At 45.9% G+C, this 71144-nt stretch overlaps 3 protein-coding genes across 3 annotated transcripts; 2 read left to right on the top strand and 1 right to left on the bottom strand.

Moving 5' to 3' along the window:
• Positions 1-16368: 16368 nt before the first annotated feature.
• Positions 16369-19649, top strand: LOC126033952 (homeobox protein HMX1-like). The gene is made up of 2 exons (XM_049791071.1): positions 16369-17115; positions 18937-19649. The coding sequence occupies exons 1-2, from the start codon at positions 16851-16853 to the stop codon at positions 19530-19532; spliced, it is 861 nt and encodes a 286-aa protein (XP_049647028.1). The 5' UTR covers positions 16369-16850; the 3' UTR covers positions 19533-19649.
• A 6872-nt stretch (positions 19650-26521) lies between these two features.
• LOC126033963 (uncharacterized) lies at positions 26522-29045 on the bottom strand. The gene is made up of 2 exons (XM_049791097.1): positions 28581-29045; positions 26522-27413 (listed from the first exon to the last, which is right to left on the bottom strand). The coding sequence occupies exons 1-2, from the start codon at positions 28671-28673 to the stop codon at positions 26895-26897; spliced, it is 612 nt and encodes a 203-aa protein (XP_049647054.1). The 5' UTR covers positions 28674-29045; the 3' UTR covers positions 26522-26894.
• On the top strand, positions 27987-29635 carry LOC126033958 (homeobox protein HMX2-like). Its single transcript, XM_049791084.1, has 2 exons — positions 27987-28276; positions 28927-29635. The coding sequence occupies exons 1-2, from the start codon at positions 28051-28053 to the stop codon at positions 29532-29534; spliced, it is 834 nt and encodes a 277-aa protein (XP_049647041.1). The 5' UTR covers positions 27987-28050; the 3' UTR covers positions 29535-29635.
• Positions 29636-71144: the final 41509 nt, after the last annotated feature.

Genomic DNA, 71144 nt, shown 5'->3' with positions numbered 1-71144 from the left:
CCACTTCACCTCCCAATAGCTCCAGAAAACTGCAAAATAACTGAACACAGATCTGCTGTGCGTGCGGGTCTTTGCTCTTGATTTGTCTGTAGTCCATAAAAAAAAATATTTGGGGAATAACCAAACGATCCAAATGACATTTCGTTAGGGGAAATAACAGTAGGTGGTTACGATGACATTACAAAGTGTACTGAGTATTTCTCGTTGCATTTTCTTGTGACTTTAACGCTCAGCAAGTCCAGATTTTTATCTGGTTTACATACGAAACAAAGACGATTGCTAGAGCCTACTAATTCACTTATTTCTTTTGACTTCGCTAGATTTTGCTTGTGTTAAAAACGCCTATTCAGGTCAAGTAGATCATGAAATATAATTGATCTAGAAAGCTCTTTGTCCCTCTCAAGGTTAAAAAACAGAGACTTGAAATACACCGGTTGAACCTAGTAATGAAAATAAACTAGGTCTTTCTGTCAGGGAGATTGGAGGGGGAAAAAAAAGAAACAAACATTATGAACCAGGTATAATGGTGAAACAGTTAAGGAAAAATTAAGAGTTCATTTGAGGAAGGATTTGATCATATACAGACACAGAGGGTGCAGCTGGATGAGGTTGGAAGTCACATTTTAAGTTAATGGCTGAATTTTAACAAGTGTTAAGACTTAAAGACAATGCCCGGGGCGGGAGGGGGACCCAAACAAACAGGAGAAGAACTGCAATTTCAGCACGAGAAAAAGAGAATTCCCAGTGTGAGGAACGGCTGGGTCCCAGCTAGGTAATTGATAGGTTTCAAAATGTGCCTGAAGATGGTGCTGTTTAGATGGCAGAAGCAAGGTCTCGGACAGCTGCAATAAAATGCTACATTACGAAGAAAAAAATGCTCACCCAGAGTTGTGTAACAGCAGCTTGCTCCTGCTCTCATTCCAAAAATCTAAACAGCGGAGATGCATTGAGGAAAGACTTACCAAGCAACTTAATTTTAGAATCATTTCACTGGGATAAACCAATTTCTAGTAAGGTGAAATTTCAGTCCTGCTGCCTATCGGCAGGTCTCAGTCTCCCACTTCAGCCTGGCTGCAGCCTGGCTGCTCACCCCCTGCCACCCTACCCCGAGCACAGCCTTCGTAAACTTGCATCTGTGCACGGAGTGCCCTAAGGAAAAGAGAAGTTGAAGGGAAATACTCATGGCTGATTTTTTTTTTATTCAACAGATGGTAAAGGAATTTAACGTGGAATTTCCCACTACATACAAGCTTTAATGTTGTTAAGCTTGATTTTAATGCGAATGCAAAGTGATCTGCTATATTTATGACAGTCAGTTCTACTCTCTTGGCCAGACTGGGAACCAGATTTTCTTCTGATGGTTTTAATAAAGTAATTTTTAAAAGGGCACCAGGACCTGGACTGGTAGATTCAGAAAGAAATGCACTGGCATATGTAAGACACTTCCCTGCAATTAGCAGTAAATAATCTGAGGGGAAAGCTAGCTTTCTGGCCAAACGTGGTTCTTGCAGAATTTATGTTCTCTCCTAAATTGCACAACGCTTTTTAACACCATATGCCAATCTGGGAATCTCAAGCGTAGTAATTAGCTTTGAGTTTTTGGAACACTTCATAAGGCCTGGATTAATCCCAACTGTATTATCTGGTGTCAGTTACTGTAAATTGGAGACGCAGCATACCGAGTTACCAGCCAGTGAATTGTGCAATAATGACCATATGCTGCATGCTATTTTGTGTCTTTCCTGTATATATATTCTACCTATAACTTGTGCTAGATCCAATTAAGGAGAAAGCCATGTGTGCTCCTGATACAAAGCAAAGCACGCTGCATTTTGCATAAAGCGGATGTCTCCCAAATGGCAGGCTTTAAGTCAACCCCCTGCTGAGCCATTGTACTGAAATCCATGTTGCTTTTTAGAACTTTAAATTTACTTCCTCCCGAGAAAAATATTATCCCAGCACTATCGAATGACCGGCCATAGGATCCTAGCAGCTTGTAGGGTCACAGTCTTGAATGGAAGTGCAACCTTGGCACTGATTGAAACATAGGAAACCCTTCCCACCGCCTGTTGCTATCTCCTGTGCTCCCTCACTGTAACAACTTTGGCTTTGCCTCTCCCGCCAAAGTCCCTGGCCTGCGCTGCCCTGTGTGAAGAAGTCCTCAGAGCTGGGTCAGTGGTCAACATTAGTCTTGCAGCGAAGTCTCCACTTCGGAGGAGTCAAGAGCACCTGAGAAGTTTGCATAGGAGCCTGCCTGCGCAAGTCTTTGTCTTCCGGTAATCTCATTATCTTTCTTACTTTTGCCACAGAAACAAGTTCGAGGTGGCCTTCTAAGTGTCACTAGAGGGACTGTAAATAGATAGCTAATGCAACTGAACTGCTCTATGATGGTTATTTGCTTTCTTGATCCATAGCAGGAACATGAGCCGTCACCCCAGGGAGCTTCTGACCACAGGGCTTACATCCAGCAGGCAGAATCAAATCCAGAGTGCATAGTCGCCTATGATTTGATTAATCACTTTGCTTTTCAGTGTGTCCTCTGAACAAAATACAGACATTAATGATGGCATGTGTCTCACTGTCTTTGCAGGTGGGAATCAGTTGCCAAAGCAACGTGCCTAGCGTCATTTGAGCCACATAGCATTAAAAGGTCCTGCTCTGGCACCGTGTGAGTCTCCCAGAGGTCCCGTGTCGTACCTGAAGTACTGGATGTCTTGGATGAAGCCTTGGATGTCCTTGGGAATATCAAGGGGCGCTAAGTATCCACACTTAAGCAACCTAACAATGTTCTAGACGTGTGCCTCAGCCAGTCACCATGAGCCCTCCTCACAGTCAGTGGAGGGTATAAGGAACTTGAAGGGCACAGTGCATGTGATAAATGTGTCCTGTGGGAGAGACAGACTAGGTGCCAGGTTCATACGTTTCTGTGCAGTTTAGGGTGTTTAGGCTAGCTGTAAATGGCTAAATTATAGATTATTTGCACTCCAAATAACCTAGGTTCTGTTTTTCTACTTTATGTAGTAATAAAAATGGAAGTGATGCTGGCGGACCCAGAACATCTGTGTTTCTCATTCTCCAAAGGCCTCACAGATTCTCGTTGGGAGGAAGAAAATAGCTTTTCCAAAGGAGTCACGAGAATGCTTCCCAAGAATGTGATGATGTCTCCAAGTCATTAAAATGGGGGGGGGGGGGGACACACACCAAAACCTAAGGAGGAACACAAACTCATTGTTTCGAAAGAAGAACCTCACAAGGATTGTCCATATAGAGCAGCTTGTTCTGTGTTGAGGTGGGGTTTCTATTTTAGTCTCAAGGCTAAGTACCCAGTGAGACCAAGTCCCATATCAGAAAGATGGTGACCTAGGCTAAGACAACACTAAAAGAGGGAAACATATGAGGCTCAGTTTTCGGGCAGTGGTGGAACAAGGCAAGCTAAATATTTATTAGTCCAGGGTCAGAGGTTGTCTCAGGTAGGGTCAGAACTTCAACACAGGATTCCTCTGTGCTGGTCCGATTTTCTTAGCCAAATGACTCGTCTTCATCTTTGTAGGGACACGTGGGTTTGGCAACGTACCGTGTAGGATTTTTTTCAGCTAGATGCGAAATTTGAGGCAGGCTTTATAGAAAATTCTGTAGGTTGGGGGTTTGGGTTTTTCTTTTTCTTTTTTTTTCTTTTCTTTTTTTAATAGGCAGAAAGACTGTGTGGCTCGTGAAAAAAATCAACAGTTGGAAACACTGCTCTTTTGAATTCAGTTATTAACTGCTAAATCCTTTTTAAACCAGGTCTGCTTCCTATTTTTCCCATTTCCAAATATAAAATATGTCACTGTTTTGTCTTGTGTGTTAAGATGTTAGATCAATATCTGAATAATTAAATGCAGCAGGACAATGTTTAATTAGCCTTGAAGTTTTCAGGGTATTAACTATTAAAACTAAATAGGAAAATTGGCTTGTTCTGAAGCCTTTTATTTATAAATTGCAACTTGGCAAAAGTACAGATCTAAGTTTATTATGCATTTGGATTGTGCAATGCAGAACTGCTAGGAAAACTCTTAATCCATCTAGACCACAGCGATCATTTTTGTTTGAGATCGGTTACATGCACTATGCTCTCCCAACATCTGTGAACATCGCGGTGGGTTCTGAAGTAGCAGGACCGTTTTGGAGCCGTTTAACACCACGGACCTCACCTGTGTTTCACCTCGACTAAACTTTTAGTGAGAGAAATGAGAGAAATGCAAGCTTTGGTGAGGGTTGAAAGCCCTTTGCAGAGGTCTGTGCTTGCTCGGGGAGGGATGCGGCCTCGAGGTGGCACTGCGATAAACCCCATCTGCGCTTCAGTGACACCAACTCCGCCAGGTAGCTCTCTGCCCTGGTATTTAAGCAATTAAAACACGGCTACACGTCATCTCTATGGGCGAGGTGTTCTTCTATGTCGTCTTACTTTCAATTATGTTTCGCTTACATTCGTATTTGCATTTTCTTCTATGCAAGTAAATACAGGCACACAATTTGAAAGCAGGTTAAAACACCCTGATGGAGGAATCCAGTACAAAAAGAGGAAACTAAAGGGGGGTGGGGTAGGTGGAGATTTTAATCTCTTTCAAAATAAGTGCAGAGTCATCAGACACTTTTTTTTGTTGACTTGGTTTACACAAGGAAAAGATGCAAAATGCTGATTCTTGCTAGGAAAAATATTTTCCTGTGATTGCTTCACAGGTGTACTGTTTCATACCAAGGAAGTCTGGCTAAATGTGCACTGGAGAGAAACATCAGATAAGACCGCAGAACACAAGTAAGTCAAGTCCAGAACAAAGACCGCCGGGCCTATGGTCAGAGATCGCTGTCTTGAAATAGGTCAGATCCAGACACTTACTCAGAACATTCCCAGTTCAGGGAAAGGCACAGATTTTGGATTACTTTCCTCAGTGCTCATCCAGATCCAAACTACTCTTGCTAATGAAAGCCATATAAACTCACATACCAGCTAATAATTTCCCCAGATTTAGACTCTGTGAAAGGCAACCTTAGGATTTTTATACTTCTTTTCTTAAACATGCTGATTATAGTGAAATTTGGAATAGTCTGTGTCTACATATCCTGCTTAATTTCTGATTATGTACAGATAACATCTTTAGGATTTATTAGTGTTTGCAATACTGGTAGTGGTGATCTAATCTAGAATATTAATCTGACTTTAAATTGAACCTAAAGAATCTAAAGTTCCTCCTTGTCAACAAGGCTCCCAAAGCTCTCTAAATAACACTGAGGGTTACTAAAGATCAGCAAGATGCAAGTACTGCTTAAATCCTGATTAATCCTTCCCATGCCTTCTGCAAACTGTAGATTTGGACCTTACAGAAAGAAGTTCAGATTCCCCCGACTCAAGTTGCTCAAGGATAATCCACACTAAAATTTGTACCTTGTAAGGCTAAGGTAGCTTTTTTTTGAGCCAAATCTCAGTGGATTTCAGATTTTTTTAAAAGGGCCTTAGTAGATATATTAAAATGGAAAACCTGTATGTGGGAACACCTGGAATATCAGCACAGGACAGAAAGCAACGACCCAAGATCAGAGAAAAACATGCTTGCTGTCTCTGACTCAGAATCAAAGTCTCTTTTTAATCTACTCTTGATCCCAGAGGTGCCCACAAGACTTCACTGACCGTCACAAAGTCCAAGGAAATATTTCATTGTCACTTCGTTTTATTTTTTTTCTGAATCTAATGCGAGGTTAAGATAGACATAACCAAACATAGTTAATTCAGAATAATATAATTGTTGTGCTTAATAAAACAATTAAAATTATGCTAGAAATGAAGAGTTCCAGATGAATCAATTGTTTTTTATCCCTGTGGACTAAAATAACAACAAATCTAAGCAAACACTGTTGGTTTTATCCTCAACTGAACTTGACTTTGACTTCACTGTACCGTGTAATATTTTGGTCACAGACACACAAAACTTGCCATTTTATGTAAGGAAATGGCTGCCACGCACCTTTGTGTGGCATAGTTTGGAGGTTATATGCATACATTTTTAAGGATAAGCAGAAGATGGAGTGATGAGTCAGGTCCTTAGTCCGCTTCTGCTGTTCTTTGCACTAAAAGGCTAGAAGGAGGAAGGGGAAAGGATTATTCCAGCTAGACAAGCTAGGAGCAGCCAGAAAACGATGAAATAAAGGTAGGCTTCATTTCAACCAGTGTCAACCAGCTAGGAGTTAGGTGTTTAATGTCATTGTCCTCCACAGTGGCCTTTGGCAGCACTTGCAGTAGTGTTCACCCCTGCCAAGTAGGGATGCACGGTGAAGGGAGTTCACCCTCTGCAGGTGCCCCTCTCACCCCTCTGCACAGAAAAAGTCGAGAGAAATTCATCAGGCTTGACATCTGACTTTTGGCCGGCTCCTGCCCCAAGTGGGGATCACGGCGCGCTGGAAACGTGCTTGCTGCTGTGGATAGCCACCTTGTTTAACGCACGCGTCCTCCATCCCGGCTGAATCCTGCGGAGACCTGGCGGTGTTCGGGCCTTTGGTCTGACAACCCAAAAGTACCGATAAGGTCTCGCTCAGTCTGAATATCCCGATTGTCAAACGTTCGGGAGACATGTGAAAGCAAAGGCTACGCCTGGCATCTTAGAGAGCAATTGCAAGCAGATGGTGGACACGTTTCTCTCTTGCTAAATATAAGAGGACAGCTTCTTAGGCCTGAGCAAGCCTGGATGACCCGTCGGGGCTGCTGAGGGGATTGAAACCGCCTCACCCTAAGCAAGGAGCAAGGCAGGGTCAGGCGAGCTCTGCAAAAGGTGGAGGCAGAGCACGTAATGTTTCAGCAGCTCTGAGATACACGACAGAGCGTGTTGCCTGCTGACAGCTCCGGAGTGGAGGCATGCAAAAAGACCCCGAGCTCCCGCTGCAGAGGGGTGCCAAAAGCCCTGAGTGCTGGCATCATTCCAGCTGCTTCCCCTCCGTTGTTTTCCCTGCTGACCTGTGCAGGCAGTGAGACAGTAGACGTGAACGAGGGAAAGGCTTCTTAGCTCATCTGGTTTACTTCTTTGACAAGACAGATATATATTCCCTCCATTTTCTGCATGGGGACAGTCAGCTCTGTGAGGAAGCACCACTTCAGATCACCTGGAATGAGCTTCCAAATGGTTCCTCTCGTACACCTCAACAGCACAGTTGGTGTGAAGAAGAAAAGTAGGTATTTGCAAAGAAGTGGCTTTGGGATACAAGGGACTTAAGTGTCAACCCCCTGACCCCAACTTGCCAAATGTTGTTCTCCTTTGCTGCACGGAAGCCCCATTCAAGCGCAAGCCTTGTTTGCTTATTTATTAAGTACATATGTTTTATGGAGTCTATGATCTGCAGAAAACATTCCAGCTTTTGGACCCAAGGGCAAAATCCTTCTTTCCAATCTGTACAGCCAATCTTCATGCTGATATTTCGCTCTTCCTAAGGGATTTCCGTGCAGTGGGGGGAAAAGAAATATCAGAGCTCAAATCCACCAGGTGTATCTGAAAGGAAAAACCTGCTTTGTTGTCCTCCTCATTGCCCCCCTCAGCAAAAGGAGAAATGCAAAAAGGAAAACGCAATAGAAAAGATGATGGGTGATATCGCTAGCATTTAATAAACTGACCGTTCATTAAACTGGTGGCATTTTGCAATAAAATGTCAGTTCCATCATCATTAGGAGGACTTCATAGCTCAACAAAGGAATGGAGATACTTCTATCACACTCAGCTTAGGCATTTTCTGTGAGAAAGAGCAACATTTTGGAAAAGGCTTCCTTCCCACTCTTTAGATGTGTGTGATCTTGGATCACCCCTCTAGTTTCTCTTCCTTTTTTTTTCACCAAGTGTAGTCATTTCCAATAAGGTTCATGAAGGGTTTCTGCTTTTGAAGGTCCCAAATGGCTTAAATCACTCCTAGCACAAATGCACTCTCTATTGTGGAAACCGAAACCTGCCACACCATAAGGTGATCTGTATATTAGAACCAGATATCCCTTCACATCTGCATTTCCAAGCAGCAGTGTGGTATGTTTTGAGTTAGCCTACTTTTAGAGAGTGGCTCATCAGATAGAGATATAGCTATAAATACTGCTAAAGGGCTGGTGTTTGCCAGGCTTTTGCAAGGATGCTGGCTGGGGAGAGGAGGACGTGTAGGCAAGAGGTACTCTCCTTTGCAAAACACACATCACCTGCCCAAACTACCATTAACTGCACACCATGACGACAAGGCACATTTTCTTCCTATCATCTGAGGAAACCACTGTTGCTTGCCAGACGAATGACAGCATTTTAGATGCTTCAGGTTGGCCTGAAGCTGGCCCCATCCCCTAGTCCTAAGAGCAAGTGGCATGACACGGCTTGAGTCCACAGACTGCATGCTCTCCCACTCCAAAACAGCGTGGTCTCATACCTACCAGGAGCAGTTCATGGACTTTATTATCCTACAAATGCCCTGCCATGGTCTGGTAGAGGCCTCATAAGCCAAAATCTACCAGGGAGTAAGATTACAGTGAAGGCTATGGACAGGCATTGGCCTAAGCCTGTTCCATGATCCTTTTTAGCTTGCCCATACACACTCAGCCAAGAAGGCCAAGTCACATGAAGTGTCTGAGCAGCACAAGGGAAGACCAAGTCATCTGTGACTCGGAGCGGAAAGGCTACACCGTTACAGTGTGCTCGCTAAAGAGAGCAGTCCCATCTCCCACTGAGTGCCTTCCCCTTATAAAATGCAGTTGATCTCATCTTCTCTGCAAGGCTGCCCTTCACCCATCCGCACCATGGTATGTATTGTCATGAAATGGCAAGAAAGCCTCCCCGAGTCCAGACAGTTAGAAGACGTAAAAAGTGATTCATCTGACTTTTTTAATATGACAGTACCCCCTGAATGCGTGGAAAGTATTGGCTAGATATGCTTTGTCTTTAAGAGGAGCATAGGATGAAAAGGTTAGATGTAGGTGTCTCCACCTGGTTTGATTAATCCTCCCAAGTAGACGTGGGAGGAGAACTTTGCATGAGAGAAGGAGATAAAAGGGACATGGGCACCTTTTCCTAATTAGTTGGTAGGACGTACAGTGAAGGTGCACCTTCAGCTGTTCTCGCCCATCTCTCTAGTACTGTCTCCATTTAAAGCAAGACTTTAGCTTCCTCCGGGTAAGACATGGATTTACAAAGTGCGATATGGAAATTTTCCCACAGCAAGTCCACTTATCGCTCCAGTTTCAGATAACTGCAATGTAGATTTTATTATTCATAGCCAGAGGCCTGCGTAAATTTCTGGGTTGACTTCTCATGTCCTCGCAAGGGCAGAATGTGGGCCGTGGTGTTCAGGTTTCATGAGGAATTACTGTGGGAACTGGCTTACGCTGTCCTAATACAACTCGAGGACTTTAAGTCAAAGGGGAATCTTATGAGAAGGAGCCGATACGGTTGGGTTTCCTGCCGAGCCCCAGTGAGATCCTGGGGAAGATAGCACATCTCAGCGCCGCTTGCCGAGAGAAAGCAAAGAGCTTTACCACCGAGTTCACTCAGCGTTTGACCCAGCCTTCCTACTGCTTCAGGGTTTTCTAGGACTAATCAGACTTGATAACAAAATAATTCAGAACAAGAAAGTGAATGCATTTGGGGTTTCCATGGATTTACATTAGGATCTCAGTTCATTACAATATTAATTTTGACTAAGTCTAGTCCTTTCTAAAGGCATTTCAACACTACTTTCATGCTATGTGAAAATGTAATTTTTGTATACCATAATAAAACTATTCGTATGTGTGTAACTGTATATATCTCAAGATACATATCTCCACAAATCCTGGAGCATTGCAAAACCATTTATAATACATTACAGAACTATTTGAAAACTACATTCATCCCCAGATTTTAATGATTCACGTAAACTCTAACTACTCATTGATTTCTATAAAGATTACTTCTGAACTGACTCAAAAATTCATGGTTTTGCATTTGTATATATACCATTGGTGACAGAGGGTTTTTTTTGGGAGAAATCTATATGCCTCACTCAAATATGATTTGCAAAATTATAATTTTCACATGACAATGAAAAATACTTTCCTTGATCTAATGGCAGTTTTAAAGCTTGATATGTTGTCCTCTTTTGGACAGTGGAAAGGAGATGCTCTCTGTTTTCTAGCTATGCAGAGCTCACTTGCTTCTTATTAATAAAACTCACAAATATAGGTGATTTTTTACCTCCATGTAATTTTCACAAGTTTCTTAAACCTTTCCCTTAGAATACACACAGTCTGAATCATTTTACTATCAAAGTGCAAAAGCTAGTATAATTTTTACTCCAATGTTAATGTTATTTGGGGGCTAACTGTGATCCACACATCAATTTTCCTTTTACACAACTGTAAAAATACAAAGGATGTTTTGTACTCTAAGTTCTTAATACTTTCTTTGATTGAATTTGGCTCTATCCTGGAATTAATCTAAAACTCCTGAGTCAATCAGATTTAAGAAGGTATGAGGTTTTACTAAATTCACTAAGCTCTAACTGTTTTTGAAGTTTGGTCTAAGAATCTGATATATCAACACTTGGGGAAATTCATTACAGTCCTTGACAATGGTTTAATTCTCCACTAAAATCATTCAAGATTGGATGAGGGAAGGAGAAGAGCATTTTAATGAATTTTTACTTCAGAATCCTCAACTTCAAGTTCTGGCAGAAAATCTTCACATTCAAACTGTAGGTACATACCAACTAGAGATAAAGTCTACCTTGTTAATTAAACAATAGTTTGATTTTCTTATTTTGCATAACACACAAATCAAATGTTAAATGTTATTTCAAAATTTAAACAGTTATATTCTGTTGTAACAACGCAATTCCCCCCCCCCCCCCCGATCTTTTGGTTTAGGCAAAATCAAGAGTTGTGTGCAGTGTTTCATTTCAAGAGACCTTCATTTTCTGAGGGAAAATAATTCCAAAAGTCTTACGGATAATAGGTTAATGTTCAATAGCTCTGAAAAGTCACTTTTTTTTTTACTGTGTCTCTGTATTTTCCAACTTGATTGTTAACAGAACAAAATATCCATGGTTAGGTCTGGTAAGGATCTCTTTCCATAATGCTCTTTTGTCTGTATAACAATAATAAAAGCTTTATTGGCACCTATTTCACATGACCTCCATAATTCTCCTGTGGCTGACCCTAACCAGTACCAATAAAACCATGCATTCTCTCACTGTACATACAAAAAAAAAAAAAAAAAAAAAAAAAAAGTCATGTTAAAATTGTACGAGGAAACCAATGCCAAAGACCTTTCTGGAAAAGTCACTTCAAAACAGGGTTGTATTCTAATTGTTAGCTCATTTCAGTGGGGACTACCTATTTTTTAAAGATATCATATAATTTTCTGATGATCTATTTTCTCCCTGTCTCCCCATTTCCAGTCAGACAATTAATATTTCTGAAAGGGCTCTGGAATTTTAACACATGGGAATAGATATTCCCCAAAACCATTCTCGAAGTGTTTTCTTCATTAATGTAGCCGCGTACCCAAGGATATTGCCCAGCCTGGTAATTTATCATGGGTTAAAATACCCCTCGCCTAGCAAGGAAACAGCACTTAAGTGATGCAATTCATGCTCCCAATTGTATGACATCTGTAACGAGCAATAAATAGGCATCACGGACAGCCAGGACATCCTACGGGCTGGAAGTTTCCTTCCAAAGCACTTAGTGGCTGTCTGTAAATAATGAACACATTCATGGGAATCAGCACGGGTCGTGCAGCGTCCTTGAAAGGGGAAAAGTTCTCTGCCAATATCACTGATGGTGAAGAATTCAGTAGGGTTGGGTTTATAGAGATAATTTACTGAAAAAAATCCAAACCGTAATTATCAGTTTCTCCGTTTCCTCACCTTGTGGGACCGCTTAAAATGTGCTGCAAATTCAGAAAGCCATTCCGCAAAGTGTCGCTGCACTTAAGTGCTGTTTAACCCACATTCGAAGGGGTTTAGGGGTTTCCACCTACAGGAAAAAAAAAGGGGGCTCTCACTGCCGTGGTGTCCTCGTCCCTGGCGGGTTCCCTGCCGGAAAGGCCACCCGAAACGGGGTATCCCCGTGGGATGGGCACAGGACCCTCACCCCGGGGGGGACACGGGGGACGGCGGAGGGGACGCTGGCTGGGACACCCCTCTGAAACGGCCCCTCCGCTTGGCCCAGCGAGGCCCAGCGGGACGGGACCCCCCCCCCCCCCCCCCCACTCCCACCACCTCCCCCGGGTCCGCGGCTTTTGGAGGGCGGCGGAGCCGGAGCAGAGACCTGGCGAACTCCATACAGGGATGGGAGGTGCCCCGGGGGGGAGGTTTGGGAGGCTTCCCCGGGAGCTGAGCGGCCCCCCTGCCCCCAGCACTCCCCGGGAGGAGGAAGAAGATGTTACACAGAGGTTTAGAGGCGGTGCAACCATCTTCTGGTTGATGTTTTACTTTCTGTCTTTTTAGAGCAGGTCCCCAAACCGTCCCTCCACCGCCTCTGCTCCTCTAGAGGAACGCCAGACCCGAAAAACGCTGCTTTTGCATCACTGTATCTGCTTTTGCGTTTCGGTGGCTCCCGACGGTTTACTGAAGATGGGAATACGGTCTTTATTTGGTTTCTTTTCCTAGCTAAACCGAACCTGGCTGAAAACCTCTTTTTATTTGTAAGTATATACGTACGTACACACGTATACGTATCTCAATATATCAACCAGAGGCAGATGTTGGCCAAGAATCTCCTTACCCGCAGCGCTGCCGTCTGGGCTGTTAGGAGGGTGCTGGGAAGGGAGCGATCTCTTCAGCGCCGCTTTTTTGGCATGGAGAAGGGAGAGATGATTCCCCTGCCCAGAAAACCATCTCTGCCGGCAGCGCTGGGGCTTAAACGCCTCCTGCAAAGCTCCGGGCTCCAAACGTCCCGCGGGCCCTTAAAAGCAGAGAGGAGCAGAGGTGAGGTAGCGAGCGCTAAAGCCTGTCTTTCATTTCATTTCTATTTTACGACATATCGAGGCAGTGCTGGGGGGGTGGGGGGGGGGGCGGGGGGGAGACCAGGGGGAGACATCAAACACCGGCCGGGTAATTGCATTCACATTGCAGGCCCGCTCCAGGCACTGCGGGAGGCGGCAGGGCAGCGGCCGGCCCGGCATCCCGCTGGAGGCACTTGTCACACTCACACGCACGTTTTCGGCCCCAAATTGTAACCTCCCGTCTGCCGATTCCCTCCGGAGCCCGGCCCCAAATCCCCACTTCTCCCTGACACCCCACCCCCCCCCCCGTGCTTTGTACCCACCTCGAGCAAACCCTGCCAAAGGCTCAGGAGCCGTCGGAGATGATTACGGGGGGGGGTGGAGTGAATACCCCACGGGTGTCCCACGCCAGTGACGGGTACGGACTGGGAGCCAGGGGGCTGCTCAGCAGGAGAGACCCCGCCGGCACTGGTGCCGGGGCAGCGGGCCGGAGCTGGACCCCATCTGGAGGTCTCCAAAGCCTCGGGGAAAAAGATGTACCTGGGAGAGAAACAGAGCCAGAGAGGGAAAAAACCAAGGGGGCGGTCACCTATAGTCTAAATCTGGTCTCAAAGCCACTTCTGCCGAAAAGGCGAGGAAATCCCTTCCGACCCGCCGGGGGCGGGCAGGCTTGCTGCCCAGGGAAAGCCTCTGCACTCAGCAGCCTGCGAAAAAAATAAAGTTTTACCGTGCTGCAAGGAGACAGCTGTGGCAGAGGAGGCGGTTTGGAATTGTCCTGCCTCGCCACGGCCACGCCGAGCCCCGCTGAAGTGGCCCGGGAGCCCCGCCGGCGGGGCCCTTGCCCGACGGAGGGGTTAGCCCCGGGTGATGGCAATGAGGGGGACCCCCCCCCCCCCCCACCCGCGTTACACCCGGGCAAGTGTCACCGAAAGGAGTGAGGGCAGGGGCCCAGGATGTCATTCTGACATTAAATTACGAAAACACCCTCACCGGTTGCTTTTTCTGCTCCCTACACGGAGCCCTGCTGGGTGGCTGCAGGGAGACCTCTAGTAAACCCACGCCCTTTTTCTCCTCATCGTAATAAGCGCAAAGAGTATTAAGGACAAACTGCCACTATAGCAACGTAAAAGGTACGTAAACGTAACTACAAGCTTAAAAAAAAATACCCCTTACACACGGACATGTATGTGCCAGTGTTGTACTTGCAGGCGGAGAATTACATCCATCCTGATTTTGTGTCTCAGGAACATGTCCGAGCGTACATGACTTTTCACAAGCACAGTTCAGCACTATTGGCACACCAAACAGTTATAGGTTATGCTAAAGCAATACAGAGGAAAGAAAAGCAAGAGCAAGTTTACTCTTATTGATTTTATTATGCTATTTCTAAGTGGAAAGCAAATAATATTACACAAGTTGCACGACCACACTGTAGGAACACTTTATAAAATAAGGCTACGGGATACACGCATATCGTTTCCACATTGTACATAAAATGCATAGAAGTAACCAGGGTGCACATTTTTTCTCTTTACTCGGGAAAGTACCCATGTATTTTCCGAGTCTGCCAGTCAAACAGAGCAGACGGTTTACGGATGCTTGAGACGTATCAGCCAAACTCACATTTCCTATCCAGCAACACGCACCAAGATGCGCAGAGCGTAAAAGCAACGTTCGTGAACATCGCTCCTGTGCAACAAGTGCCGAATGCACTTTCGTCCGGTTTACAATTCACCGGATTGCTCCTCGGTCTCTGCGCAGCTAGGACTGAAAGCCGAACGTACCCCCGTATATTCCTCCTTTTCCAGAGTCCATTTCAGAGCTCTGGCTGTTTGCATTTTCCTGGAGACTTTGGAAGTGGAAATATTCTTTTTTTTTTTTTTTTTCTTTTCTTCTTTTTTCTTTCTTTCCTAAATAGGCCCTGACCTTAAAGGTCCCCACCGCCACTCCGGGAAAAGGAGCGGGACCGTTCCGTGGCGGCGAGGCCGGCTCCGCACCCGGCCCCGCCGGACACTCCCGCCGGGCAGCAACCGGTGTCCCCGTTCCAAAGCGGGAGGGGGAGGCGGGGCTTGGGAAAGGGTTGCTTGTCCTGGAGTACCGTAAAGGGGAACAAGTCGGGCTATCCCGGCAGAGGAGGCAGAGCAGGAGCAGAGAGCTGACCCGCAGGTGAACATCGCCCGGGCATCTGTGTACTCACCCAAACCTCCACGGGTGGCCGACGTGCGCTCCGGATCGACTGGTCCCTCTCCAAACCTGGCCCGCCTGCTCCCGAGGATAGGGGCAGAGGACCTAACTCTCCTGCCCCGGCACCCCGCAGCGAGGGGGAGTTTTGTGGGTCTGCCGGTCTGACGGGTCTCCCCGTCCCGAGGCGGGCGGATCCAGAAGGCTGGGGAAAAGGGGGCAGGCGCAGGGTGGCTTTACGGCTTTCCACGAAGTGGACTGACAATAGGAATAATAAGAAAAAAGTCGGGCGGCGGAGGGGTAACGCCAGGAGCCACGGGCTGGGCGCTGGAACGGGGAGAGCATCGCCGCCGCCTCCCCGCCCGGGGCGGCCGGAGCCGGGCTGTCGTGGACGGCCCCGTCTTCCACGAGCGGGGGCCGGCTGGCTGGCTAAATAAACTAGGCAGAATAGGTATATCTATGTAAACACGCACCTATATGTATATGCATATATATATGTAAAGGAAAAGGTTAAATGTCATCACCCCGGGCCTCGAGAGACCCTATAGACCAGGGTCCCCCGCCCTCCCGTGCCGGTCACCCTCTCCTCCATCGGCGGGACACTCGCGTCCGCGGACACTGCCCGCTCACGGGGGCAGACGTCCCTCCGCCTCCCCGTCCCGTGTCCCGTCCCCGTGTCCCCCCGTTCAGGTGTCCCAACCCGGGGGCTCCGGGACGTGGGGGGGGGGGAGGGGGCAACCTCACCGCTCGGCCGGCAGCCCGCGGCGGTGGCCGCCGGGCCCGCGGGGCCGGAGCAGGGTCTGCGGGCGGCGGAGGGCGCATCTCCTCCGTCCATCGCCGCCGCCGCCGACATGAAAGCGCTCGGCGGGGGCCCGGCGGGGGGGGGTGATTATTATTAATGATATTAATATAACCGCGATATCCCGGGCGTGGATTGGTTGGCTGGGCTGCCCGCTGAACCCGCTGCGACCAATGGGAGGGCAGGGACGTAGAGCGGTAACCCCCCCCCCCCCCCCGCCTTTCCCCCCCCTCCCCCCCCCCCCGGCTGCGGCCCGTGTGCCGGGGCCGGCCCCGCCGCTCCCCCCGCGCGGGGATTTGCTCCCTAATTGACCTAAATAAGGAGCTCGTGAGTGGCAGCCCCAGGGCGGCGCGCGCACACGCACAGCCCGCACCGCACACACGCACACGGACACGGACACGCACACACGGACACGCACACACGGACACGCCCGCACGCACACGCGCCCGCCCAGGCACCGGCAGCGCCCGGCCCCGCCGAGCTCCGCGCCCGGCGCTTCCCCCCGCGGAACTCCCATTTGCCGCGGCGCTCCTCCAATCGCAGGATTCCCCCTCTCGCGTCCGGCGTTTAACTCGCGTGACATTTTTATTTCGTTATTATCGTTTTCGCGCAGAATCTGGCGCCTCCGATGGGTTGCCGGGTTGCTTTTTTTTTTTTCTCCTTCCCCGTTCCCTTCCCCTCCTCCCCCTCCCCCCTCCCCTCCTAGCTCGCAGGAAATGATGGCAAACCGCGATCTGAAATGATTACTCCGGAAAAAAACCCTTTTATACCAGGAGAGCATCCACGGGGCTAGGCAGAGGCAGGAGGCGGCCGCGGGGCAGCGGGGAGCCGAGGAGCCAGCCGCCGGCGGAGCAGGGACCGCCTCCCCCCCCCCCTCCCCCCGGCACTTCTCTCCGACGATGCCGGACGAAGCCACGGAAAACGCCGGCTCCACCTCCGCCCGCGTCTCGTCCTTCTTCATCGAGGACCTGCTGGGCACCGAGGGCACGGCGGCCGGCGGGGCGCGGCGGCCGGCGGCGGGCGGCGGCGGGGGCCGCGGGGGGCCGCGCTGCGGACCGCGCTCCCCGCTGCGCCTCGGCGCCCCGGGCTGCCCCCTCCGCGACGCCGCCGTCGGCTGGTACCGCCGAGCGCACGCCGCTTTCCTGGGCTGCGCCAGCCCCGACAGTAAGTCGCCTTTCCCTACCCTTCATCGCCGGGCCCGGCCGGGGCTGGGGCTGGGGGGGGGGGGGGTGGGGGGGGGGAGGCGGTGGGGAGGGGGGTGTCTCTGCTTCCCCCCCCCCCCCCCTCGGGTCCCGTCGTGGCCCCCGGGGGCAGGAGCGGAGGGGGATGCGCGGAGTGTCCCCGCAGCCCTCGCCCTGCCTCCCCGTTTTCGGCCGCCCGGGGCAAATCTCCGGAAACGCTCCCGGTGTGGCAGGCACCTGGAGCCTCCGCCCCGCCGCCCAGAATGTAAACAGGGGTTGTTCGCCTGCTCGGGGATTTTTTAATTTTTTTTTTAACCCCTTCCCTTTTTCTGCCCCTCGCCCTTTTTCTTCCTTCTCTCTTTTTTTTTTTTTTTTTTTTTTTTTTTGTAAGAGGGAGGCCTGGCTTTTTTTTGACGCCCCAGCGAGCCGGCAAGCTGGGAGCAGCGTCCCCAGCAGCGCAGCGGAGAGTTTGGCAGCCGGGGGAGCAGCTGGGCTCGGACCCCCGCGGCCCGGCCGCCCCTTCCCGCAGAACCGGCCCCGCCGCTCCCGCAGCGCGGCAGAGGCAGGCGGCGGCCTGGCCTTACGGGGACCGGGCTGGAAAGGGCGCTGGAGGAAACGCCCGGGTTCAGGGGCAGAAATGAACAGCTGAAAAAAGTTTACGGGCTGCCATCTGGGGTTATTTTTATCCTGACAGCAAAACTATTGCCCTTCGGTGCATCTCCGTGATCCTGTACGAGCCTGTGGAGTTCTCACGGTTGCTCGATAAGGAAAAGAGGCGTGATGTGTAATCCAGAGAGTGTCTTTTTACAGTGATAGGTTTATTAGGATTTTAAATTTCTCTCCAAAGTACCTCTAGAAACAGAAAACGACTCCAGAAACGACAGCTGCCTTGTTTATCTCGCTTTTTCCCCCTGTTATTTTCTTCCCCTGTTAAGAGTAGGATGTATTTTTTTCTCCCCTTTAAAACTGCAAATGGAAACCACAAGATCGGAAACTCCTCGGAGACTTGCGGGGAGACGATGTCCCGACAGTGGAGTAGCTGACCCCATCCATTTGGTTTACCGAGTTCAGCCTAACGTGAAGTGCTAATATTTCTTTCCCAGCCTCCCTTTATCTATACACACACGCACCGCGATTCTTACCCCTCTTATCTCACACACAGCAATACACTTGCATATGCATTTGTAAGTGTATACGTGTGTAAATACGTTTGTGTACACTTATGCGTGTAAATGCATACGCGCGTGCGTCTAAATAAGTTCACGTGTATTCCTACGTGTGCAGACATATACCAGAAGCGGATGCATACTTGCGCGCATATATACGCGTGTGCATCTACGTCTACGCGCACGCTTGCCTTTCTGTGTACAAAACGCAGCGAAAGGTACACGCACGTTACACACGGGCGTTTAGGTACGGGCGTGCGCCCAGCCGCCTGCACACATACGCCCACGGAGGAGCGTGTCCGCGGACCAGTATATGTACGCACACACGGAATACAGTTTCTGGGTTAGTAAGCTTGCGCCTGCGTGTACGTACCCGCCAGTATTTGGGGCTTTATCGCAAGAGACGGAGCAGCGGCAGGGGCCTTCGCCGGGGCTCCTCGCCCCCTCGGCAGCCCGGCCTTGCTCTCCCCGCAGCCGCCTGCCTTCCTCGGCGGGCGAGGGGCAGGCGCTGCCGCTGGGTCAGCGGGGTGGGGGGGGGTGGGGGGGGGGGGGCCGGCGGGGCGATGGCCCTCCTCTCCCCCGGGCCCGGCTCCCCGGAGCGGCGGCCCCGCTTCCCAGCCCTCTGCCTCTCTCCGCAGCCAGCGACCGGGACTCGCCCGAGCTGCCCGAGGAACCGGCGGAGCGGGCGGGCGGCGGCGGCGGCGGCGGCGGCGGCGGCGGGCGGGCGGCGGTGCGGGGCCCGGCGGGCGGGCGGCCGGGGCCGGGCGGCCGTGAGGAGGAGGAGGAGCGCGGCGAGGAGCCGGGAGAACCGGAGCAACGCGCCGCCGGCCGCAAGAAGAAGACGCGCACGGTGTTCAGCCGCAGCCAGGTCTTCCAGCTGGAGTCCACCTTCGACGTGAAGCGCTACCTGAGCAGCTCGGAGCGGGCCGGCCTGGCCGCCTCGCTGCACCTCACCGAGACGCAGGTGAAGATCTGGTTCCAGAACCGCCGCAACAAGTGGAAGCGGCAGCTGGCCGCCGACCTGGAGGCGGCCAACCTCTCCCACGCCGCCCAAAGGATAGTGCGGGTCCCCATTTTGTACCACGAGAACTCGCCGGCGAGCGCCTTGGGCTTCAGCCTGCCCCACATGTCGCCCCCCTTGGTGGGCTTCTCCAGCGGCGTCAGCTACCCCCTGGGCACCTTCCCCGCCGCCTCCCTCCCTTTCCTACGGTCGCAGATGACAGGACTCGTCTGAGCGCCCACCTGCGCCGGGACCGCGGCCCCCTCGCCCCCTCCCCCGGCTTCCAGCTCCACCCCCCTTCCTCCCCGGACTTTTTATTGCCAACTTACACGTTTCTCGATTTTTCCGCTTTGTGACTTTTTTTTTTTTTTTTTTTTTTTTTTTTAAAACGTGCAATAAATTTGCTTTTGGGGTAAACTCGGAGCGACGCGCAGCAGCCGGAGGGAACCGAAAGGACTACGAGGACCCCCAGCCATGAGCCGGCAGCGGGTCGGCGGGGCTCCCCCCGCCGCGCAGCCAAAGAAAACGCAGCCCCGTGGCAGCGGCAAAGCCCTGGCCGCCGCCTCGGCCCCGGGGTGACGCAGACCGGCGTTTGCCGGGGGCGGCAGCAGCCCCCCCCCCCGCCCCCCCAGCCCCTTCTCCCACCGCCCCCCGCAGAGCTGCCGAGCGTGAGACGAATGTACGGAACCGCCGGGCCCGGGGGGGGCCCTTCCCGGCCCCGTCGCCCCCGCCCCACGGACGGCGACGCCCCGGCCCCCCCCCCCCCCCCCCGCCCGTCGCCGCGGCCAGGGGGGCCCTTCCCCGTGTTCCTCCGCTGCCCCGGGCCAGCGCTCCGGCCGGGGAAACCTTTCGTTTTCCCCGCTGCCCCGGCTGCTTTCCGTGCAGAGCCGGGGGAGCCTGCGGATCCTCGCCTCCAGCAGCTTCTCCAGGGCCCTTTGTTTTAGCCACTTAATTCGTACAGATTCCCCCCCCCCCCCCCCCCCCATGGTTACTCTCGTTTTCATACGATCGATACCCGAGCATGTGCTGATGCCCCCTGGTCCTTCTCGGTGCAGGCTTTTTGATTTGAAACAACTCGAAGGCGGCAAATCGTTGGAATGAATTCGCCCCGCTGAAGTCCGAGCTGTGAGGATTCGGTTTCTTGGTTTGCGTTTTAGTTCCCTGACAAACTATCGGCTCAAATACGCGGTTAAATACATATATATATATATAATTCAACATACTGTATGTTACCAGTGGGTTTGCCACTTATTTCAGTCTCCTGAGGAGGCTGAGGAAAACGCACCTCGGCTTGTCTGTCTCTTACGGGATCGGTTTGTGTCATCGATTAGGAGTTTGCACTGGCAATTAAAAAGGAAGGAAAGAAAAATAATCAGATGGGGACAGACCGGGGAGCTGTATGGCTAGTTATGCAAGCTAACCTGTAATGTGATATTATATGAAGTATTATGCATGCCAAGCTATTTTTTTTCCCTTTAATAACTGTTTTCTTTCCCCCTCTCTACCCGCTGCTAAAATGAATATCGGGTCCATCATTGTTTCTAAAGGTTTGAATTGCTTTTTCCGAATATTAAGGGGGAAATGACCTTATAAAACTCAGCCTTGGTGGAAGGTCAAGCTTTGATCGTACATTTTAGGGCATAACCAGACGTAATTGAACAGACCAGCTCGGAGCACTCGGTGTCCCCGCAGGGAAAGCCGGGTCCTGGATCTATTGGCGTATGTGCATGCGGACCTGTCTCCAGTGAAGGAAGAGCGATCTAATTCTTACTATTTCCTACGGGTTTTATTATATTTGGAGCAATCTCACGGTTTCTTGTTATGAAATCGATCGGCGAGATGCGGCGGAGCTTCAGCTTTGATGCGAAACCTGAGAAGAAGGGTCAGGGGCGGATTATAACCTCTCCACCGCTTTTTTTTTTTCTTTTTCTTTTTCTTTTTCTTTTTTTTTTTTTTTTTTCCTTTTTTTTTTTTTTTTTTTTTTCCTTTTTCCGCTTTGGCCTGAAACACGGCTCTGGGCATCAGCCTGCACAGTTGAAGTCAGGACGCTGAAAGTCTCAAAACCACTCGAGAATGAAATAAATATATATAATCCGGGTTCCTGAGAAAAGTGCTAACTTGCCGGGGTGCTCGTTTCGATTTGAGCCCCGTTTCTGGAAGCTGTTGCGGTTTTTTTAGTTATTCCCCCCCCCCCCCCCCCCCCAACTGCTCTGAAATCCCTCGTCTCACTCCGGGAGATCTTCGCCAGCTGTTTTCTTTGCATATCCGTCAAACCCCCGAATTTGGGGCGAAAACTTCTGAAGCCTGGTCCCCGAGCAGTGTAAGAAGGACGGGGAGGCGGCCGGCTTGGGGGGCCGCTGCCCCGGACGGGACCCGCCGGCCGCGGGGGGGGCGGCTGGGGCGGACTTCAGCCTTTTCCTGCGCAGAGGAGGTGACTCGGGGCGCTGTTTCTTCCTCGGGGCGCAACCACTTGATTTGATGCCGTTCGGAGCCTGGCTAGCCCTGGAAGAAAGCGGCCAGACCGTTTCCCCCGTCATACCCAGCTCCCCAGTGTTACCCACTGGAGCAAAATCCTGACTCACTACAGTCATATCCGAGTAGATTGTAATCCAACGCGAAACTTAACACGCCTGCCACTCTCCACATGCCTTTTCTTTGGAGTAACATGAGATTATTATACTTCTGATTCTACTAAATATTCTTTTCTTGAAGTTAAGGAACTGGCAGGGCTAAATGATCAATCGGATTTTTAAAATGTGTTTTGACATTAGTTTGTTTGTTTTTTTAAAGACGTGCTGATTATATCAATAAACAGATTTTTTTTTCATACACTGTATTTGTAACTTATGATCATAGTAAAATATTAAAAGGTGCAAGACGTGAATTCATCAAGAAAAAGTGCTTACTTATGCCTTGTTCTGTACATGCAGGAACTGCTTTTATAGTGGCTTATTAAAAGTATGTGCTGAAAGTAGGAACATAGACACCTCAGGTTTCTTTACCTCCTAGCTTTTTTTAATGACGTTTTTCATTGTACCTGATGGCAAGAAATTTCTGCAGGATGCAAAGAAACAGCTAGCAGAAGACGGAGTCCCTGATGTATGTGCACTGACGATTTGAAAACAGGACCCCCCCCCCCCCCCAAACAAACAAACAAAAGACCGAAGCCCACCCCTCAAATCAGGACAGCAGATTCCTCGCAGTTTTCTCCCCCATGTATATTTTTTATTAAACAAATCAGAGAGGTAAGAGTCACGCTTTGTGCTGCTTCTGCTATAAGAAAACTGTTGGCGGACTGTAAAGCTCAAAGTAGTTTCGCAAAGGCTGTTGGCGACATATAGAGACATACGTTGCTGCTTTATAGATCAAAGAAACCTCAGAATAGCTTTAAAATAAATCCAGTTATACTACAGCTGTAATATTATTATGCAGCATAAATCCTTGTCTGTTGACATTTATTTAATGAATGTTGCTACAACAGCTTAGCTAGATGGCACTCCAGAGGCGAGGCGAAGGAAAACCTTGCCAGACTCCTCACAAAGATAACTTGTGTTTATTGGACGCTAATAAAAATAATTAGTGAAAAGATATATTTTTTATTTGAAGCAAAGCAAAGGAAAATCAAAATAGGGTCTGAACTGACCTTCTGAAATATATTCCTGGTGTAGCTGCCGTAGGATGTTATTATTAATTACACTTTAAATGAAAATGGTTGATATGCTGAGGAGCACCTTGTTAAATGGCTACTTTGCAAATGGTACATTGCTCACAGGCTTAAGATGGCCTATAACTTTTCTCGTAGGCATGGGTCTAAAATATTCATGCAAATCAATACTTGATAAATCTCATAGGTGCGCGCTGGCTCCACTGGTGAACAATATATTTGGATCGATTTTTTTCTTTTTCTTTTATACTGCATTATCTTGGACTAGCCCGTCTCTGCCCCTGCCAACGTGTGAGGCGGGCGGGGTGCGCGCCCCGCTCCCACCATCGATCCGAGGGAGACTCGCTCCAGACTTGGGCGGACTAGCAGAATTTAGTGCTCTCAGCCTCAAATTAGGTCCAGGCAATTTTCTTACCTTTCCCTTTCCCATTCCCGATGAATCTAAGTTTATGGCGGATTTCTTAATGCTTCGTTTAACTATCTTGAGTTTCTCAACTCCTCCTACCGATCCTACGTTTTAATTTCTAAGTAGTGAGCTACATGAATGTCTATTAAAAAAGATATTCATGAAAATCTAGACGTGCACCTAAAATTTAAAGCCTTCCTTTCTTTTCTTTTCTTTTCTTTTCTTTTCTTTTCTTTTCTTTTCTTTTCTTTTCTTTTCTTTTCTTTTCTTTTCTTTTCTTTTCTTTTCTTTTCTTTTCTTTTCTTTTCTTTTCTTTTCTTTTCTTTTCTCTTTTCTTTTCTTTTCCTTTTCTTTTCTCTTTTCTTTTCTTTTCTTTTCTTTTCTTTTCTTTTCTTTTCTTTTCTTTTCTTTTCTTTTCTTTTCTTTTCTTTTCTTTTCTTTTCTTTTCCCTTCTTCTCTTCTCTTCTCTTCTCTTCTCTTCTCTTCTCTTCTCTTCTCTTCTCTTCTCTTCTCTTCTCTTCTCTTCTCTCTCTACCTTCTCTCTCCTTTTATCTTTAGCAATTCCAGTCTACTGAACAGCCGAGAATGACTAGCTTTATTCGGAAATCCCCTCTAGGATTTTACCACACGCCTCTCGTATCAAGCGCTGAGGTTGCAGGAAGGCGATTTAGTTGAGGATTTTGAACTGCCCTCGGAGGGAAACAAAAGGCTTCGAAAAGGGATGCTCTGTCCCGGGGTCACATCATGGCCCGATCCGCCTCTGCCCCGCACCTCTGGGTTGAAGGAGTCGGCTCAGCTCTCCCGAAAAGCCTGTTTATGTGTGACACTTGTAGCCGCCGTCCTGTGGGACTCCAGGGAGAGCTGCTTTCCACCTAGTGAAACCGTTTTCTCTCCCCTCCCTCCCCGCCCGCCGTGCCCGGCGCAGGGGAGCGACGTCCCCGCTGCCCCCAGCCGCTGCCTGGGCCCGGGGAGCGGGGAGGGGGGAGCCCACGACCGCAATTTACACCCAGCTACGGCTGAACCGCAAAATCGAGTTGATTTTAGGGACCCGCAGCGCTAAGGTGGCCAAAGCCGCCTGCTTCTTTTAGCGACTTTTTCAGACAGGGCTTCCCTTTTGGACCCACTCACCCGGGCTGTGTCCCGGGTGGGCAGCGGGGGCGCCTTAGAGACCGCTGCACGGTGCCAGTGTGTCCGAAATTACCGGGCTCTGGTTTGCAAGGGGACCTGAAATGCAGAGAGGGCCCGTTTTACCCTCGAGGACCTCGGGGGATAAACCAAGCCCGATTCCGTAAGCCACGCAAAACCGGACCCTTTGGTGTTTCTGTTGAATCTAATCAGGTTTAATTTCCATCAGTTTAGACTTAGCGTAGGAGACTTTTTGTGCTCTGAGCTAAAATGGAAATAAAGATATGTGTGCCGGGCGATTTCTGGTAAAAAGCTTTCCCAGGTAAAAGGTTTCCACTCAGCACGACGTTAGCTTCCAATACAGGAATATCTTATTCAAAGAAGAAGGTTCGCTCTTCCTCCGCTGCCGCTGTGCGGTACCGGCCTCCACGTCACGACACGTCCCAGACGACAGGATTTCTCCCAGAGAAAACACAAACGAAGCGCGGGATTAAAAAGTACCGGTGTCGGAAAATCTCTACCTATTGTAAGGAAAATTGTTGCTTTTAAACGCAGCCATCGTGCCCCTTGTCCGACGGCCTTTCGGAGCCTGGACAGTGAAGCGCGATGCTGCGGAGCGGGGCTGCGGGGGAAGAACCGAACTGGACACCCCCACCCCCCCCCCACCTTGGGCAGCGAGGACCCCTTTGCTGGCTCAGCCCCGGGCAGCCGATCCCCGCAGAAAGCGGAGACTTCGGCCAAAGCCGCCCCCTCCCCTGGCCGCCCTCACCCCCGCCTCTGCCCCGGGGCTGCCCTCCCCACGCCCCGGGAACCAGGCGCTCGGAAGAGCCTCTGACTTTTTGGCAAGGGCTCTCGCCCCCCGCCCCGTCGGACACCGCTCCCTCCCCTCGCCCCCAGCAGCTCGGGGCCAAATGCGGGAGGGTCGGGGCTCGAAGAGGGGATTGCTGGGGGCCTGGAGGGGGTCCGGGGGGCTCCCTCCGTGGGGGGTGGGCTTTGCAGGCGTTGTCTGGGGTTTGCGGGGTACGGCTCTACCTGTCGGCATGCAAAGCCAAGTCTTTACTCCCCCCCCTGAAGATAAGGGGGACCCTAGCAGAGGGCATGAGGAGCTCGGTACGGATCTGGCTCGTAGGACTCGTCGGAGGGGGCACTTCTGAGGCCCCCCCCATCCTCTCGTTGCCGGTGAATTTCCTCCAACCTGCCTTAGAGGCTGGGGAGATCCGGCACTGTAGTGTGCTCCCTCACGGCACAGAGTTTGTCAGGGAAAAAAAAAATAAATCGTTTTTGTAAAGCGGCCAAATGGGGCTGGGAAAGGAGGACAGACCTTTCCCGGCGGGATGTTGCCGGGCCGGGTGTCTCAGGGCTGGGCTTGGGCTGCTCTGGGGGGCGGAGGGAGCCTCGGTGAAAAAAAAAAAAAAAGAAAAAAAAAAAGGAGGTAAAACTTATGTCTCCTTCTTCAATTTCCTTCTTACTTTCTGCCTTCTTCAAGTTTTCCCTTTTCTTCCAAGAAAATGTCTTCTAGGAAAACACACATTGAGTCAATGCATTTGCTTTTTAAGATGGATTTTTGCGGTACTAAAAGGGAAATGGTTTGCAGCAAGAACAGATGCCAGCACCTGGGACGTGCCTCGCTCAGAGACAGCGGGAAGGGAGGCCGAGACAGGAGCGCAGGGGCAAAGGCTGACCCGACCTGGCATCCAAGTCCCACATGCTCCAAGTTTTACCAGCTCACACGGAATTTCTTAATTTATCTTTTCAGCCGCTTCTTCGCATGTTGTACCACTGTTCCCTGTCCCTTCTTTCGCCCTATCACTCCCTCTTAGTGGGACATTTCGCTCCACCAGAACCACCAGCTTATACAGGAGATTGCAAGGCAAATGCAACGAATTGGGCATTTGGCCAATAATCGTGTTGATGGAAGACAGATATATAGGTATATATTCTTTTTTTTTTTTCTTTTTTTTTTTTTTCCCGCCTGGTGGAAAACGTGCAGCTCTCCAGCAGACGCCTGCATTAAAATCTGGGTGCGTTTATAAAGTGGAACAAATTTTAATGAAAAAGAGCTGAAACTCGCTCTCCCAAGAACCAGCGCGTTAAACGTTAACGCAGTCCAAAGTCGTAAGATGCCCTGATTTTAGCTCACGGAATCTCTGGCATCGCAATATCTAAGAGCCTGTCAGCACTTCTATTGTCAACTCTTTTTCAAGGGCTTCTCGCTTGCCTTCAGCAGTTTTCTTGGTGGAAATCTCGAGATTCGGAGTAAAAGGCCTCTTAAAAGCCGGTTGGAAACATTTATTTCCCTGGCTTTAGAGAGGGGCGCAGGGAGGGAGAGGGTTCTCTGCGATCCACAACTGATGGCGATTCTCCCGTAACTGGACGCCCTGCCGTGAGTAGTGCAAACCGCTTATGAAAAAGTCGCAGTGCTGGTAGGCGGTGGGGAGCAAAGCTTCTCCAGATAGTACAGAAACACACCGATCCTTCCACAAGTCCTACAGCATCTCCCCGATCCTTCCACAAGTCCTACAGCATCTCCCACAGCACAGGCGAGCGCTTCTCCATCCTCCAGAAGGCACGCCTTGACCCTATGCACACCGGCCAGCACTTTTTCACCATTCCGGTACCAAGTGCAGGATCTCATACAACTTTTAGCTCTTGAAAACGATGGAAGAGCTCTGCAGAGCCGCGGGGGTGGGTGGATTTCGCGGTGGCCTGACACCACGGGGATCCTCGGGAGGAAAAGGGGATCCCTTTCTCCCCGGAGGAACTCTGCGTACTTAGCTTGAGGGTCTGCAGGTGGGAGGACCACAGGCAAGGGACTCGGGCTGTAGGAATTACTCTTCCCCAGGGACCCGCACCCCCTTACAACGGCATCGATAATCCGCAGCAAATGCCCTGAGCAGACTCTCCGGGGTGGTGCCAGGCGCTGTACAAACACAGGGAAAAGGGTTCGCCGGCTCCCAGCTTTCCCCCTCCCTCCTGCCCTCTCTCACTGCCATCACTGCCTTCCTTTCTTTGTCGCACTCCACCCCGTTGCCCTGCTCTCATTTCTAATCCTTTCCCTCCATCCTCCTCCTTCACTCCAGAGACCTCCGTCCCGCCACCCCACCTCCCCTCCGCCTTTCCCGTGGGCTCTTTTGGGCCTGGCTCTGCTCCCCGCCCCCCCCCCCCCCCCCCCCCAAGGAAGGGCCTGGGCAGGAGAACAGCCAGCCCTGCCCTGCCCCGGCTGCCCAGAGCACCCTTTCGGGGCTCAAGGGGCACCTTGGCGTGCCCCCCGCCCCCCACCCCTTCCTCCCCGCTTCCCTCCAGCTCCTGCTCCTTTTCCTTCTTCGCTCCCTCTCTTCCCTGCCGCCTTCCCCTCCCTCCCCTGCACCGCTCCCCCCGTTCTCAGCCCTTTGGCTCCCTCTAGCTCCATCCCCTCCCTCCGCCGCCCCGACCCCTCCTCCCTCCTCCCCCCCCCCCCCGGCCCATCCTTCCCTCCGCCCCGGCTGCCGCTGCCGCCCTCCCCGCCGCAGCCAGTCCTGCGGCGCAGCACGGCTCGGCTCGGCTCGGCTCGGCACGCCATGGTGCAGCTCGGGGGCGACCGCCGAGCCCCACCGCCGGCCCCGGCAGCTCCGCCGGCCTTCAGCATCGACAGCATCCTGCGGGCCGGCCCCCGCCGCCCGGCCCGGGAGCAGGGCAGGGCCCGCTGCGCGCTGCCGGAGGAAGAGGAGGAGGAGGAGGAGGAGGAGGAGGAAGAGGAAGAGGGGCCTGCGGAGCAAGACCCCAGTAAAGGCTCCAGCAACTCGGGTACGGAGCCGGCAGCCGGCCCCAGGCTGTCTCGCACGTCGGGTCGCAGCCCGGCCCCCACGCAGGCGGTGGCCCCGGCCCGACCCCGCAGCCCGGCCCCCGGCGGGGGTCTGCCCCGGGGCCTTCCCGGCGCCGCCGGGCCGTGGACCTCGCACACGCACAGGCACACGCAGACATGCACACACGTACACACGCGCCCGCGCAGCCGCGGCGCCCACGGCAGCCGGAGGAGGAGGAGGAGGAGGCGGCGAGGCTCCGCGCACGGACGGGAGGAGATGTCACCGGCACACGCACACGCACCAACCTGCCTCCGGGGGCTTTTCCTGGGTGTCTTACCCCCCTCCCGGCCTCCTCGGTTGGTCGTCCCGCGTCCAGCAGCCCCCGACTGCTCGGCCATACAGACGGCAGAGACATCGCCTTAGATCCTTCCTGGAAGCTCCCCACCCTTCCTCTCCCCTCTGGAGGCTGGGGGGGGGCCGTGGCCAGCTCTCGGCAACCCCCTCCCCATCCTACTCCCCCCCCCCCCCCCCCCTCCCCGGCCTCGGCCCCGCTCCCTAGCGCTCAGCCGGGCCGTGCGTGCGTGCGGGGCGGGGGCGCGGGCGGCGGCGGCGGCGGCGGGGGGGGCTGATGCTGTTGCTTTGCCGTTGCAGGCAGCGAGCCCCGGCGGCTGCGGGCGGAGAGGACGAGCCGCGGGCTCCGGGCGGAGGCCGCGGGCGGCCGCAGCGCTGCGGGCTCCCCGCTCCCCGCCGAGGGGCTGCGCGGCTCCCGGCAGCCGCCGCCGCCGCCGCTGCCGCGGGAGGCCGGGGGCTGCGGCGGGGAGAGCGGCAGGTCGCCGGCGGCGGGCGGCAGGAAGAAGACGCGAACCATCTTCTCCAAGAGCCAGGTCTTCCAGCTGGAGTCCACCTTCGACGTGAAGCGCTACCTGAGCAGCGCCGAGCGGGCCGGCCTGGCCGCCGCGCTGCACCTCACCGAGACGCAGGTGAAGATCTGGTTCCAGAACCGCCGCAACAAGCTCAAGAGACAGATGTCGGCCGAGCCCGAGGGCCCGGGGCCGGCGGAGCCCCCCGGGGAGCCGCCGCCGCCGCCGCCCCCCGCCGCCGCGGCTCTCTCCTTGCCGGCCCTTTACAAGGACAGCACCCTGCTCGGCCGCTGCTTGCTGCCGCTGCCCCTGCCCCTGCTCTACCCGGGCAGCGCCATCCCCTACCTCTGCCTCCCCGGGCCGGGCAAGCACTTCAGCCTGGTGGACGGGGACGTATAGCCGCTCCCCCCCGGCCCCCGACCTCCCTCTGGCCGGGGGCCGCCCCGATGCTATTGACGCTCCCCCCCCCCCAACCCCCGCCCCGCCGTGCCGGTGGGGTGTCCGCCTCCGCCGCGGCCGGCGGCAGCCGCCCCCCCGGCCCACGGAGGGGCCGCCCGGGCTCCCCCCCCCTCCGCGTGTCCGTGGGCCGCCGACTCGTTGTTCAAGCTTGAAAGGGGTGCTGCCAGCCCGCCCTCGCTCTTGCAGCGCTTTTTCTCTGGGCAGGAGGGACGAGAGAACGCGGAGCCACCAAAGAAAGCGGGATGTGTTCTGCCTCCTTCCCTGCCTTTCTCCCAAGTTTTCCCGTGCCCGTATTCCAGGGGAGCCGATGCTCTGCCTCAGGCGGCGGGGACGGCGTCCCCGCGTCTGCCCCAGCGCCGTGGCCGTGGCTGTACCGTGAACCGAGTCACTTTTAATACAGCTTGCTACACGCCAAGGCCGCCGTGTGCTCCTCCATCTCAAACCTTCCCCCCTCTAATATCCCGCGGATTCACTTCTCCCCGTCTTTGACGTTATGGAAATGTAGACACCCTTCCTCAGACCTGGTTCTTAAACTGTGGCTTCTCTGAACTTCTTTTCCCCCTCCCGAAAAAATCCAAGCGCGCTCTCACGCTTTTTTGTGCTAACCGGTTCTCAAACTGTGGCTCGTCTGATGTTTTTTTGCAGAACAAGACAAGCTGTTTCTCATACTTCTTGTGCTAACCCCGCCCCCCCGAAATCTGGTGGGACAATTTTATCTGCTACCCTAAAGTAAAGAAGTGTTGAGTTTTGATTTATTTTAATTTTTTTTTTCCTCATAGATTTCCAAACGCTTTTGTCGCCCTTCGGTTTCCCAGTTCACACGCTTTATATTCAAAGGTTGGAAATAAACCTTTTCAGAAAGCTGAAATGCATGCCTTTTCAATAGTTACTACTAGGCAGTATCAAAGGAAAGAGATTGCCTAGAGTGCATCGATGGTGTTCATTTGAAAAAATAAAGGTTAAGAGCACAATCGTGGCATTACCAAACTCACCCGCGTGTGCGAAAACGGGCAGCTTGTCGAGCTGCCCAGCGGGAAAACCAGCGCTAGGTATTTCGGCTAGATAAGAACGTACTTTTTCTTGCCTTTCCCCACTCTTGTGCCATTTCTCTTTCCGTGGGCAATTAATACAGATGTGCGACGAGCCCGCGCGCAGATGCGTGGGCCGGCCCGGCGAGGAGCCCCCGGGGCGAGCGGGAGCCCGGCGGCTCAAAGCCGCTTTTGTCATTTACTTCCCAGCCGGGAAAGGGGCTGCTGCAGGGGCTGGCGGCGGGGTAATGCAGCCGGGGAGCCGGTGCCAAGGCAGCCCCTGCGCCAGCCGAGCTCTGGAAAGCGGCTCCAGCGGCTCTGCGAAGTTTTCTCACGGTTGCGAGGATGTGGGAGCGTTGTTTGACCTCTCCTCTCGCTTTTTAATCGGTCTCGAACGGGTGTCAAGTAGCGGGAGGAGTCTCACAGGGTGCCCTTGCGCTGGAAAAACCCCAATGTTCTCGAGGCTTGTTGCGAGGGGAGTCTCCCGACGTGGACGCGCCGAAGGGGACCTGCCGGCGGCCCCTCTCAGCTCAGGTTCCCCCAAACTGCAGCTCCCGGGAAGGTGCAGGAGACGAACGAACAGTTTGGGCCGCACGACCCACCCTCCTTTTGTGATCTGACTTTATAATGGTAGTTAAAGAAGCTAAGGTCCTCCGAGTCCGCGAGTTACTCCGTGGTTAAAACCTTTGGAGACGCATAGAAGCGGTGACGTCCTTATTTCCAAGGGTGATGTGATGTGGTTCGTGTTTGCCCATATTCGCATAACTGATGATCTATATCGGAACCTCCCTTTGGTTGTTACTTCTAATATTTCCAATGTCGACGCACTCTCACTTGATTACTGCCACGAGATTAATCAATACCGATAGAGGCAAATCCGCCTTTTTCAAAATCCCTACCGATGGAATTCTGACCAGCTGCAGCAGCTATACACTAAGGTCCCTTTCTTTAGTTGTTTAACACGGAACTAAAAGTCACTTAAAGCAACTGCTCTTCCACATAATTGCAGCCTTAGATGTCTCCGTGGTGAAAGGTAATTATACAGGAAGTCGCTATTCGGCAATTAATCTGCTTTTCACCTCCTTTATCAAACCATTTTCAGTCTTTTTTTTCTCTCCGTTTTATCAATTTGCCGTCCGAATTGTTTCTGGGGTTACAGAGGCAAGCGAAGGAAAATACGGACCCCCAAACAGAAGTGAGTTATTTTACAATAAAAACAACAGAAACGGATTTTCTGCATGCCGTACTTCTAGCGCATAGTCCGATTTCACAACTTGTTGCCGACCAACTCCAAAGCTACGATCATTAGAGGTTAATGTGGCCATCGGTGAACGTCTCAAACAGCCGGGTAGCTGGAGAAAGTAAATAACCATCCCGAAATATTCGTTCCCCGTCAAGATATAACTGCTGGTTTTGAGTTCATTGTCTACAAATATTAACCAAACTGTTGCTACTCAGTGTAACACGGCCAGTGGCGAGGTGGCTTTCTCTGAAGAAAACCAAGTTCACGATATTTCAGGATTCCCAGCTGAGCAGTCAGTGCTGATCACACTGAATATTGCCGACATTTTTTTTAGAGCAAAACAATTGCATTTGCAGATATAAATCGCTCCTTACTACAACAGATTGCTACTCGCCACTGTACAGCAGTCAATTAGTAGTGGCTAACCAGCAGATAGGTTAGAAAGACGGGATACTTTAAAAAATGAAACAAACTGGAACGAAACTAAACAAAAAACCTTCTGTAAGAGCTTGCAAACAGTTTGAGGGAAAAACCCCACCAAACCAAACAAAAACCAAAGCAAAAAAACCACAAACCCAAACCCAAACAGTGCTAGAACCGATTAGTTGCTGGAGCTGAGATTTAAAAATGTGCTATTAAGGGTTGACATGATGAAAAGAGATAGTACAGCTGGGTGAGAAGCGGGTGGAAGACACAATGTGCCTCTATATTGAAGGGATTCTCTATTAAAAGCTCATATACAGTGCTGCAGTGGTTGTTTGGTTTTTTTTTTATTATTATTTTTTATTTTTATTTTAATTTTAATTTTTATTTTTATTTTTATTTTCATTAAAAGACTAGCTAGAGGCCCTACCTGTGCTGGGAGATCCCTTGTGTTAGGCGTGGCACATACATAATGACAGGCTGCCCCAGAATACTGTATGAACTGAATAGAAAAGAAAGATACAGCTAAGACCCGGCCCCTGAACCTTCCAAAAGAAAGATCGTAATCAAACACAACCTTTCTCAACAGGAAAATATATTTGAAAAGCTGTTGGATACATACATAAATGCTCTGGATACATACAGAAATGCGTTGCTCATGAAACAGTGCAATGCAAGGGCTTAAAAGAGCCGCTCCATCTCTCTCTCCTCCATCTCTTTGTAAAAGCCCCACATGGCTGATCCTAAGTGCAGCAGCTCCAGGCAACTTGATTTGCATTTCACCTGCGATGTTATAAAATTCCCTGGGATTAGGATGATCAATCACACTGCTGCATGCGGCAGCTTTTCTTGTTGAAGAGCATGCCAAGAATTAGAAGACCCAATTATTTCTGCTGGAGAGTAACCCGCCTCCCTTGTCCGCTCTGGTGGAAGGTTTTGCAAAACTCCCCTAGGACTGGCTTCCCCCTGGAGTCTCCTGCTCAGGAGGCTGAACCAGGCATTTGCTACTGTTTTGTTTTCCTTTGCTTTCTCTGATCACTGTGAACCTAGACAGCCTTATGGACCACCACAAGGATGTTGTGCCAGCCCTTCTTGTCAACAACCCTGCTAATTGGCCTTCTGCTCCTTATCAGGCTGGTGCTCACCTCCACAAGGTGAGGGAAGGTATGGTACAGACTATAGGGAGAAAAGTTACTCAGCACAGCTCTTTGGCCATGCCAGGGGTTAATCTAGAGTCCAGAAAACTCTCCTGCTTCTTCTCCCCTGCTCCTGGATTTGCTATTTTTTCTTCTTTTTTTATTTGGTTGACCTGAAATGGTAGCTTGTCTTTTCTTTCCTTTTTAAGGAAAGGCTTGAACTTACTACACCTTTAGTATGTTCATAAGCAGAAGTAGGGCTTCATCTGCCTAGAGGAAGGCTTGCAGCATTACCCCAAAATGTAGTAAATTTTCATGTGCTGCAAAGAAGCCACCACAGATTTACATTAGTGGCATTAGGCAGAGAAAGAAGAGTCACAGCCTTATCTCGCAGGGGACACTCCTTCGAACCTAGGCAAGCTTAATAAAATTTAAGGAAGATAAAAATTCATCACAGCATCACGGAAAAGGCACAATGTTGAGCATCCAAAATCACCATGAAAAAGAAAAAAATCAGTTTGGAGGGAGACACAGCAAAAACGCTTTCTGTGCATCTTCTGTACAGCGGGGTCCAGCTGCACTTTTTTCTTGAAAGCCAGTAGTGTCTCTTCTCTCCCTCCTCATGTGAATGTATGCATTGGGCTCATTTTGCAGGTTACACCTGGGCTGGGCCCGATTCTGCTTTGCCTTACAAACACGTGATTAGAAGGCAAGGATGTGACCTCTAGAATATGTTTGACTTAAAGCTGGATTTGTCAGATTGAGTCCTTAAGATCTTTTCCTTTTTAAAATATGTGAAGTAGTAATATCCTCATACTTATGATGTGAAATAGTAACCATACTGAAAAAATGGGACATGGATTTACTGGAGAGGCTTGGAAAAGGGTGAAACTCACTGGTCCGTGCATCTACTTTTGCCTTGACACTGATGTTGAACACACTCTTACGGCAAGAGATGTGATTGCCAACCAGTCCATCTGTCACTTTAAAGTAAAGATCATACATAAATTGCTTAAAATAAAACCCTGGAAACTGTCTATTATTAAAAATAAAGGCCACCAAACAGTATAGGATCAGGAATATTTATCTTATGTCCCATTCTGTGTTGCAGTACCTGCGAAATGCTCTGCCCCTAAAAGCAGGAAGGCTTTTATTTTGGACAAGAACTTAACTCTAGAGAAGACAGTGTGTTCTGGAATGGGAAATGGTGACTGCAATATAATCAGTGCACAGAGGGGAGAATCATACCTGCCCCTTCTCTGTTCTCAAGAAATCAATTACATTGGTACTGGTCTTCATATAAAATCCAACAGAGACGGGAAAACATCACCAGACATTCTAAAGGAATGTCCAGTGTGAAACAGCACAACATTCCCAGCTGTATCATCAAAATCAAATTATTTTGCACAAAAAGCAATTGAGAATATACAAGTAGAGGAACTCTGCAAGATCAGAAAATCTGCAGTAAACTAGAAGGTACAAAGCAGGAGAGGAAGACACAGACATGCCTAAAGGGGGCTCTAAAGAGGGCTGAAGCACGGCAGCGGGTACAGATTTTCCAGTAAAATTTTGTGCCCAGCTGTGAGCCTTTTAGGACCGAGTGGACAATGGAGGCTGCTTTGACAAGCAGGTATGTGGTCAGAGGGTCAGGAGCTGTATCTGGAGTCAGCAACCCAATATATCAGATACAAATCATGAGTCTACCAGGACAATTGGGTGTTGTGTCAGACCAGAATCTATGGGTGCGTTTGAGGACAAAGGCGGTAGCAGAGCTTTGTGTAAAGACCTCCGTGTACAGACCAACGTCTGGATTTTGGTTCTCCACAGTCTACTGCAGTCATAGGTGTCCTCTGGGACAGTGATGTCCGAGTTGGAGCAGAAGCCACCCTGGTTTGCTCAAAGCCTTTTCATCAGCTGCTTGTGAATCGTTATACAGGAAGAAATGACACCTTATTAAGCAACAGATACCTTGCCACAGTTTTGATTTTTTCATTGCTTTCACACTCGGATTTATAGAGGTCAGAAGTATGATCTTTACAGAGGATGCAGCCATATGAGACAACAACTGGGGAAGTTCTTTTTTGTGGTCTTCTTCTATCTTGGAGTTAAATTATTGAACCAGCATGGCTCTTCTCAAGTAGGGGTGGCATCCTAGCAATTGATGAAGATCAGCACTTGGTTGAAACTGGATCAGCTTTCATTCTGGTTCTTCTTCCCAAATCTGCCAGATCCAGCTCCCCATTTCCTTCAACAGTCAGCTATAGGGCAGCTACAAGAACCTCTGTTCAGTCTGTAGATTTTCTCTAGGAACATTTCCAAGTTTTATTTGAAACCACCAGTGAGAAAAGCAAAGCTACCCACACAGCCAACACAACTGGAAAGTTTGGTGTGAATTCTAGTTCTTTCTAAGCATCATGAATGGAATATTTTACTGAAAATCAATCCCTATATGCAATTATTATGTCTTTATAAAGCAACACTGATATTCAAATCAGAAGGGACATTTGGCTACCGGTTAACCATAATGTTCTCTGAGTTCCAGCCCTCTAGGGGATGTATATCAACATACACATGTAGAGACTATACTCACTACGAAATATAGACTTCCTTAAGTTACTCCTGACAACATAAACATTCCCTGTTTCTCATTTTTGTAAGTAAGTGACAATTTTGGATCTATTTTGCAAATAAATATCTGGGACCCATGGACAACTGTCATTTATTTTTTCCTTAGGATTGCAATGTCTACAGAATCTTTCACTGTCTCTTACTGAGTTGGAGTGAATCCTTTGTGCAAACAAAGATCTGAACATCCCTATGTTCCTTCATGCAGACTGAGATTTATAACATCTTTACACTGATTCCTAGCTACCAGCTGAGTAAATAACTGATGCTCATGTATTTTCAGATATATTTATAAGTGTTTTAGCACATAATGGTACACTGAAAAAACCTAAATGGTTAAAAAAGTTTTATTTATAGCAGTCTAGCATTTTGTACATGTAGGATTGTTTGACAACTTCTCTGATGCATACAGTGACATAACTGTCTCTGCCTTTCTGTACAACACAAGTGAGCCAGTCTGGAGCTGTTATGGTATATTACTGTGTAATTTCAATGTTTGCTTAGAGAGTCATTAATGTGAAATTATAGATGCAAAGAATTCTAATTACTCTGTAGGAAATGTTATGTGGTAGGATGTGCATGTGTTTTTAAAACACCCTGTAATTTGTGGATTTGTAACCAAATATCTGCATTCAATTTCCATTATTAGATAATTGCTTCACATGTGTGTCTGCTTCCCCAGACTCCTAAACCTGACTTTTTAATGGATAAGGAGAATAGCACTAGTTTATATATCCTTGTGTCAACAAGCTTTTAATACCCATGTGGTAAAAGTTGTAAAATTGGGATCCAGGCAAAATAGATGAAAAGATAGAAGCTAAATTAAAAAAGAAGTATGCTTAACATCGTGAACTTACAGATTGCGTCATGAAGTCTGTGAAAAAGTACCTGGGAAATAAAGTTATATCTTCATATGAAGGAGCTCACAGAACTAAAACCATATCAAGCAACAACTGATTCTTAAGGTCTCCATGGTGTTATTTTGCTAGATGAATTTTATCCTAAAAGAATAATTATTTTCTTGAAAAGAAGATTTCTGATTTAGAAATGTGAAATAGTTTGAAATAAGTAGTAAGACTAGCAACTCAGTTATTAAGACAAATCTCACCTTTAACGAAGTCTCCCAATAACAGAAACTCAATCTCAGTCATTCGCACGTCTCAAGAGAGAGAGAGAATCTATAAGAATTGCTATCAGAAACAGCAGATGGCTGATACAGTTAGGACATCAGTCCTCTTTGCCATGTCATTGGACTCTGATCAAAATCAATGGGGAAATGTCCCTAATATGTCTACTTGTCCCTTTATTGTATAATCTTTTGCCCTGGGTCAGATGCCAGGATCAATGGATTCTCATGTTTTCCGCTGAATTCACTGACTTCATAGTATGAAAGGGGCTACTTAGGGAGGTGACAGTAGTAGCGGGGGACTGCACTTGATGAACTGAAGGCGCCTTCCACCGTAAGTCTGCCCGGGGATTACTATAAGCAAACACCAAGAAACGTTGTAAGTGAAAGCAATTTAGGGAGAGGCTCTGGGAACTTCTGAAGGGCATGCATTTTTAAACACACGGCTTTTCTCTCCAAAGCTGTATTTTGGCAAAGAGCTATTGTCAGACTTGATTAGATTACTCTAAGCCTTACTCTAAGCCTCACAGATCTGCTTGGAAGCCGAGGAACACATCTAGCAAACCCACGGGGGTATGATACCAAAGTAAGTCAAGTGGCTTGGAAAGAGTCTCTTTGGATCAGGTCTCTTCTGAAAGAGAACCTGGGTGCCCCTCTCAATCAAAATGGTAAGAAAACCATGGCTTAACTTACTGGAGGCCAGACCTGAGATGTGCCATACAGCAGGCTCTTAGAAATGGCTAACGAAAATGAGAAGCTCTTGCATCTTGTGAAAGGTTATGTGCGCTAATTTTCCACTGCTGTTTTTGCTTTCTGCTATAAGGCCCAGAGGAATATGCTGTTTATATTCTCAGATTATTTTATATACTCAGATTATTCCAAGGTCTTTTTAATGAACATGCAAAAAACTACCATAACATGCCAGATTCACAGATCGAACCTAACACTCTCCCAATTTGAATGAAATGAAGGAGCAGGGACTTATCTTCAGCAGATGTTGTAGGTCAAGCTATTTTCCAATGTTGCACAGCATCGACTTTGCAAAAATTAAAATTAACACAATAATATATAGTTCTGTGAAACGGGGTTGAGTCTCATTCCTAAATAGAATATATATATGGCTTTTGGCTGTGTTTGAGAGTATGTACATTCCAGTTCATTTTTTAATAAATTTAATACCTGCACCTGGCACCACTGTTTTCTAGTGGCGGTGGAACAGATCTATAATTGCAATTATTCTCCTCCTGGGTGATTTAGTTCAACTCCCTGCATCATACAGGATATTCCCTACATTATTTCTACTACTTATCTAATGTATTATTGAATAGTTCTGGTGATGGTGCCTCAATTACCTCCATTACCTCTCTCCCGATGCTTAACTGCTCTGGCTGATACGATTCCCTCCTGCCCAGCAGTGAACGGCTTGGATTGTACGACATGTAGTTTTAGGCTGTATTGCTTGGTTTGATCACTTTCATGTTGTTTGAAACCTCCACTTTGAAGAGGTTTACAGTGTCATCAGGGCTTGTGGAATCTCTTCCATTCTCAGGCTTATGAACTGGGATCCTGTCCAATCCTTCTACCATTGATGTGGCTTTTCTTTACCCTTTCCTGAAGTATTTATTGTGTGTGTTCTGCTTTGCTTTCTTCCCGAATGCATAGTACAGTGAACTAGTACTAAACTGGTGATGTACAATCAAAGTTTTAAAAAGTTTGCTATCTCCCCTTTTCTCCATATTTCAGTGACAAAATACACTGTAATACAATGACAATTTTCTGTGTTATATTTGTTCAGGGTCAGTGTTTTAATATGTTGTTTAGTTTTATTTACAGAATAAATCCTTTTATCTACCCTCCTATCCACCTATCTGTCTGTCTGTTGATATATCTTTCTTACTTCCACTTCCAGTATGCAATTTAACTACAGTATATCGATAACACCACATATTTTGCTCACAGAAGGAGATCTATGGCTCCTACCCTTATTTTCAAGTAAGCAGCACCTCTCTCATGAGCATTTACCAGTGACCCCCCTGCCCTAAATATTATGTCCAAGGGAAAATGGCAAAGAAGAAATAGAATTAATTATGTATATAGCATAGCAAAATGGGACCCATCTTGGCTATGATCTTAAGACTGACAAATACAAGTGCGTCACACATAAGCGATGATGATGATGGTGTGGTTAGAGATCCTCTGCTGAGTAAACATGAAGTAACTTGAAATCTACTCCAGCTTTCTCACTGTGTGTGTGCTGGATAACAGAGTCCAGCTAGGGAGAGCCTGGACATCACCAAATACAGATAAGCAAAACAGAAACATCTTCTATCAGTGAAGATTTCTGTGGTTACATATGTAATCTCTATTACATCTGCCTCTAACACATGCATGAGCATTTTGCCTCTGCATCTTTGTTATGCATGAACAGACGGGAATGACTGGAAAGGCAGCCTAATTCCTTAGGGCAGAAGGTGGAAGATAGATGTGAGGGGAACATACGTACCACGAGGGCTGGCTAACCTCTAGGAAAAGTGTGGTGTGGACTCAGATTTGTGCCAATTTCCTTGTGTCTCTGCTGTGGGAGAAATGGGCTGTCAAATGTAAAGTGTATAACCTGTTCACCACTCTAGTAGGTTTTCAAAGCTGGTGCTGGTGTCCTCCCACCACTATTGCTTCTGACCAGCAGATCTAGCTGTCCCTGCCAGGATGGGAGGGTGCTTTAGTGGCTAATTTGGCCTTACACAATATATCTTGCCTTGCTGTGCATTGGGTAGGTAATATTGACCCAAGGATGAAAAAAACTGGGAAGGGGACAATTGAAGGAGAGGGATAACTAGGCAAGCTGTTCAGGGTTATGTGGGTAATCTGTGACGGGGTGAGGAGGAGACCCCAGGCCTACAGAAATTTGATATGCCCACAGGTGAAAGACAATCTCAATGGCTATCATAACTAGAATCTCAAAGTTCATGTTTTCAGTTTATTATTTCCCCTCAGACAGGAATACTGGCTGTAGATCTGGTAAGAAAATTTTCAGCAAAATATTTCTTTAATCATAAATGCTGATTCATCCGAAACCCATCATGGAAAAGGGAGTATTTGGCTGAAATACTTGGGTCTTGGGCATTCTGCAAACACTGCAAAATCATCAGAATTTTTAGATGCAACATTTTCAAAATGACAAGTGATAACTTTGTCATTTGAAATAATGCTTCCCCCCCCCCCCCCCCTAAAAGAGCAAAAAGAATTACGGATCAACTGAATAAAATTTCCAAATGTCTGAAGTAGAAGTGAAATACTGACAAACTAGAGAAACTGATTTTTAAATACGTGTGATTTTTTCCCCCCCATTGTTTTGACAGCTTTATTTGGAATAGGAACATTTTAAAAATCACAATATTTGTGAGGCTGTAAAATTTTTTCATTAACAGATTTAAAAAGCCAATAAGGATTAGAGAGGAGCAAAATTCAGACCTTTCTGAGTGTTTTTCACTAATTTCACCATTCAAAGCTGTGTTCAGTTCTTGGATTTAAGGCTGGCTTCTTGTCATGCTGGAGGCCAACCCAACCCAAAGTCACGCTTTGGGCTCTGAAGACACCTGGGGTACCCACAAAATCCAGATCCCCCAGCCCCATTCTATTGCACAAGTCAATGCACGCAGACTGTTCAAGCAGTATTTCTGATGACAGTATAGTGAAATCAATATTGATTTTAATTATATTTTGGAAGTACTCCATGGATTAGTTCACAAAGAAAAAGTTGAGGAGGAGTGCAACATTACATGTGCAAGTGTAACAAATGGAGTCTGACATGACGAGCAAGAATTAGTTCTGAATAGCCCAGCTTTGTGCACTTTGTCAGACTTCCACGACTGCTCTCTGGAGCATGAAATAAAAGTCTAAAGTGTCACTGCAACTCTGCTATCTGTGTGCATGTTTCACTGTACTTTCTTTATCATTCCCTGAAAAAAGTGAGAAAACCTGCCCTTTCTCCATGACTTATGCAACCCTGTTGAAGAAGTAACACACACTTGTATTTTTTATGAATAGTTGAGATAATGTAAACTCTTGAGAACTTGGAATACAGAAACTGAACCAAGCTGAAGCTGTCACACTCCTGGGGAGGAGACTGAACCCTGTTTCAAAATGTTTTGGAATCTATAAATATCAAGTTGAGTACTATCTAAGTTCAATTTGTAGATCCTGAGAAGACAACACATTGCAGTTGGAAACCAGATTCCTTTCATAATTAAGGGCTCAATTCTGCAAGCTCTAAGGATGGAAAGGTCTTGTTGGAGTCATGCTGAGAAAAATCTTCCAGGACTGGGGCCCCACTTGCCTATAAAGCAAAATAAGGCGTACCAGTGACATGAGAAGTTACTATCAACAGTAAAGTAGTGATTACACCAGGAACCAAAGAAATAATTGATCCCTGAAAAAGAAGTCAAAAATTCACATTTTTGATTGGCTTTGTAAGAATGGAAAGAGAACCCAAAGTAGGGGAAGAGCATAATTATACCATTTGGAGAATATGGATTCAGTGAATGTTACCAGTCTCCAGAATTATCAGTGACCTTTGTCTCTTGCTAGATTAAAACGTGTTTAATTTATATTATAGCCTATGTATTGGATATTACCACTGGTGAGATTCTGGGTTTCAATGAATGTGATCAAAATGAGTTCATTAAACCACCACCAGAATAGATCTTCGTACAGAAAATGTGGAGCAGGTCAAGCTGGCTGAAAATGCATGGATTAAAGATGATCTCTTCTCAGTGTAGTGGATGACCACTTATGATCAGGTGCAAGGATATAAAGCTGTGATAACTTTAGTTAAGCCAATGTGCCTGTTCCTGAGTTATGGCAGAAGGATTCGCACCAGATTCTGGAATTGCAGAAGACTCAAACTTCATTTCTTCAGGCTTCCTGAACAAACGACAGAGGTATGAACTGGATCCTGTGTAAATGATTACGCTATAGTGATAGCTTAGAAAATTTGTGATGATAGTTACAGATAATTTAGTGTCTATAATCTCATCTGATTTACTAATGAACTCTTGTTTTAACATCTCTTGTGATTTGATATGTCTGTCTGTATGTTTTTAAGATTTCTGCTGAAGAAAAGACGAATAGAAAAAATTCAGACAGTTGTTCATGCTTAGCTGCTTGTCTTACAGGCAAACAATATAAACAGCCCCTAGACTCAGAGCTAATTCTTGCTGTAGAAAAGAGACCTTAAAGGTAATTTCATTGTCTGTCTGAGGACTTTCTGGTGAAGAAAAGATGTGGTCTGACTGTGTCCTTCAACATGTTCCACCTCTTTGAAGTCTGAACTCAATAGAAAAACAGCCTTGAGGCTTCTCTAAGTAACACTGCTGGAGAGCTGGTCCTTTGTCACTTTTTGACTTATGTCAGAGAGGGCATAAGATTGACTAATGCAGGTCCTGTTCTGCACAGGACTTGCCTATGTCCAAAAATCTAGTTCTGTGAAAATATGTCTGATAAGATTCCTAGCTGAACCTTGCATTTGTGCAATTTATTTGTAAGTTAACCAAGGAAAAAAAATATATATATATACATGCGTTTCTACAATTTATCTTTATAAAAGTATTCAGTAAGTACTTACAGGGAAGAAAACCCTGCTGAGCTAGTTAATCATTATTTTGAGAGCAAAGAAAAAAAGAGAGCTAAACTGTAATTATAACCTTGGTGATAATGTATGTAGGAATCTTTCTTAATCCAGGCTAATCTTGTTCCATGTTCTTACCTACTATAAAAATCTGAATGATTTTTGACAAGATCCAAAGTTTTGTCAGTTGTTAAGAATTAATTGAAAAAATTACTAGAGCACAGCAGCCATTTCAAAGGGACTGACCCAGAACCAATTAGAATTTTGTAACAATTGACCATTCACCACAAAACAGTTATCATGAGCTTTGGCCTCTGAAGTGTGGTGTTGGGGGTGGGGGAGAATCAGATTAAAGAAACTTTAATTTTTTTCCCCCTTTAACTAAAATATCGTTAGTAGCAGCTTTCTCAACACAACTATCAATCAACTTATCTGGGTTTTAAAGGCTATGCTCAGCTTGCAGGAACAGCAGTACAGAGTATAATGGATGATTATCCCCTGGCTTTAGATGATACACAATATAGGTTACTATCTTGAAAAAACAGGTCAGACATAGGAACATTCTTTATCAAATTACTGTTGACAGCCCAAACAAGAGATTGAAGAATACCACAAAAAGGTTCTTTCATCTAAAGACAACAGAGTTTATAATTGGTCATTCTTTCCTCCTTCATCCTCTCCTTCTCAGCAGAAAAAAGAAAATTCCTAGTGCAGTTTCTTGAACATAGTCAGCACGAGGGTAGGCTGGTGTACACTGAGAAATAGACTCAGCATTCAGTCTTTCCTCTTAATGTTCAAACTACTGAGGGAGCAGGAAAAGCCAACAGGGGTCTTAAATGTTAAAAAGAAATGAAAGCAAGGTTCTGCTGGATTATCAATATTTCGGGACAGCAAATATGTAATTGCTTTGAAAGAGGAAAGAAAAATCAAAGGGATAAATATTTGCCAGATTGTTCTATAATATGTGCAATATTCTGTCTCTTACCTTCAGTCCAAAGCAAATATATGTAGTAGGTACATAACTACATAGAAATATGTGTGTTATCACAGCATATATTTGACTGTATACTGCACAGATGTGCAGATATAGGCATAAAAGCATAAAGATATTTGATAGATTAAAAAGGATGTTAGAGTCCAATATTTAGTGTTGAAGATTTTTTCCAGAGGATTGTTATGTTTAAGATGAAAAAGAGTACTTTGTTAGTCCAATTTTCTGCCTGTTTCAGGCTGTTATATTTCACCCAGTTACCTCTCAGTTAAGTTGCCTTGGGCTGGTGCAGCGTATTTCCAGGAGATGCTTGCAAGCTTAATTTGAAAATACCAGAGCTCGAAAATTTACTGTCCCCTTTGGTGGTTTCCTCTAGAAGTCAATCCTTCATGAAGAATAGCTAAAAAAAAAATTGAGATCAGAGCAATTAAATCACTGTCCCACAAACACTTATGCTTTTGCTTACACTGACACATGTGAGTAGCTCCACTGAACTCAATATAAAGAGAAATCAATAGAACTGCTCATGTGTATCAAGTTAAAATATATGAATACGTGTTTTTAGATTTGCAGCCTGAAATTGGCTTGGAAAAAGACTACACTAAGCTTTTTACAGATTTTATAAATGAACTTCATCCTGAAGAAGATTCATCCAGGAGATTCATAGCATGCATGAACTGATGCAACCATTACCCTACAAAAATACTCCACTCTTTTCCTGTTTCTTTGGGTCTGGCCCAGTGTTCTGACTGACAATAGCAGAAAAAAGCCCCAAACTGCACAAAACAAAGCTTCATATAGATTGTCTATGCATGCTTCCTGAAAGAAGCAGCAACCATAATTGCTAAATGTCTGCAACAAAGGCAAAGCCCCTACAAATTGGTTTATACATCTACATCTTAACTACCTCTCCAGGGACTGAGTAGCATTTGTAGTCGCCATATAATAATAACACTTATTCCAAGATTTAGAGAGGGGGAAAGGCTGTTGTGTGCTTTTTAGTGAAGTATAAAGGCCTTTGCTGACAGGGGCCTCTGTAGGGAACCTTCCTAGGTAGGACACATAGGACTGTACAGTCTTGTCATTTTTGAGAGGTGAGCAAAGCCAGGTCCTGGGTGATGGGAAGTTTGCTGATGTAGAGCCTTGTTGAAGGTGAGTTATAGTGTGAGGTCTTTCAATCTCTTGGCTGGAGGGTCCTTCATGCACTCAAGATGTTGGTAGGTGCTACTTTGAAATAGCTAAAAGGAGAACGTTTGTGACAAAGCAAGGAGTCTAAACGTGCTTTACTTCTTCAGGTTTCTTGCATAAGACTCAGAGAGCTTTTGGGCTGTGTTCTATGTTGTTTTACTGTACATGGCTTTGAGTAAAATCCATTCTAAGAGAGTAACGAATCCTGCCATCTCCTTCCTCTGAAATTCAGAGTGTTCAAAGACAGGAGAGGAGATGAAGTCCCCTTTGAAGAATACACTTTGGTCATGCTTAGTGGCATAGTACTGCCCAAATCCCTAATGGGGCAGGGAAAAAGAAGACCTGCAGAACAAGGACTTCTTGGCTTCCCTGCTTGTGTAAAGAGGCTATGTGGGAGTCTCACTCGAGCTTGGTTTCTAGACGACTGTAATTCCAGTCACTTCAGTGGATTTATTTCCAATTCATTTAATGTCATTGTGAAAAAAAACAGACACAAAGTTTGCTTTGGCGCTGCACATTGTGTTGCGTCACTGTCTAGCAAGCTTCCCATTGCACGTTTTTTTCAAATGGATGCATCTGCCAGCCCAATACAAACAAAAATAGCTTGCATGTGTCTTATGTTAAAGCTGAATGAGAAATGTGATGCCACATCATTGTTGCCCACTCACCAGTTAAAGTCCTAATGCCTCATTAAAGACTTCAGAGATAAAGTGTATGCATGTTTTTTTCTTTCCCTCTTACCATGTCAAGGATGGGATCAAGTCCTAAACAGCTTCCATTCAGATAATTTTTAGGAGTCCCTTTATTTTTGCATGGCATTGAGATCCTTTTGTGCCATTTTATTATACTCCTCTGTATAACATGATCAGTCTTGGAGCCATTTCTGGCCTTTCTGCCATTTCTGGCATTTCATGGTCACAACTCAGCAGTAAGCTAATGAGACAAGTCCTGAAAATCTCAGTTCGCATGGGATCTGGAAAATCTGCAATGCACCAGAGGTTGCACAGACTCTCTAGAGATCTTAATATGACTTAGATGCTCATTTCCCCTTCTCTTTCTTTCTGTCTGATCTGATTCACCCATTTATCCACCGACTAAATGTTCATTTTTGTGTTGCTCTGCCCTTCCTGGGTCTTAAAACCACTAGATGCTCTCCGCATTGACTCCCAGTCAGGTTTCCTAGAAAAATTTCTTTCGTGACCCGATGCTTCTGAAAGCAGAGTGCAGTCTACAGGACTCCCTGGTTTTGCTCTCAGCCTGTTCAGTGCAGCCCTGTTAGTCCTGTCTTGAGCTCACCCTCCCTCCGTGTGCACTGGACTGTGCCCTCCGACGCAGGCCAGGAGTTGCTTCCATACAAGTGTTTCAACTGGAAAATTGACTCAAAACTCAACCTACCACACTAAAGTGTGTTTTGTTTGGTTAATTTGTCTTCTGTGGAGATATCAATGAAGTGATAGCTTGGTGGCAGGTACCACTTCTGTCTTTCTCTTAATATTTTGTTCTTTGTACAATGAAAATAAGACTTACAAATAACAGCAAATTGGTTGCAGGCCTGCTATTGCTCCTGGAAGATGTTTCAGACAACAGCTACTGTTTGCTGAGTTTTGGGTTTTTTTCTCCCCACAGTTGCATCTAGAGATTGCTTTTTTTTTTTTTTTTTAAAAATTATTTTTTTTTAATTAAAGTACAGCAATGTATTTGTATTATAGCATATCTAAAGGCACTAACCAGCCCAAGAGATCCATTGTGCGGCTTTGTGCTCACAGTAAAAACCAGATTTTACTGCTCATCACTGTCAATCTAAATAAATGAGACAAATAGTGTGTTTGCCTTGATCCTTTGGCAGGGGGAAACAAAGCAAATTTCTACCAAAACTAAGAGTTGAAACAAGCCCAGTGAATACCAAGCTGTCCTTTAATCCCCAGCGCACCCTTATTCTTATGTTTGTCACTTATTGGTGTTTTTTTGCTTTTCAAGAATGCAGGAGAATACTCTTCATTTGGATCCCCCATCCTCTCTCAGCTACCTTTTGCTGATGTTTAATATTCACCAGAAAACTGAGAGGCTGTGATGGTCTGTGTAACACACATTTCAGCTGACGTTGTTCTGGCCTCTCACTATGTCACACTTCGAGTCAAGGAGAAGATAAGAGCATGAAGGAACACGAGAGAGTTTATTTGTAACAGAAAAGTTACAGTCTACATCTCATATTGTCATGTTCTTGTCCACCCAGCAGCTTTTCCTGGTGCTAGTTTTTTACTGGGGATAGACGAGTCAAGCTATTAGCAGAGTTGTTCAATAAGAGGTCAGTTTTTTTCTCATGTTTGCCAGCCAAGACTGATATTTTACCCCCTTCATCAACTTCTCTCAATTGCAGACCTTCTCTCTGTAATGCTGACCATAATAGCACTAGCAGCAGTGAATGAAATACGTATTTCTTACTGTGTTATGCTAAGGAAGTAATAAAATAGACAAAGCTTGTGGGTTGATGCAACTTGTAGCTGCCATTACTGCTTTCCTTTTATAGTGTTCCCTTTTACTGTGATTAATACTGAGTTTATACAATTTAGCAGTGCATGATAGAAAATTTTTCCCATCTGGCTCTGCTTCTGCAGGTTTGAATTATGGAATGAAGGTGTAATGTGCTTTTACCACAATGTCCTCTTGATGTACTTCCAATTATAGCAGAGAGCAACTCAAATAACTCATGAGAGTTTACCATCTTTTTCCTTTAAGAGGAATGTCTAGAAAGAGACCATGATTTCCTCAATATTCATCGTAAAAATTCTGCTATTACCATCTAAATAAACAGGGTTTGGAGGTTTTTAGTTCATGCATTCTGTTCAGTCCACACGCACACTATAATTCTCCACGAGAGCTGTGTTGATCAGTGGTAATTGCTCAGGTGAGTAATGTAATATTGAGCTCATGGTTGTGTATGCCAGTGAAGATTTATGAATGCAAATAGAAAACTTGGCTCCGACAAGCACTCATGGGGAGTCTCAGCATTTGTTTCCCCAGAGCGTCTCTGCTTATGAAACCTGAAAGTATAGATCAATTCTGAAATAGTTGGACATAAGCATATATGAATTTCCTACAGTGCGAGTGAATTCAGTGCAGTGACTGGAGTCATAGTAGAGCAATGAAGATCCAGCTTGGATGGTAAACTGCAGAGGAAACATTGCTGCTGGAGAGATGATAGCTAGACCAAAATCTTTTCATCATACTGTGGATTTTAAGCCTCTTCAGAAACAAAGGAAATGGTAGTAGGAAAATGACGAAATACCACCGCCAAGGAAAGGAAATACAGTACCAAGCAGAAATACCAGGAAATACCAAATAACAAGCAGAAAGGGAGCTAACAGATAAGCACAGAGATACCCAGAATATGAAACATTCTGAGGCTGCAGAATAACAGTAAAACTGTGATGTGAAGCGTGGATGTTGCTAAGAATAGTTTGAAATAGCTGAAGGTAGAAATTAAAAGTCAGAAGGCTAAATTTGACAGCATGCTGAGATGTCTGCAAAGGTGCTGAGCACTCTTAGCTCTTAATCTGATTTACTCAAACTGCCCTGGGGCATTTATGGCCTCACTGCCTCAGGTTTCTGTAAAGACCATAGTCAACTCATTGTCGCCAAATGTGTAGTAGAGGTATAGACAGAAGATGAAAGAGCAAGTTTGGATATAAGAAACAAATCTGAGGGGTTTTTCTCCGAATTGTTTTTCTTTACCCATGGTAAATACAAACACTGAATATTTTGAAGACTTTCTGTGTCACGAGGAAGAAAGGTGTAACTTTGGCAGCTGGCAGAGAGCTCCGGAGGTGAGAGGCTGGAGACAAGTTCTGGCTTCACGGCTGACTCGCTGCCGGCTGTGGGGAAAGAGGATGAATTGCTCAGGTCCTCACCTGCCTGTCTGCGGGTGAATAGGCACCCCATGGCAGTCCTCTGAAGTGCCCCTCAGTCACTGCGGACAAGCTTTCTGAAGAGCCCGGCCCTCTGAACATGCGACCTTCCTGCCTTCAGTCTGAATAGTTGGTGTGAAATATCCCTTACGTGCATTATGGCTAGACTATAATTGTACAAATGTACCACAAAGTGACCATGTTTGCTTCAAATTTGGTCTCGTGGTGGGTTGGCCCTGGCTGGATGCCAGGCGCCCACCAAAGCCGCTCTATCACTCCCCTCCTCAGCCGGACAGGGGAGAGAAAATATCACAAAATGCTCGTGGGTCAAGATGAGGGCAGGGAGATATCATTCACCAATTACGGTTACAGGCAAAAGCCAGACTTGACTTGGGGAAAATTAATTTATTACTAATCAAATCAGAGTAGGGTAATGAAAAATAAAGCCAAATCCTAAAACACCTTCCCTCCACCCCTCCATTCTTCCTGGGTGCAGATTCACTCCCAAATTCTATACCTCCTCCTCGCCAGCGGTGCAGGGGGATGGGAAATGGGGGTTGCGGTCAGTTCATCACACGTTGTCTCTGCCGCTCCTTCCTCCTCAGGGGCAGGACTCCTCACTTCCCCTGCTCCAGCGTGGGGTCCCTCCCACGGGAGAGAGTTCTCCACAAACTTCTCCAATGTGGGTCCTTCCCATGGGCTGCAGTTCTTCACGAACTGCTCCAGCGTGGGTCCCTTCCACAGGCCGCAGTCCTTCAGGCACAGACTGCTCCAGCGTGGGTCCCCCGCAGGGTCACAAGTCCTCAAAGAAAACCTGCTCCAGCGTGGGCTCCTCTCTCCACAGGTCCTGCCAGGAGCCTGCTCCAGCCTCCTGCAGACACATCCCCTTGCTCCGGCGTGGGGTCCTCCCCGGGCTGCAGGTGGAGATCTGCTCCCCCGTGGAGCTCCCTGGGCTGCAGGGGGACAGCCTGCCTCACCAGGGGCTTCCCCACGGGCTGCAGGGGAATCTCTGCTCCGGCGCCTGGAGCATCTCCTCCCCTCCTTCGGCACTGACCTGGGGGGCTGCAGGGCTGGTGCTCTCACATCTCACTCCTCTCTCCGGCTGCAGTTTCTGTGCCCCAGCAACTTTTTCCCCCTTCTTAAGTATGTTCTCCCAGAGGCACTACCACTGTCACTGATGGGCTCAGCCTTGGCCAGCGGCGGGTCCGTCTTGGAGCCGGCTGGCATTGGCTCTGTCGGACACAGGGGAAGCTTCCAGCAGCTTCTCACAAAAGCCACCCCTGTAGCCCCCCTGCTACCAGAAGCTTGCCACACAAACCCAATACAGATCTAAACTTAAGCTAGAAGCTATGACAACCAACAGGTTAGAGGGAGGAACCAAAAAGGCAAGTTTGAACAGCTAGAATACAATGAATGTTGCACATTTTCGTTGCTTTCAGCAACTGCAGATTGTTTCTCACTGAATGTAATGACAGCAGCTGTCTGACATGCCCCTTGGTTTCTTAAGCATCATTTTAACAGCTTTCTTTCTTGGATTGGGTTAATACTGGTCAAGAAATAAGTCTTTACCTTGGCTAAGATACTGAGTGTAGGACACACTGTTTTGGGGTAACAAAGCAATTTCCAGTTATACATTATATGAGGATCAACTTTCTGTCTGAAATACATTGATATTGATTGGTTTATTAAAAGGGAAATGGTAAAACAGAAATGGAGAGACCATGCACAGCAGAACAGTCATGTTACCTTTCCCTTCAAGAGTTTACTTACATTTGACCTGACGGTTGAAAGCTGAGGTATGAAATTTTGGATGAAAAATGCACACAGCATTGTTTTGAGTATTTTGGAAGGAATTACCACTCCTGCATGTGTAGGATGTGGTAACGATTCATCCCAATGCTCGGCTGTATGTCTCCATGGCCACTGACACAGTGATTCAGGTGTGCAGTTATGGAGCTGCATGGGAGAAAGAAAAGGCAGGAGAACACGCGGGCAACCTGGAAGTTAGGAAGTGAGGACAAATGTTAAAAGGAGAAGATCAAGACAGATTCTATTCAATGACACAGTGATTTCCAGGTGAAAACATTAGCCAGTTTGAAAGTCAATTATTCTTCCCTGTATTATTGCTCAAAAAAGTGAGTTTTCTGCACTGTAAATAAGAGGACAGGGTTCTGTAATTCCTTTTTATTTTTGATACAAGTAAAATGAGGAAGTTTGGGTTGAACAACTTCAAGAAAAGTATTTTTCCATTCAACCTGGATTTCTGCAGAAAGAAAAAAAAACCTTAGCACTTTTTTCCCTGAGAAACACTTGCTTCAGTCAAGAAAACAGATTGAAAGTTTGGTATGTCACTGACATAAACCAAGAAATTGTTATCTTAGAAATTCAGTTTCAGAAGATGACTCAGCTGTATTTTCCACAACCAAATTAAAATCTGCTGTGGCACCTTTGTTCTTTTCTTTTCTTGGCACAAAGGGCATAACTGTAAGCACTATGGCAATATAAATAAAGCAAATTACTCATTTGTCATGTCATAGTTGGGAAATCTACTTCTGGATATAACCAGAGCATTTAGCATCAAGTCTAGGCTGAAGGGTTCGCTGAGGATTAGGAGAGTTGTAAAAAGGCTGAGTTGCCTTGCATGACGCGGCAGTTTCAGAAAATAAAACATTTTACTGATATCGTAAGAAAAAGAAGCTGATCCCCCACCCCCACCAATTATTTTTTGCATAGAGAAGAACAGGGTCTGGGTACGTGTGTAGCTGCGGTTTTGGCTGTCCTTGGGGCAGCTCCCCAACGTGACGTGGCAGCGGGAGCGTGTCTCACACCCCTCGCTCCCAGGAGGGCAGCTGAAACCAATGTGCCGCATCTCTGACTTGCAGTCAAATGTTGAACAGTTATAAATACTTTCGACGTGCTTCTCTGAGTCTTTGGAGCTTGTGGCTTTCTGGAAGCTCCAAGGACCCTGCCCCTGGAGCCTGCACTGGCTCTGAAGGGGCCAGGGGCCTCCGCTCCTGAGGAATGTCCATTGCTGTGCTGCTCCTTTCAACAGTCCCAGAAACCTAGCCTTTGGGATGCTCTGGGCATTAAAGAAGCCTTTCGTATTGTATTGCAGCTGCTTTCTCCAGTTTCTGCTTCATCAGGAATATGTTAAAAGGCACATACATGGATAGCAAGTTGGAAAAAAACCCTCAAACCAAATACAAATGCTTGTTAGGAACATTTTTACAGACCATGAACTTGCACATTTGTAGGCTGTCTGGGCAGCACATGGATGGTGAAAAATGCAGGCTTGCTCCCACATTTTCTCATTGTGTCTTAACCAGACAACATAACTTACTGAAGTGAGTTTTCTTGTCACTTCCCCAGCTTTGTGTTATCTGTTACTTTTTCCTTTTACATGTTTATTTCAATTTAGCTGGTATATGGTCAGGCAGGATGAGTTCAAGCACAGGTGAAGGCAATGCAAAATACCCAGCTATATGGTTACATGACATTACTAGTTTCCAGTTTTCTCGAACGTGTCAGCGCTATGATGGCTTTGAACTCTCATACTAATGTGCCAATGGCTACCAGCAAAGAGGGCTTCAGGAGGCAAAGGCTCCCGTCAATACTGTGGTTTGAAGTAACATCATTATAGTCTGGATTGTCCAAGTAAACTAGTTTAATCCCAATAAAATTTAATGTAAACTTTTTTTTTTTTTTAAAAATTCAGCTGAATTATTAATGTGAATGAAATATTGGGGTTCTTCATGTTAGGAAAATAGCTGATTAAAGTAATCTACTTCCTCTTCTACCTTAATTAGCTCAACATGCATAAAAAGTCATCTGATGCTCAAATCTACCAACTTTGGCTATTGTTCGCTTTTCTGGTGGAATTAGTGGGTACCTCAGAGATCTGAGAAAAGATTCAGTAAAATCAGCAGAATTAAATATCCTCTGGTATTTTAATCTAGCTGTGGTGACCACTTTGTGGATTTCAAGCTCCAAATTCTGCTTCTTGGGGGCAACTGAGTTAAATACTTCTTGTCTGAACGAGGAGGAAGAATGTGCTCCTGGTGCACTCTCTCTTTTTCAAAGAGAAATGTTCCAATCAGCTTCATTCCTCCTAGAAGCTTACAAAGCAGGTGAGTAGTTTGCCATGACCTATTTCTTACCTTCCCCCTGTGCCTAAAGGAAAGAGGAAAAGAGGTCTGGCTGCTCCCTTTCTTTCTTCCCTTCTCGCTTTCCAAAGCCCTGAACCGGCAGGCTTCTCGGCCATTTCTAAGGAAAACACTTTCCCTAAAGCCATACAGCCTACAGTGCCAGCTGTGAGCCCGGAGCAACACTCGGAGGTGCAGGGAGAAAAAGAGGGTGCCTTTCCTAATGAGCTTCCATTAATGGATAATTTATAGTGCAGATAATGAAAGTATTGATTTGGGCTCTTTAACTTTGAAATATTATGTTTAGCTTGAGGCCATAAAGCTTGTTTATTATAGCGATGATCATGACACTCTGTGGAAGCAGCAATGCTTGTTGACATCTACGGGTTTCCACAGAAAATAGGGAAAAAGTATTTTCAGAGGTCATCAAGGTATGGAGGGCAGGGTACTGATTTTCACAGGAGAGTAATGATGGTATTTCTACAGAAATCCCTTACTCAATCCAACTTGGGGACGGCACTAGTGTCTGATACACATGGCAGACCTGAGCATCAGGGCCGTAGGTGATGGTACAGATATCCTCTGGTGAAGGCTGGCCTCTCATTTGGAAGAATCATTTCCATTTGTAGGGTATCCTGATTTGGAAATGAACGTCAGGATCTCAGGAGTCTCCAGAGCCCCAGCCTTGTGCCTGCAAGCAGACAGCTGGCTCTGCCAGGCACCTCTCTCTTTGATTGGTACAAAAATAGGGGATGCCATAAGCTCAGATTCAGGCTGCTGTCTTTGGCAGAATGAATCGTTCTGCTTCTGTTTGCCAAAGAGCCGTAAATATGTCTCTGATTTATGCCGAAAGGCTGCTGGGAAAGCACATCCACTGATGTTTGTAAAATGATATGACACTGAAGCAGCTATGCTATTGCTATAGTTTGTATTGAACGGAAATGCTTCCATTAAACTTACTGATGTTTTCAGAAGATATGTCTGAATTCTCAATATTTTCTCTGCATAACATACAACCGACAGATCAGTCTTTTTCTGCCATCTTCAAAGCATTCGACAGCCTGTCACGGCCTGTGTATGAAATGCTGCAGCACCTGACACACTGCTACAGTCCCACACCGGTGGAGAATGCTGAAGCAGACTGTACGCAGATAGAAATAGTGCTGGCTGTTAAATGGGAATTGATAGATTTATTTCCATCATTCAGTCTCCTAAGGTTTTGACAGCTTGATCAAACTAATGAACACAAAAGTGACAGACATATTGGTTCACCACTATTAAGTTACCAATCTTTGCCTTAAACCCCCATTAACGCTTCTTCCTTTGCCTGCTAATGCTAGGATAACAGATAGCAGCCAGACTTTCTGGCTCTACCCATGTGCAAAACTTCTAAACATTGGGCCATTTTTGTCTCCCACTGCACTTTGCTATAAAACCACAAGGTTAACGTGACCTTCTGGCCTATTCCATTTTGTGTCTTGTTTTGAGTTGAGCTTTGTTAGGGACAAAAATCTATGTTATATTCCATCTGATCAAAGTACCTCAGATGAAGACATGCCATCTGTATTCATTTAGCGATATCTAAGACTATAGAGCATTACAGTGATATTTCGTACATAGTATTGATTGCCTTCATTTGTAGCTATTATAGACACCAGACACTGTTCACTTTTAAATCTGAGCGTCAGATTTCCCATCTGCAATTTCCAGGCGCTCTCTTCCCACCCCCCCGCTTCCACAGTAGCTTTCAAAGGCTCCGCTTGAACAAGCTTCTTTTAAAATGATTGAAATAGTGTCGCGTGTTATACACTGCAGTTTTCTTCTCACAATTTCACATATTGTTGTATTGGTTAAGTGTTCCCAACCCCCCCAGTGGAGGAGAGGTGCTTAAATCTAGAATTTTATTCACATCTCCCAGATGAATCTGTCTGCTCTTGGTTGCTGTTGTTAGTAGTAACTGTACATTTTGCATCACTGTAACTCTATTAGTTAAGCACTGTATTTTTGTTCCGCTCTTGTTCAGCTCCTGCTTCGGAGTTGGCGGCATGGTCACAGACCTGTCTGCTTGCATCTTGGTATAAGTAGGTGCCCAAAGCCAGCCTAACTGACAAGTATTTGGATGAGTTCTGGCCATGGAAATATATGTCAGAGGTAAAGAAAAAGATAATAACTGATACATGGGGTATTTTCAGCAGACATAGATTTTGCACTTGATCATATCAGCTGAAAATATAAACTGTTTTCCTGGTGAAGCCTAAGAAGATGAAACTAACTGGTTTTGGTAGAAATCGTTCAAAAAGAAAAACTTATAACATTAATGAAAATTTATTAGTGGGTTTTATTGTTGCTGCCTGTTACCTTTTAGCAGAACTTTCTGCAAAGGTTAATCACAACCTGGCCCAGCAAGTATTTAAACACAACCTCAGGTTTAGACCTGTGGATAGATTAATTTCCATTCTAAAAACCAGACCATCACCCACACCGAGAGAAAACTGGTCTTACGTCCATTAGGGCCTATTTAAAGTTACAAAAGATGAAGATAAGAAATCTAGCATGAGGGCTGGGAATGGCAGTGTCCACGTAATCACAGACAGGGTTTCTATCATTGACATTGGGGGTGAGACAGTACCTGAACCAGCAGAGACTTGGAAGGTGCCACTGTGAGAGTTGTTTTACAAACCCAGGGGATAACATGAACAATTCCCAGCAGTAACAGGAACAAGTGGATGTCCTCATTGCACTTCAGAAAGGAGTACAGGTTTCCACTCCCCTCTCTCTAGCCTTACTTTGGCATAGCAGCTTTTTATTCATCTTCCTCTTGTCATGCTCATGCACCTGTGTGCACATAGCGAGGTGCAGTGCTCTCAGCTGGGGTGCGGTGGCAGGGAATAAGGCAGGGAAGAGAGAAAAAGTCAGAAAACTCTTTGATAATGGTGTACTTGCACACTGATGTGTGCAATAGGTTGGGTGGTTTTTTTTGAAGCAGCTGGAGTAAATGAAAACTTGCCCTGTGGTAACAGCAGAAGCGGAAGGTGTCTGTTCTCTCGGTGTCTTCAGCAGAAGCGAGAGGACAACCATGCCTGTAAATTTGCTGCCTCTAATGCGACTCTGGGCAGTCACTTCTGGAGCATTTGTAGAAGTTCCCATCCAAAAATGAACAGTGGACGTTGTGCAGAAAGTCTGCTTCTAGCATTGGCTCCTCTCTGCCATTCATGGCTGATTAAAAACACGCTGGAGTATGAAGTAGAAATGGCAAGTTCTCTATTTTAATGGCTCGAATGGACTTCAGAATCAAACAGTTTAATTTTCAGAAAAAGATGAAAGATAACTGAAAGATTTAGTGAAGATTTGATTTATTAATTATCAGTCACCTGGCCCGTAGAATGAAATTTAGTGTAGGCAGCAACCAGATGCTTCAGCTGGGTGAGCTGTTTGAGTCAAAGCCTTGTCTGCATAACAGAGCAGATTTTGTTCTCACTGCTGCTCTTTAAAGGGGGATGGATGGTGGGAGGGTGACTTTACAGCAAAAAGTCATTGCTACCAGTATGCATTTCAACAACCTTTCACACAATAATGACAAAACCAAGAAACAGATCTTCAAATCCGAATGAAAAAATTGATTTTTCCTGTAGGTGTGCTGCATCATTCTGTAAAGAACAAAAATGCACAGGAAAGATTTGCAAAAGAATATTCTCTGCAAAAAGACAAAATTTATCAAGGAATGCCCAAAGACAATCAGGCAGCTATTTTGATACCATGAATTTCAATGAGGCTTAAGTCATTGCAAAAATGTAAATGTCTTCCTGGACAGATGAGACTCCAGATTTGAGCTTCAACTAAAACCAGCACAACAAATCGCCTGACACTGAAAGAATAAATCAGGCTACATATAATTTAATAGGGGGATTCAACAGTGATATTTTGCAGGAAAATATCTTTTGGATTCATACAAACCATAGACAGCTATGAAGCTAGCCTCTATTTCCATTTTCAGGTTTTTCCCCCTCTTTTTTCCTGAATAAAGAAGTCTACATTTCTATGAAGTGATGTTTTACACAAGGAGTGAAACTTCTGGCAAAAAATCTGGAGAAGCTGATAGTAAATGACTAGGAGAAAAAACCCTTACACAAGGATGCCCTTGCAAATGGGAGTCTGTGTTGGCAAATCAAGCACACAGAGAAAAGAACGTGTCCATCAGCGTAGTATTTGCATCAAAGACCCAGCATTCAGTTCAAAACATGTCATGTCTAGCATATGGTTGCAAGAGTTTTGTTTTCTGTCTATACAAAATCTGGCACCACTACAATTCCCATTTGTAGAGGAGTACTGAAATAATGATACGATTGCACACTACTTGGACTTATACTTCCCCTCTGTTCACCACCAGGAAAAGACCACTTAAAAAAGCATTAAAAAGAAATGGCTGCCCCCTTTCTAGGGCTTGTTCAATCAGCAAGATGGAGGAATTTAACATGTTAGGAAAGTTATCTTCCAAAAAAAAAATAGGCTCTAAGCCATTTCACAAACAACTGCTTTGCTGAACACAAGTCTTTGACTTATTGTAGCAAAATTGCTTAGTTTTATCATAAGAAGGGTATACTGGTTACCTCGTCTATGATGAGCAAGAACTGGGCAGTGACACGGGGCAAGAGTAAGAACTGAAACCTCAGCGCTGCAATTGAGATGGGAAAATAAAGCATGTATGCTTATCTGCCAAATCCCACAATACCAGGTTGTCTGTTAAAGGACTTTGTGATTTCTGGCAAACACGAAAAATAACATTACCAACCTTTTTTTAAAAAGTGGAACTATGAAGATGCAAATTAGGAAACAGCTTGTGAACAACTTTAAAAAAAAAATATATATACAGGCATTACATGGGAAGGTTATCTGTGGAATGATGTGGCACTGCTGGGTGGTTAGGACTCTGTGATAGCACAGAGTGCAGCCCGTGGTCAGGAGTGATGCAATGTTGCACCGTGCCAGTGAATTCTGGAGGATGAATGCTTTTCTTGGTCTGCAGCTTTAAGCAGCAGATTTGCTCAGTATTTTTACATTCCTCAAACCTCATATCTAAAGAGATGATTGCGATCAAGAGTTTCTCACCAAGAAACTTTCCGGAGGTCTTCTAAATTTATATATCCATGGTCTGTATGCTTCCAGTGCAGTGTCAGAGTAGTTTAAATGTCCAGGAAGGGATGGTTGAAATGTGGAGTCATGTTCAAGACATCTCCAAACATGGAATGGGCATTTGCAAAGCTTCAAACATGGGGAACTGGCCCTAGGAGTGTCTTCCACAGTGTATACAAAATGAATGATAGATATGTCAAATAAATAATGAATGAAGTAGGTATATTGTATATTATGTGACTGTAATAGGTGTGGTCCAAAAAAGCACCTGAGAGACTTAGGACCAGAGAAAAAAAGTGCTGGAAATTGTGTAGTTCTGTTAAATTCTGGAGACCTGTTTAATATTCTATAATTCTGTCGATATCAGCTGAGGGTCTTGGCCTTGGATTCTGGCCTGTCTCCTGGTCTTTAGTGGTAAAACCTAATGGCCTTGTTTACAATGGATTTTGCGTTGGTCTTAAGAGAGATGGAATTGGGCCGCCAGTGCTTCATTTATTGTGGTAGATATATTGTCATGGTAAAATGTGATATTTCTATGTTTCTGCAGTGTGAGATATGTGTGAGTAGATATTAAAAGTGCCAGACAAATAACAAGTCTCTGTTTCCCAGGGTTCCTGTATGTTTGTATACAATGTTTGTGCACAGTGTGAGGGATAACGCAGCACAGACCTGGAGCCTTTAAGAGTTTATCACCTCTTGGAACAGCAAAACCAACTGGGGAGGGTAGTTTTTGGCTTCAAATACCTTGATACTGAGTCTGATTCTCATCTTTGTCTAGTTCCCACAATGAAACTTCAGTGCTGTGATTATAATCACTCTACATTCACATTAATGTCAGACTGGGAAGGAATTCTTTGCACTGTGCCCAGAACTGAACAGCATGATTGCACGCTTCATCATCCAGCCTACAAGAGGGAGTGGCGGATGTTTAAAAATATGGACAGCTAAAATGAATAGAAATGCTAATATGTAACTCTGGGAAGACAACAAAGGTGAAGAATAAAGGTACCCTCTGTATTAAGCAAGTTGGTTCAATGTCGTTGACCTTACTTGAAAATGTAGTTGCACCTAGCAGTATGAAGCCCCCCCAAAACCCCAAAGAAAATAGCATTCATCCACCATCTAATACTGTTTAGATAATGGAAAGAGGTCATCTGCTTTCACTTTGCTGTTACTTGTTTGTCATCATTGAGGGATCTTTAAGGATCCGGCTGAGAGCCAGTTTTCCAACAAAATGAGAAATGAGGGCAATTAAAAAATGGAAGCAGATGATTGCCTGTATGTTAAAAATCAAAGGAAATTGAGAACCTCGTCTTTGAGTAATAACAAATATTTTGGCCAGGAGCATGGTATTTAACTTGGAGGAGACAGAAAGCCACTTCATCAATATTAGCTCAGTGCAGTGCATTTGGCAAAGACCTGACGCATTATCAGCTGTCGTTCTCTGTGGAGCTGGGGGAAAGGAAAAATTCCTCTCAGGATACAAGTTCATTTCTACATTGCCATAATATATGTCCTCTGCTTCTGATCTGTTTTCTCGCTTTTTGCCTATTGACTGGTTAGAAATTGAGATGTGTGTAATAGGGTAAAACACAGCATTGAACTTCAGGCCTTTTCACCAGTTGCTTCAACTGTTTGCATTCTGAGCCTGGTTCTTAAAGGCACTTTTTTGTACTGACACATGTATATAAATGACCCTTAGCACTGGAGGGAAGGGGGTTACAAACAGCACTCTTTAAAAATCTGGCCACACACTCATTATATTCACTGTACTTGGCATCATGTCACTTGTGATCTAGTGGGCTCCATTCAACTTCCATCCTAAGGCCTCTGCGTAAAGAGTGACTGTGATTGTTTTCAATGCTGTGGCAGGAACAGATGGCAAACATATTTTAAAGCGCTAAAAATATGGAAGGGCAGTAGAAATCTACATGGCAGACATCTCTTAAGCTCCCACAGCTGTGACCAATTTTTTTTTTTTTTTTTAATAATAAATATATTATATAGAAGCCCAGTCCCTAGGAGGAAAGTCTCCTTTGAAATCAGTTGGCATTTTGAGTTTGCCTGGGCTACAGCAAAGCACAGAATAAACTTCCACTTGCAGTTTCCAGTTTGTCTCAGTCATACTAATGAAAAGAAACAAGTAAGTGTGGAGAGGGACAGCTGAACCCCCACTCACCACAGCAGATCAGCATGGAGAGGGCAGCCCCTATAGATCAGTCTCACAGACACGGTGTTTCGTCACTCTAAACGGGCTCCTAACATGGGATTTTTAGAACCTTCGCAGATGTTTCAAGTTTCTGTCCATCTATCACGCTCTGCGAGGATGATTTCTTTCAGAAGATGCCCTGTGGCTCTAGCAGCAATCTGTACGCATAGCTGTCAGGCTGAAAAGGCTAACGCCCATCCGCCCTGTCACATGCTGTAATCTTACAAGTGCCAAGACAGGAACCTACAGAAAAAATACAGAATATTTCTTAATGAGTTGCTTGTCACTGGCTAATGACAAAGCCCGAGGAGGAGCCTGAAGGCCAGGGTATGTTTCTTAACTTTTGCTCGGGAGCTCTTTGCTAGAAGCCTGGTATATTTGGGAAGAGGAACATCTTGCCTGTGAGAGAGAGGTTATTCTCGATGAAGAGGTGGTGTAGGGATGCTGCTCCTGTTTGCTCCAGCACAAATGACGGATGGCTGGTGACTCATTTCTGAGTGGTGCCAGCACCCAGACGAGCTGGCTGGTCTCCGTGTGTCTTTGGACCTGGGCGAGGGGTGGCTTTGCTGCCTTTGCTGTGGCACGGCTACCCGGGCAGCAGTGCTGGTGTAAAAGCAGAGCAGCCTGGGGCACGGGGCAGTGGGTCTGCCCGCCGGGCTGCGGGGTAGGCAGGGCGCTTCCCACAGGGGTTAGGAGGCAGGCGATGTCTTATTAAGCACCTTCATCTTAATGAGGTGGGAGCTCCCACTGCTCCATATGACACAGTGCTCTGCTTGGCTTGCTCAGCCCCAAAAAGTCCTCCCAAAGCTGCGTCCCCATGGCAGCGCTTGCTTCTGGTTGCGTGGCAGGCAACATCGAGCGGAGCTCCTCTGGCCGTGCCTGCCTGCTGGCAGCTCTTGGCACTCGGGTTGTTTAAGCCCCTGAGAAACGACCATACCCAAATCCTCTCCTCCCAAAGCAGGACAGAGCCGTAACTGTCCCGACAGGCAGCGTACTGCCCCAGGATGATGCAGCCCGCTGGGAAACCTCGGTGAAGTTATACGTCTATAAGTTTTCAGGGCCTAACGCTTGCATGTGGTGTTTGATGCAGCCTAGTCTGTGCTCTCAGAAAGGCCCGTGCTGGAAACGGTTTTGGAAACGGTCCCATGGAGGCCTTTGATTTGATGTGTACGGCCACCTGGGTCAGTCCCACGCTGCCTGAAGGCAATCACTTCCTCACAGACAGGGATGCTGCTCAGCGCCGCGCTGTGCTGGAGGCATCACCTGGGGAAGGGGTTAAGGATGGAGACCCCATCTATGCTGCCCCAGCCATACTCAGGACACTGCTGCAGAGTGCACTATACCCCCTACAGACGTGCCTCGGGGACCTGAGAGTATGGACCCTTCCAGTGCAGACCCCCAATTTTTATTGGGCAAGATCGGACATGTCTGTGTTAGTGCTCTTAAAAACTGGGGTATCAAAAAGACTTTGAATTTCTGGCCTTTTTGGTCTCTAGCGTCACATTCGGAGTTTCCTTCATGTTACACGTGCTCCAGGGGAAACCAACAGCCCCTTCTAATTAATTTGCCCTGTAGGAAATTGAGTCAGGAAGAGATTTTTTTCCGTGCGAGAAATAAAGAGGACAGGATACAAAGAGGAGGCAGACTTCAAGGGGAAAATGATCTGAACAGGGTGTGCCAGACTGGGGCTTTAAACTGCTGCTGCCTGTTGCACGCAGACACACACACATGCACACGTCGCGAGCTTGATTTAGTTTGGCTCAGCCGGTAGATCCCAACATGTACTTGAGAAACCCTCCCCAAACAAAAACATGCTCCTATCAAAGCGGAAAGCAGAAAGCCTAGCCCAGGAAAAACTTTACAGCTATTAACATGTTATTTATAAGCAGCCATCGCTAACAGCTAACATGTGGCCGGCTTTGGCTCAGGGATGATTTCTGGTCTCGGGGAAGGAATAGTATGAGCTACACCTCATCGTTCTCCAATGTCTGGAGGATGGGCAGGACGGGCAGAGCGCCGGCGTGCCGTATGTGATAGCAGGAAGGTCGATGGTAGCTGGAGGGCTGTGACTTCTTGCAGGTCAAACCTGGGCCGTACTCAGAACCAAAGTGGTGTAAAAATATAATTAATAGGTATGCTACCCTAAGTCTTCAATGGTATAATGTTAAGATGAAAAAATAATGATAATAGAGACATGCTACTCTAGCTAAAGGCAAAATAGAAACAATTTATGTCACAGCTATTTCCGGTATAAGCTTTTCTTCTACCTTTAGGCTCTGTTCTGCAGACACTTGACATTAACTATTTAATTTTGTATAGACACATCGTTCCACTGGAACTGGGGAGGTGTTTAAAATGACCATGTGAGTAAGATTCTGACTACACTGAAAATGCTCCGCTGCACAGGAACACAAAATCACCAGGCAGGCAGAGCTCCTCTTCTGCAGGTGCAGCTCTGGTGGAGTACACCAGTTAGTGGAAAAACACCGGCAGAGTTAAAACACCCCTAAGAGCCAAACAAGCTCAATCACAAAGGCAACTTTTACTGGCCCAAAATTGTCTAAGCTATGGGGAGAGACTTAGAGAGATATTCTGGTCCCTGTTGCCTTCTAGTTGCCTCCTTTTGCCTGCAGGCTCAAAGGCAGCAGAGCTGGGGTACAATTCCCTTCCTCTTCTGCCCCCTTGCTATGGCCTTGGCGATGGTATTTTCTGGGACACAGCACTCCTCCTCGCAGCTCCGGAGCAAAGTGGTCTGAAGGCTGCAAAAGTCTGGGTTATGGCTTTGCATACATATGGAATAGCCCCTTCATCTCACTACACAAAGAAAAGAAGGTGTATGGGCAACTAACTGTATTGCCTTTACTGAAACCTCAGACAGGCACTCTCTGTTTTTAGGGTAACTTTACCCTAGATTTTTAGGGCAACTTTACCCTAGATTTTTAGGGCAGCAATTTCTGGCTCTGACTCTGATCTATGCAGTTCACAGAGTAAATTAGCTTTGTAGTTTTCTGCTGTGCTAACTACTAACCCATGTGGCTCCTCACACTTAGGGTGCTATTAAACACTCATGCAACATCTTAACACGAGCTGACAATGGTTTCAGCGACAATGGGTTGTGTGCCATTTATCAATGAATTTAACATAATGAAATGGTTTTTGCATTTTAGAAATTTCATAACTGAAGTCAGACATATTCTTCAGAATGTGATATTGTCCCTTCTTCAGCTCCAATATTCAACATTTACGCAGTATTTTTTTTTTTTTTTTTTCTGCCAATGAACCCATTGGGAACAGCATGTGGGTAGCGTAGCCAAGACAGCGCTCAGAGACTTTAAACAATATGGCTGAAATCCAGACCTTGTTGAAGAAATGGCAGCACTCCCATTGACTTCAGCAGGATCAGGATTTCACGGCTGTTGTGTGAAAAACTTTTCCCAACACCCAGTATCTGCAGATTTAATTTATGATACAGCTTGAAAACTGCATTAAAAATACTGGGATCCTGTGATGCTTGGCTCAGATAAGGTGTTTAAAAATAGCTTTAAACTTAATTGTAGACAAGATGAATCTCCCTTGCCTCTTCATTCAGGGTCAAAAGGCATGAATTTCATTCACTAAATTATCAACACTTAAAACTTTTTCTGCATGATTAGGCTATTACTAAAAGTCAGGACAGCAGAGATCCTCCCACTGCATTGACCTGTGAACTTTGTTAAATCTTTTGACAGGGGTCATTGTCTATAGCATGATAGTGAATGACTTTCCAAAACGGAGCCATTCTTTCTGTTGTAACATGAAGCTGGTGCTCTTTTCTAATGGCTTGAAAAAGTTAATTTACATTGATGACATTTCTTGTCAATTTATGTGCCAGCTGAATTTGCTGATTAGTCACAAATGATGATGTGCTGCCTCTGGACTGTTATTATTGTACCTTTACAAAAAACTTCAGATACTTCAAATACTTCCAGAATTAGAAATCACTTCTTTACTTCTGCAAAATGTGTGTGAGACTTTAATCAGAAACTAATACTTAAAAGAATGTATTTACCAAATTAATCCTCTTCTGGCTACTAAGTGGGAAGGTACCTAGGAAGAACCTGTTTATAGCTTTTCTCAGAACAGGTATGCCACACTTCTAAATGTCCTGTTGTATATTCTTTTTTCTGGAAAAATAATTCTTTCAGGATTCCCACTGTTATGGTTTCCAAGTCCTTTAGTCTGAGCCGACAATTTGTAAAATGTGCCCTCATCTCCAAACTCTTTCCTCAGACCCAGTTTCCTTTCTTCTGTGGTATATATTTCAAATTTCCTGAGAGCGTTTTGCAACTCTGATAGCAAAGGACGTGATGCAAGCACCAGTGAAATTGAACCTCTTTTGGAGTCCACGGTAAAATATGTGCCCCGTTAGCGTCCTCCATATCAGCCTTCCCTAAACCCCTTGTTTTCAACGATACATACAGGAAAAAAACCCTGCCATTGATTAGGTGGCTGATATGCTGGGACCTTTTCTTCCCATGATCTTTCATAACAGTCTCAGTGGCCCCTTCAGTTGGTTGTGTCTTGAGTTGTACACTGGAGATATTTGTGTACTCCAGGCACAAATATAAAACCGGTGTGCTTTTAGCTTGCCACTTAGCCCTCTGATGATTTAAGTGTGTCTGTTCTTACAGGCTGAGACTTGAAGGCAATCTTAGCCAAACCAAATTCTGCTTTTATATATATATGTATGTATGGCCGAGAATCTGAGAAACTTTACAGCTTTCCCAAGGTGTAAAAGCTGTTCTAGAGCAAAAGCCAGTCTCCTCCTTTCAAACAAAAGGATTGGTTACAGCCAGCCATGCTTTTTGGATATGTTAGAGGTTGTTCATGCTGGTTACCTATCCAGGGATTCCTGGCAGATTTGTAATAAATTACTATGGTGTCTTCCTTTGTCAATTCAGCTGTAGATGGGAGTTAGCAGTATTACTTTGTAGATGGCCTCATTTAAATTATGGATGATTGCTATGTGTTATTGAAGACTTGTCTGTTGTTATTGCTGACACAAGTAATAACTGACAATTTTGCTGATCAATGACATCAGGGCACCCAGGTTGTGGCTTGAACTGCACAAGGCGTGCAGACAGTTTGCAATAGACTGTGTGCCAGAATATATAATGTGACCCAGACAAAATCAGCTTGGGAAGCCACTGGGTTTTCTTCTGCCCTCCAAGTCTTCACATCTTTGTGGAAACTTTTCTTCATAAGGGCCAGGGAGGTAGAAATTTCATCTCTGCTCATGCACACACAGTCCCAGCATGACCAGTGGGTAGTGCAGCAAGGTGTTCCCAGATAACTGGTATCCCTGATGAGGCTGCCACCGGACACAGCAGTCAGTGCCTCAGCTCAGCTGCCTCCTGCGGTGGCAATGGGTCTCTCCTCCTGGTTCTCTGAGGTACGGGGCATGTGTTTGATGGCCCTCAAACATATACAAACAGTTTTGATCATAGCGTCAGGAAATTTGATTGTGTTTTTTCCTCGGGGATTTAGAAACTGAGGAGTTAGTCTCTTAAAACAAGCTAAATAAGGGGAAAATCTTCCCTCAGGTAACCTGCAACAGTAGGTCACGCTTGTGAAGTATTCTTTAGATCTTAACGTTAGTAAATCTATTAATTAAAAGCTAGTGGTGCTGTACTTAGCAAATGCTAATAAATTTAAACATGCCCTAGGATGGGCATCTGGGCACCAGAATACCAATTTAGGTTAGTAAGTTGTTAAAATGGTCCATTCCACTCCTTGGGTACACGCTGTCAGTGCCAGCGTATTTGTACATAAGTAAATATTATTTTAAACCAGGATGAGCTTATGATCTGATACCTATGGCTTCCAGCCCTGACTACAGATAGACACCTAAGTGTAGGAGAGAGGCTCAAGTCTCTCATCAGCATTTCCTACACCCATTTGGGATTGCTGGGGTCCCCGCAGATCCAGCTCCTGGTCCTTCGGCTGCGATTCGGAGTAGTGGATGGGGATTGTTCTCTTCCTGCAGAGACCTGCGCCTATTAGCTCTGCTTAAATGGGTATACTGTTAGAGAAAGACTGGATACCTCAAAATGAAGGGTAATTTAAGAGTCACTGGTGATGCCAGCAGTTAGCTTGTAGTGTAGAGTTAAGGGTGGTACAGGAAACTGCACCTGTACCGTTTGCAACGTGGAGGGAAGGGTCAAGTCACCATTATGTGGCTTGAGCATTTTGGTCCAAGACCAGAAGTGGTGATTGGGCAAGCAAAGATGAAGAGGATCTTGGCTGCAAGTGATGGAAATTACACCTACTAGGGAACAGATGCTCCACCAATCTGGGTTGAATAATGCTTTCAAATGTTGACGGTTTTGGATATGGGTAGTAAATTTAAGGCAAAAATCAAAACTGATGACATCCAGACCAAACTGATGCTAGTTCCCTTTCTTTTCAACTTCCTCTGTTGTTTCTCAAGCTCTGTTTTTGGACTTTTGGACTCGAATAAATCTCCCAGTTTTCTCAGTTGAAACTCTCTAGTTTCTAGCTCTGAAAAGCTAAATATTTTTACATGGCTTTAATGTACAATAATAAGTCAGATTGCCTTCTTTCAGAATTGAACTTACCCAAAGTTTCTTATGGATATCAGTAACACTTTTGTCAAAGTTGTTATGGGAATTAGATTAATATTCTTTCTCCGATTTTAATAAAGGTAATGCTGAGCATGAGGGAGAGGTTAATAGATAACTAGAATGGAAGAATAGATGTGGAAATTGTTTTATTTGAGATATGAAAAACCCCTTCAGTAAATATACCCATATAGAAGGAAATAATCCCCATTTCAGGAGGGACTAGAATGTTAAATTACAGGTCCAGTAAGAAGGACAGTAACTGAATCTATTAAATGGGATAACTAGAAATGCACAAACATAAAGTAAAAAAGGGCAATTTTTGTGTGATCTCAGTAGCATACAGACTTTGAAAGGCATTTTAAAGAACTGCAGGAATGGGAAGCCAAATGGAAAGTGATTTAAATACCACATGAGTTTACAAGGAGATTAATTGCCTAAATGATCAGGCAATTCATTTTTAGACAAGATTAATGCAGTAGATCGTATTTAGTTAGACTAATACAATACTTAGGCACAAAACTATGCAAATTGGAGGCAACTGGCACTAGAGAAAAAAAAAGTTGGGATAACCTTGCTAAAACTAAGCTGATTACAGGCAGTCCTGCCTAGGCCATAGTCTTCCCAAAAGAATAATCTTAAAATGGTCTTCTTGATTTTTAATTAATTAAAACAGTTTAATTAACTTTGCTGATACTAAATGAAAGTGTCTTGCAACCAAAAGTTGAGAGGTCTTATCACAACTGAAGGAGAACAGGATGAATGGAATAACAAGAACTGTAGAAATAAAAATGAGATGAAATATAATAGTATAAATTATGTAGTCTTAAAGGTTTATGAAATTGGTTTCTCTATCAGACAGGAACTTATCAGCTGAAAATGGCAGACACAGAGGATGAATTTTCTCCCTTCGCTGATTAGAGAGTCACCTATGAACAAGCAACACACTGGGCTAAGAAAAAGACAAATGTGACCTCAGGAAAGGTGTTTCTAGCAGACACAAGGAAATTTTACAACATTTCTACAGAGTTGTTTGAATACTTCATCTGGCTTATTCTGCACAGTTACCTTTGTTCCTCTGCATCATGTTCACAGAGGGGCTACCAAGGTGGTTATGGGGGAGACCCTTGACTTATTTCCCGTCGTGCCACAAAGGCTGAGAGGACGTGCTTGTTCCGAGCAAACACGGCCAAAGAGGGGCAGAGGAACAACTGAAGAACAGTCTTGGCACAAGAAGAAATGGGTATCAAATGACTGCTAGTAAGTTCAAACTGGAAATAGGAGGAGGCTTCTGAGGCCTGGAGGCGCGTGTCCTGGGGGCACTCCCCAGTAGAAGAGCTGCAGCCAAGAGTCTGATTCATTTCAGTGTCGAACTTCTTGCATCTATTATCTCTATTATGCAATTTCCTTTAGCAGCAGGGATGAAACTTCATGATGCAAGATGTTTTTGTTTAGTATTCCCTTTACTCTAAGAGTACACGAACCATTCTCATTAGAGTATTATTTTAGTTTAATATTTATTTTAATTTTGATTGTTTAAAATTTTCCCAGTGAAGACAATAACATGATCAAATTCTGATAGTTGGAAAAAAAGAACTTTAGCACATATATGGCCATCCTCCAAATCTCATTACTGTACTCCAAAAGAGGTGTTAGACCTCTTCAAAGAAAAGGTCACTCAAATTTATTGAAGAAGGACAAATGCTCATTTTGCTGATATGTATGTTCCCTTAGCCTCCTTCTCACAGATGTCTGAGCTGCTTTGGTTCATTATTTTCTTAAAATTTTCAGGCTTCTGATGACATCTGATATGGAAAATCTTGGCTTCAGGCACTGAAACCTGTTCAAGCTGTAAGCAAATAAAAAGAAAGTCTTGGAATAGGTGACATTAATCATAAGTAGTATTCCCAGCTCCTTCCTTCAATGCACTTATCTACAACTATGGATAGAACTATTTGTATAATATTTTGAGAGAGATGTACTTTATACAAAAATACCAAGAATCCTTGCACAGTGTTCACATAAAGAAAAAACACACTGGCTACAGGAATGCATGCAGAATGATTTGTTTCAGAATTGGAAAGTTTTCTTATCATTTAATACACTAAAGGGTGTTTTATGAACTTCTAAGTTCATGTGAGACCTCATAAGCAAGCAGAGAACATGTGAGAAAACCTGCTACCAATTTCCTAGTAACTAAACTGGGAAAGTGAAGTGGGAAAAATGAAATATAGAAAACATTCTTTCTCTAAAGTGTAAAAGTACTGTGATCTTAATTTGAGAATATGGAGTTCTTAATGATCTATTGTTAATTATCTTCCTATTCTAAAATTTATTCATGAAGCAGCAACCATACACGTCTCCTGGACAATCCTAGCTATGAATACTGGAACATATGGGCCAGGTGAGCGGTCCAAAGGATAAAAAAGTCGGGCAAATAGAGCAGACCTTTACTTCTAACCATAACATTTTTAAGGTTCAGATTTTGCATGGAAATTCTATAGTAAATATCTTAGAAGATATTTTGGACAATGCTCCAATGCTTGTAATGAGCATTATGCATATTGAACCATGTGATTAGCTCTGTTGTTAAAATAAGCAGTCTGACTTTGGAAATCCCCAAAACACTCCTCTGCCATCTGTTTGGATATAGATACTCATTTGTGTGAACTGATCGTTTCCCTGGTGCTGAGCTGATCTTCCCCACTGGAGGATCTAGAACATGGTGTTCCATTTCAAAACATTGCTTCCACAGATAATATGGCATTGTTTCATTTATTTTTTTTAAAGGGAACAGCATTAGGCATGTGTTAATTTCAGTGATTATTTTTTGGCTTGTAGATTGGGAATAGGTTTTTGTGCACAATCTCTCACTGACACATGCCCAAATTAAGTGACCTCATTGATAATAATAGTAATACAAAAATCATCAGCTTTTGAAGTGATATGTGCAGCCTATTTTGATGCTATGCAATAAGCAAAACGGTTGTCATAAACTCTAGCTCAATATAGAAGAAGAAATGAGTAAATTTATTTTATTCTTTAACAACTTTAAATAATAATAATAATAAGAGCTTTGTACTATATTTACCCTCTTTGTGTTATGTATTATTTTTTCAGCTGCAAAGAGGTTTGAGCTGAGAGCAGGTTCTTGTCCTGCCAGGCCAGCAGTGGCCAGTCTGGGGCTCCTGAGGCACTGGGCTCTTATGCCAGGACTAGGATTAGGGAAGACGTTTTGCCTGGTACACGAGCAAGGTAAAGTAATATTTCAAAGCAATGCCTTCAGGTTGTTGAAAGAGAGGAATCAGGGTTTTCTGAGCCTAGCTGTCATCCCAAGGTCCTCAGCTGTGAGCCCAGACCAGCTCCTTATAACTTCTGAGGAACCGTATTTGTCAACAGAAAATTACAAGTCAGTATAAGGGAAATTATGCCAAGCTTCGTCACTCTCCTGATTTAGATTTACTTTCTTTTGGGGTGGTTGGAGGAGGAGGAGGTCAGATAGAAGAGAATTAAAATGTTACTGTTGTCTGTTGGTTTTAAAATAAAAATCACCATAAATTTAGCTTTTGAAATTTCTTTTTCTACAAAAAAGGTAAAATCAAAATGAAATGTTTTTAAATTGTACAGGAAACGATTCAGCGGAACTAGTCTGAATTTTTGTGTAGATTATTGGTTAACTAAAATGTCTGATTCAAAACAACGGAAGTGCAGGTAAGAAAACTTCAAAGGTGATCAATGATACGATTTACTATTTTTTTGTAGCTTGGGTAGTATATAAGTGTGTATCTAGCCATAAAATACCACTGCTCTGTGCTATCATACTTTCTTCTTCCTCTGGCCATCTTGGAATTTGTCTAGAGTAGGAATAATTTTTCAGTTTCTTTCCTGTCGAGAGGTGGCAGTTAACGTGAGAGAGCATGGTGGTGCTACTATGCAAAATAATCATGTGCCTGCAAATGAACACAGATTGCATTTCTAAAAAATCAGATGCTTTATTTCAGCTTCCTGGATGCTCTGCTTAAGACAGTATCAAGGAGATAATTTGGTATAAAAGGCACTGTGATCAAAATAGGACGTCTGTTCACCTGACAGCAGGCTAATTAAAAGGACTTTTTTTTCCCCGAATGGCTTTTACAAACCTAGCAATGAAAGCATATT

This window comes from Accipiter gentilis, chromosome 3 (genome assembly GCF_929443795.1).
Source record: "Accipiter gentilis chromosome 3, bAccGen1.1, whole genome shotgun sequence".
Classification (NCBI taxonomy): domain Eukaryota; kingdom Metazoa; phylum Chordata; class Aves; order Accipitriformes; family Accipitridae; genus Astur; species Astur gentilis.
The sequence above is the reverse complement of the archived record's forward strand: the minus strand, read 5'-3'. Positions and strand labels throughout refer to the sequence as shown.

Bases quoted from the DNA above. Each gene is read 5' to 3' on its own strand.
- LOC126033958 (XM_049791084.1), top strand. From the start codon at position 28,051: ATGGTGCAGCTCGGGGGCGACCGCCGAGCCCCACCGCCGGCCCCGGCA. The intron at 28,277-28,926 runs GTACGGAGCCGG...TTGCCGTTGCAG, and splicing joins TAAAGGCTCCAGCAACTCGG to GCAGCGAGCCCCGGCGGCTG.
- LOC126033963 (XM_049791097.1), bottom strand. From the start codon at position 28,673: ATGGCCGAGCAGTCGGGGGCTGCTGGACGCGGGACGACCAACCGAGGA. The intron at 27,414-28,580 runs GTTGGTGCGTGT...GTGTTTGTACAG, and splicing joins GGAAAAGCCCCCGGAGGCAG to CGCCTGGCACCACCCCGGAG.
- LOC126033952 (XM_049791071.1), top strand. From the start codon at position 16,851: ATGCCGGACGAAGCCACGGAAAACGCCGGCTCCACCTCCGCCCGCGTC. The intron at 17,116-18,936 runs GTAAGTCGCCTT...CTCTCTCCGCAG, and splicing joins GGGCTGCGCCAGCCCCGACA to CCAGCGACCGGGACTCGCCC.